Source organism: Chinchilla lanigera, unplaced genomic scaffold (assembly GCF_000276665.1).
Source record: "Chinchilla lanigera isolate Chin_1 unplaced genomic scaffold, ChiLan1.0 scaffold00088, whole genome shotgun sequence".
NCBI lineage: Eukaryota > Metazoa > Chordata > Mammalia > Rodentia > Chinchillidae > Chinchilla > Chinchilla lanigera.
In genome coordinates this window covers 9,188,103-9,247,238 of record NW_004955489.1, presented here as the reverse complement: position 1 = coordinate 9,247,238, position 59,136 = coordinate 9,188,103, and the positions used below count along the sequence as shown (strand labels likewise).

General features: G+C 38.3%; 1 protein-coding gene across 3 annotated transcripts; it reads left to right on the top strand.

The window, feature by feature from the left end:
- The first annotated feature begins 22,793 nt into the window (after positions 1 to 22,793).
- Positions 22,794 to 54,811, top strand: Sage1 (sarcoma antigen 1). 3 transcript variants are annotated; one of them, XM_013504488.1, is made up of 16 exons: positions 22,794 to 22,943; positions 23,742 to 23,831; positions 24,063 to 24,246; positions 24,498 to 24,626; positions 26,325 to 26,488; positions 27,883 to 28,035; positions 32,013 to 32,145; positions 40,912 to 41,006; positions 41,903 to 42,013; positions 44,283 to 44,501; positions 45,507 to 45,630; positions 46,825 to 46,967; positions 49,459 to 49,690; positions 52,103 to 52,474; positions 53,386 to 53,479; positions 54,542 to 54,811. In XM_013504488.1, exons 1-16 carry the CDS (start codon positions 22,824 to 22,826, stop codon positions 54,561 to 54,563), a joined length of 2,385 nt encoding a protein of 794 aa, XP_013359942.1. In that variant the 5' UTR covers positions 22,794 to 22,823; the 3' UTR covers positions 54,564 to 54,811. The 3 variants fall into 3 exon arrangements, with proteins under 3 accessions (XP_013359942.1, XP_013359941.1, XP_013359943.1); XM_013504487.1 differs by having other exon boundaries at positions 53,830 to 54,811; XM_013504489.1 differs by lacking the exon at positions 41,903 to 42,013 and having other exon boundaries at positions 53,830 to 54,811.
- The last annotated feature ends 4,325 nt before the right edge of the window (positions 54,812 to 59,136 follow it).

Below are 59,136 nucleotides of genomic sequence, written 5' to 3'. Positions count from 1 at the left end.
CGGCCCCGCGGGCGGGCGGAGCGTGCGACTCCGCCGGAGGTGCAGGGCTTGGGCGCGCGGGCTTTCCGCGAGCGCCGGCTCCTCCGGTTCCTCTTTCCTGCCGCCCCGTCCCGTCTTCCTCCCCCTGCTCTGACTCTCGGCCGCTTCTCCTTCGCCCCCTCTTCCTCCCGCTCCCCTCCCCTTCCTGCTGAGAGCGTGGCAGTGCCGGCCGCTGGCCTTCACAGGCCACGCTGCCGCTTTTGCACTCCGTGGCCTCGAACCCATTCCCGCCCAGTGGGAAGTGTGCCCGCTCGAGGCAGCTTCTCACCTCAGGCCGGGAGATGCACATTTCCTTGCTGCCCCCGCCCCCCTTGGTCAGGTTCAGACCTGCTCACAGTTACCTTAGCGACCCTTGGTGTTTCGCTGGAGATTGCAAAGCGACGACATGGGGGAGAGATGCCCGAGCAGAAACCTTAAGAGACAGAGCTTTTCAGAGACCTACCTATTTATTGGCCTCAGAAATTAGGTTTGTGCTAGCCGCGGAGGAATTGTCTAGGGACAAGCAAGAATAGAAGGGGACCGCACTGTGAATACTTAGCCAGTCAAATCCAATGATTTGATTCTCGGGGTTGGGACCCACAGCAGAAAATTAGGGAGGACTTGGCCCTTGTGGGGTACTTATGTTCCCTTGGTGAAGAGATAAGGAACTGCTTTGCCTGCAGCGGTCTGATAAAATACATCTCAAATTGTTAAATCAACCTGTATAAGGTTCGTGCTTTCATTCTGAAATTGAAAGAATTATTGCCATAATCCTTGACGTCTTTCACTATTTTGTCCCTGCTGAGTTATCTCGAGGTGCAGTCTGGATGTATTGTGATCCATTGTGATAGTGTGAGGTTTTAATGAATGGAGCCTACCAAACTGAAAGGTTGGGCTGGGGATCTAGTTGAGCAGTAGAGCACTTGCCTAGCCTTGAGGTCCATCTTCAGCTTGGGAGGGAGGACCCGATCTGAGTAGTTGGCCAAAGAGAGTTCTTTCAGACATGAACCAAAGGGAGACTTTCATTTGGGAACTCCATGATTCTGTTAACAGATTAATAGGTTCCTCTTAACACTGTTACAGTTTCATTGTTGGCTTTTACTTTGTTTTTAACGTATTCAGAAAAATTGAGCAAGTAGACATCTTTCAAAATGCCATAAGCCTTTTTAAAAGTGTGGTCACTTTTCTGGGAAAGTAGATGCTTGCACATCCGGGGTCTAATTCTCTACACCCTTTGACTACTAATACAGATAAGAACGGAACATTTGTAGTGTGTTCATTTGAAAGCACGTTCCTCAATTTGAAGTAGTAAAAAGGACAAACTATAAAGCAGTGTGCCTACTTTTTGTTTTCTTTAGAGGAACAACCTATTTAGCATTTTTCAAGTGCCAGGACTGCTAGTATAAAAATAGTTCTTAATCTATAAAATATGCTTTGCAATATTTATAGTCCTTTCCTTTGGGAAAAATGTTTTATTACTCCCGCCTTAACCATCATTACATCTTTTCACTTAGAACTGCAATCACACTGCAGTTTGTATTGTACTTTTCCCACTTAGGATACTCCAAGAACTATTCTGGGTTGCTACATAGTTTTCATATTTAAAATTTTTGTTTACTCATTTTTATTTATTTATTTATTTTGTTTTGGTACCGGAATTGAACCAGGAACCTTGCACTTGCCAAGCAGAAGCTTGTACTGCGGAGCTATATCCCTGGCCCATTTAAAATTTTTAGTAGCTGTGTATCTTATCTATATTTTTTTTAGTGGACCAGAAGAAAAAAGTTGAATTTTATTTTTAGTAGAAATGACATCTGTTTTCTTTGTCCTGCCACCTTATATAGTAGTTTTTTCTAAAAAAAAGAAAAATTTCTTTCGAGTGTGATTTTTTTTTTCCCCCCATGTAGGTCAGATGTGGGAAGATATTCCATATAATTTTTAATTATTAATCATTGAGTATTTTCATCTTAGTCTTATGCTTCCCAAGGTTTTTTAGGTTCTCTTGGGTAATAACTACATGTTCCAGCAACAAGGCTAATGATTTAATATGTTGTTGTCATTCTCTCTGTATACCAGAATTACTAATGATAGCCCATATTTTGTTAATATTTTCCTTTTCTGAGTCTCCTTTCGGTCATTCCTTCTTATCGTCCCCAACTTGCCGCTCAGCACATGGTAACTATTTATTTCTTTGCTCTTAGGATGTAGTCCGGTTGGAAGGTCACAAATTTTAGAGCATCTGGTGATTTTCTTAAAATTTGAACAGTTTTTTACTTGCTAATCGCTGTAAGCTAGGAGTCATAAGTGTCTGTTTTCTGTCACACTGATTATCAAATAAATCTTCCTTGATTGTCAGCAGGCATCTTAGTTCCTCCTTGAAGCTTCACTCTTCATTACAGGCCTGAGGATCTTTCAACAAAGTGATATTATGTTGGACAGAATTTTACTGGTAGCTTATTTACTTGCAGAATACTGTGAGTGTATCTTTCAGTTTCTCTAAAATTGAAGAACCACTGTAACTGTTTAACTCTCGGGTCTTGGATATATTCAGCTTTACGTACTACAAAATGAATTTTATCTTTTACTAGAAGATTAATTTCTATAGGTAGTATACGAAGTATGAATTGTGTGTTTGGTTGGGAGTTTTTCCCTTAACAGGCATGCAACTATTCCCAGTATATCCACTTACAAGCTCTGACAATAAATCTTGTGAAAAGTTACTGTGACTGGAATTTTTGCTAATGTATACTGTGAAGTATGTAAATACAGTATTTTACCGAAGACTGAGTCACTGTTCACTGCATACTTCTTAGCACATAGCTCTGTGCTCTTTTAAAATTAATGATGCCTATTACTTGCAGTCAGCTCTGCAAGGATGGAATTAAGCTCGATTTGGGGACCATATAAAAAGCATATGAAATGCAAATATTGTATACTATATCTGTTTTAAGTGTTGCTTTATACATAAGTTTTATACACAGTGTTATGTGAATTAACACTACATTTATAGAGCATATCTTTAATGTACACAGCTAGGATGAAATCCTGTTTAGTATTTAAAAATTTACAGGGTATCCTGTAAATCATCCTTAAAAATGTTTGTGGGATTTCTTTTGGCATAACAGTCCCGAATAGTCTTGGCTGAGGTTCTTCTGTCGTATGTTTTTGTTTCATTTTGTTATGAATCATAATTTCCTTTTATTCAGTGACTGGAAGGGGCAGGCTTGTCAGAAGGAAGTAAACCATTACACTGAGATATACACGAGTATAACTATGCAAAATGGTTTGATGTTTGAAGCTGCTTTCTTAAAATTATTTCTTTTTTATTCAAGGAAATTATTTTTAACATAAAACAGAGTCACTTTTCTAACAATAGTCGAAACACAGGTATAATAATGATCAGAAGTTTTCATAAATTCGGTAGGAAGAGATTATGTTTCCAAGTAATAGCCTAAGCTAGTAATTGGAAAACATACAATATTTGAAAAAAATGAACTTTTCCCTTGAGTGGTGCTTTTTCACATTATGTAGCTAACTTTGCTATTGGTGGCTCTGTGTCTTTGTCAATGCTGTCTGTATGAGAAAAAGGGCAGGATTTTGACTTAAAGATTGAGGGAGTAGACTTAAGATTTTAAAATGATACGTGCTGCAGACATTTACTAGAATTTTAACTGAAGCATAACTTTATCATAAGCCCATCAATATATTTTACAGGCCTTATTTGGAAAAGGAGCAACTTTTAGGGGAGCCCTTCACTGTGGGTAGAAAGCTGTGCAAGTGCTTTTGATGAAATAATAGCAACATGGACTGTGAGAATAATCTTAGACAATGCAAGATGCTTTTCAAACTCAAAATGTTCAAAGGCAGCACACTAACATTTATGATGAATTGTTTTTCCCATGGTTTTGCTTTTTCACCTTTCACACTGACCATTTGAGACATATGGCAGTAGTTATTTTGAAATAAGAAAAAAGGAGGACAGAAAAGATATGGTAAGCTGGGCATGGTGGCACGTGCCTGTAATCCTAGCACTTGGGAGGCTGAGGCAGGAGGATTACTGCAAGTTCGAGACCAGCCTGGGCTACAAAGTGAGGTCAAGGCCAGTCTGAACTGCATAGCATGACCCTGTCTCAAAAAGATCAAAAAAAAAAAAAAAGATATTTTTTTTTTAGGGCCAGTGATATAGCTCAGTGGTACGGTACCGGCTTGTTAAGCACAAAGTCCTGAGTTTGATTCTCGGTACTAAAAAAAAGATAAGATATTTTTACACAATGGAGTATTACTCAGCTGTAAAGAAAGCTAAACTTGAGGCTTTTGTAGGTAAATGGATGCAACTAGAGACCATACTCATAAGTGAAATAAATCAGACTCACGTGTAAACATCAGATTCCCTCCCTAGTGTAAGAAACTGAAAGAGTAAATAAGATCCAAAAGGTACGATAGATATTGTGAAAGGGAAAGAAACTGTTCAAAAGGAAAGAATAACTGGGATGGGGGAAAAGAGAAAAGAAGGAAGGGAAATGAAATATATATAGACATATGTGCTTGAGATAGCTAAGATAATTATACTACTAATAATTATTAGAAAAGAAGGGGAAAAATTTTATATATATATACATATACACACACAAGATACTAAGATAGGGGCTGGGGATTTAGCTCAGCGGCAAAAGCGCCTGCCTGGCAAGCGCAAGGTCGTGAGTTCGGTTCCCGGTACCGGAGAAAAACCAAAAAAAAAAAAAAGATACTAAGATAATTCTACTACTAATTTCTGTTAGTTCATTGAAAGGAACAGTTCTCATATTGTTGATCAATTTTACATGCCTATATGTGGTAACCTGAGCAACTACTTTGAATATAACAATATGGAATATAATTACCATTGTTAATTTCCTATCATCTTGTTTGGAAATTGTGTATCACATTTATTGTTTTCTAGATTCTCTTTGAAATAAAAAAGAAAAGCACAATATAAAAAAAATTTTTAAAAAAGAGGAGGGTTAATTAGAGAAGTCTAGATCTCTGGGCAAGGAAGTCAATATAATCTTTAGACTAGGGACCAGCTGAAAGACAACTAGGGAATAGGAACACAGTTGCAGAGGCATCTCCATTCTGTACTCTCAAAAGCCCTTGTGTCCATTCACTCTCATTTGCTCAGAGTTTTGACCATCGTTCTCACCTGGCCCATTGTTGCCATGGCCACTCATCTGGAAGCCAGTCATGCTGACACTGATTCTTCCTCTTCATTGCCAACACGTGGATATTCTTTTAATAAAAGAAGTCATTCTTCTATGAAAAATCCTTCAGTAGCTCCTCATGACACTTCAGAATAGAGTCCAGGCACCTCCAAGGCCTTTCATGCTTTGACTCTGCTACCTTTCCAACATCTTTCTACTCCTTTCTTCACATAGACCTCGGCTCCAATGGCAGGAAACAATTTAGCGGTCTTAAAGTTCATTATGCCTGTTGTGCCTCTTGCTTCTGTGCCATTGCATACATTGTCCCCTTCCCCTGGGACATGCTAGCTGGCCTGACATTACTCAGTTCTTCATTCCACATTCTCAAAAACGATCTGGCTCCTCCTCTTCTTCCCTATTCCTACTCTTCACAGTGTAAAAACTCCCTCTGTCATCCCTGAACACTTTCCTCATACCCTAACTCTAACTCTGTGTGTGCATACGTCTGTCTGTCTGTCTGTCCATATATATGGTAGTATTGCGGTCCTAGGGATCAAAACCAGGTCCTCACACATGGGAGGAAAGCACTACCGTGTTAATGTTGGCCTCCCTAGTGTGAGCTTTCTAAGGACATATATTTGATCATCTGTATATTTATACTTCTAGTACCAAGGGAATGCCTAGTGTATAGTATGTACTCAGTAATGGAATGAAAGATTTCGAGCAATATGTGTGAAAGCTCCTCGGCTCCTCCTCCCTCCCAGTATTTCTATGATGCTCTTCCAGATAGCAATCACTATTAACAGTCTGGTATATTTAATGTTTATTACAGCTAGCATTTGCATATAGGTTCAGGTTTGTAATATGGTATAATTGTATTGCTGTATGATAAATGTATATAACCCCTCCTTTCATCCTCTTAATTATCAAAATATATATTATATGAGGACAGCCTGGGCTACAAGGCCAGCCTGAACTACACAGGGAGATCCTGTCTCAAAAACACCACTAAAAAAAAGTACATTTTATATACAATAAACTACATGAATCCCAATGGCTTGATACATGTTTATAATTATATATTCATGCAGCCACCACCCAAGACCAAGATAGAGAACATTTCCCTCAATCCAGAAAATCCCTTTTGCATCTTCCTGCAATTGTGCCCTCCCCACTGCAGGTTATTAGTCCTACTATTATCTGCATTGTAGGGACATGATCAGCATGGTGTTTCCCAAGGATAGTCTGATGTTGGAGTGCTATTACAGCAACATAGATATTTATTTACCATATTTTTGAGCACCTCCTGCATTGCCAGGCTTTATTATAGAAACCTAAAGTGACACCACGTGATACCTGGGGGTGGCCAGAATAGTAAAGGTGTGGCCCTACTCATGGGGATCTTTAGGAGAGTCCTTGGAAAATGTGAGTGAAGATGTCAGAGCTGTTAAGAGTAGTGGACTCTTAACAAAAGGATTGGAGGTGAGGGATGGAGAATTTGTAAGACCCTTACGAGAATTCAGTTTATCGGATCAAGATTATAACTGGTGCAGACTAGACAGCAAACACTCTTCCAAAACTACAGACTAGAGTTTGTACATTTCTTCTGAAATGAAGAGCTCCTAGATGGATTTGAAGAGAAAAGGGCAAGGCTTTGGTCTGTGTGCTTGTTTGGTTATTGTTATATAACATTCCTTGAAGTGGGCTGCTAGGAGAGGGAAGTGAAAGTCTGGGGCAACCCAGAGGACAAAGTTGAAGTTGCCGGGTTTTACAGTAGCGCTGGGTGCTTGAAAGGGTTTGGCCTTGGCTTTAGAATTGGGAGGGGGAGCCCCGGGGGTGTGGTGCACCTTGGAGAGGGCAGATATTGTCCTTTTCAGTTTGTCTTTGCTTTTGGAAGATAATTCGAACTGCTTAGAACACAGGTTTCTCAGTTTCACAGTGTCCAAGCCAGGCAGCTGCTTTACATCTTGGGGAGAAATGTGCTTTCTAGGGAAGGACAAGATTGAGGGATTCTCTGTAAGGGGAGGGGAGTCTGAAGAAAGGAACCTACTGGTTTAAAACCTTAAATGAGAAACTCTGTACACATGGCCTGCGTAAACATAAACTCCTTTTGACAGTGTAAATGAGAGAGCCAGGCAGATCCTATATGTATTTGTTGGAAGATTGGAACACATTATATCCTGGATACAAGATTGGACATGGTGATTGTCTTACCAGACCTTCCTCCCCAGGAAGGCCATTTTAACCCTTAAAGGGCACTTCACTGTAGAGCTGTTAATATTGTTTCTACTGATAAATGATCTTGAGTTTCTAGTTTAATTTGTTAAAAACACATCTTCCCCACCTCGCTTTTCTTCAAAACTCTCTATGGCCTCGTGCTTCCGGTGAAGGGTGAGGACATTGAGAGGGTTGCACAAAAAGAGCGAGAGGCTGAAGCAGCAGTAGAGGTCGGCAGGGCTCTTCAGATCTGCCAGAGATTAATATTTGTGGATTGTCTTTCTTTACACTGTGCAGCACAGCATGCACAAGCCCTGTGGGTTACTGGGCAGTTAAAAGGTGGCTAGTGGGGTGAGGATATAGTTCAGTGGCACAGCGCCTGCCTGGCAAGCGCAAGGTCCTGAGTTTGATTCCCGATTCAAAAAAAAAGGTTTCCTGAAACGTGCGGCCGAGCCCCTGGCCCATGCCTAGGAAGTTATCACAGACACAGGGCCTTTCAATGTGTAGAACTTCAAAAGTTATCACCAGGTGTGGTAGCACATGCCTGTAATCCCAGTACGCAGGAGGCTGAGACAGGAGGATCTTTGCCAGTTTGAGACCAGCCTGGGCTGCAAAGTGAGCTGAAGGCCAGCCTGAATCTCATAGTGAGACCCTGTCTCAAAGAGACAAAAAATAAATATTAAATAAAAGGTGGCTAGCCTGTAAGTGGCTATTGTATGGAACAGTGAGAAATTATTTTGGATATATTGGGTTAAAAATCATATTTATTCCCTCCCTGACTCGTTTTTTAAGCCAGTATCACACTGTATAGCCCCAGCTGGCCTCAAACTTCCAGGTTCAAGCCATCCTCCCATGTCAGCCAGAGTAGCTGGGCCAACAAGTGTTTCCCACCATTCCCAGCTTTTACTTTTTTAATGTGGTTGTTTGAAAGTATAAAATGACATTCATAACTCACATTGTATTTCTGTTAGACAGCAACATTGACCTATATTCTTCCTGGAGATATTTGTTATATTAATGTCCAAGAAACTGTTTCTGAAAGAGGATCCATTCTTTCATTGCTCTGTTTAAAGTGAACACTGCTGTAAAGGACTCGTTTATGTATGAAAGGTTACCGTGCAGTTCAGTTGATGACTTGATAACCCTTGGCCCTGGGGCAAAATATGAAAGCATCCTATTCTTAGTTGTACTGAAAGGTAGTTTAGTTGCTTAGACTTTTGGATGCAATTGCTGACCCAACTGGTTGGGTTAGAAGGTTTTTTCCTGGGCTAAGTGCAGCAGAATATAGGTAAACTAATCTAACTGCTGTAGTTTGGAGTCTGTTGGTGACACAAAATTTCAGGTTTTCACTGTTACTAGAAATATGTTGCATGTCTCTTATTCAATTGCCATAGCTGTTTTGCCCAAGAAGTCTCAGGGACAACATTCTTCAGGAAAATGCAGGATAAAGAATACATTGTCTAGCTTAGTCTAGTGTAAAAATCTAAGAAACAAAGATTTTATATCACTGCTTCCTTTGTGGGGGATTTGAACTCAGGGCCTCAGCATGCTAGGCAAATTGTCAACCAATAAGCTGTACCTCCAGTCCTTTTTATCTTAAAAGAGGGTCTCACTAAGTTGCCCAGGCTGGCCTATAACTTGAGATCCTCCTGACTCAGCCTCCTGAGTAGATGAAACTACAGGTATGCACCATCATATCCAGCTTTATACCCCTGCTTTTATAGAAAGCTTTTTTTTTTCACATTCCCCAGCAAAGCTCTTATCAAATTAAAAGGAACAGAGAGGTCCAAGTGACAGGAAGGTCCTAAGATTCTTACTGCCGGTAGTAGTCACCTTCCTGGCGGGGGCTCTAGAAGCGTGGGTGTCTGATTGTGGGTGTACGTGTGAGTATGCATGTTTTGTTGTCTTCCATGTAAGGAGTAAATACTGTGTAAAGGTGAGGCTGAATGAAGCTACAGATATGCTCATAAATAGCATACATAACAGGTGGGGGGCTAGGATAGTAATAGCAAACCTCTTAGGGCCTTCAGTGATAGCAAACAGCTGGGTGTGGCCCATAACCCGTAGGCTCCCCACCACTGGAGCAGGAGATGCAGCTCAGTGGGGCAGTGCTTATCTAGCATGCGCAGGACGGTGCATCCCCTCCCTAACACTACAAAAAAAGTAGGACCATTTTTGTAGCCCCAGTTGGATGGTTTAAATCTTGTAGTCAAAGGTGTTATCTGACTTTATAGCACACCATATATTTCAGATATGAGTTGACTTATATCTGCTTCCTTGTAATAATGAATAATCATATAACTGCTTTCTAATAATAGAAGCTTACATTTATTAAGTAACGTGTATGTACAGGGCAGTGTGCCAGTGAATGTAAACTGCTTATTTAGTTTATCTTCTCAGTTAGCCTCTGTCATAGGTACTATTATTATTCCCATTTAATAGATAAGGAAGGGGCCTTATCTGGGGCCCAGAGAGGTTGAGTAACATAGCCTGTAGCAATCCAGGTCTGTCTCTGTTCCAAAATCTCAAGTAATTAACCACTTCACTATTTCTGTCAACTGTGATAGAACATTTTCTTTGGATAACTTCTCACAAGCATTTCTGCTTATAATGTAGGTCCCAAAACCTTCACTTTTCAGACAGGATCATCATGTTATTATTTTTAGCTGATTTTAATATAATAGTACTTGTTTTTATAAAGAGCACACGATGTGTGAAAATTATTACTGCTACAAAAAGGAAAAAAAATTTTTTTTGTCTTTATGAGACAGGGTCTCACTATGTAGTTCAGGCTGGCCTTGAGCTCACTTTGTAATCCAGGCTGGCCTCGAACTGCAAGGATCCTCCTACCTCAGCCTCCCAAGTGCTGAGATTACAGGCGTGCACCACCATGCCGGGCTTGGAAAATTATTACTGCTAGTGTTATTTTTATCATTTTTCTGGCAATTTCTGGGCCAGTCATTGTACATTTGTTTACAAAACACTTCCACTTTTGCTGTCTCACAGTTGTGACCCACTCTAGACAGATGTGGATTTGCTGAGACTTGAGTTGATGAAGCTTGAGACAATGTCTATGTCAGGAATGGAGGGTGGTGTCTAGTGACTATCGGAAGAGTGGCAGGCTTACAAAAGCAACAGTGTAGTTTCTATCAAGTGGCCATCAGAAATTGATGTGCTTCAGCCAGGCGTGGTGGCACATGTCTGTAATCCCAGCACTTAGTAGGCTGAGGCAGGAGGATCTTTGCACATTCCCAGCCAGCCTGTGCTGCAAATTGAGTTCAAGACCAGCCTGAACTGCATAGTGAGACCTTGTCTCAAAAAGAAAAAAGAAAAAAAGAAAGAAAGAAATTGATGTGCTTGGTGCATGCCTGTAATTGCTGCCTTGGGAGGCTGAGGTAAGATGATCACTGTCAGTTCCAGGCCAGTCTGCGATGCATAAACAAGTTGAAGGTCTACCTGCACTACATAGTGAGACCCTGTCTCAAAAAAAAAATAAAGAAAGAAAGAAAATAAATAGATGTGCCATCTTCAGTGTATCAGTCTCTTCATAAATGATTTTCTTGTGGGGAAAACAAAGACTTTCAGTGTACCTCACAGTAGTATTTGCTTTCTACTAATGCACAACGTGTGAGGCAGAGTGGTTTTTTTAAAAAGGCCGGCATGTACCACACTATTCTTTAGGGTTTCGTGTGTCAGTCTGTGCTTCACCTACTGGTTTGGTCCTCATCCCATCATCCAGACCTGTAGCCTCATCTCTGTCACTGCTAGCTAGCTTTCGGATTTCCCTTCCCATTCTGTAAGGCAGCCTGGAATAACACGTGGATTTCTGAGAAGAAATGCAGATGCTGCCAACTCAACCACTGGAGTCTTTACTAGAGAAACAGTACAAGAAGGCTTTTGTGGCGATGTGCCACTTGTTGGTAGAAAAGGGAGAGTTCTATATCTTAAATTCACTTGATTATACTATTCCTTAGTGACCGTGGCTTTCATTACTTATATCCTGCACTGTGGTTTCAGAAGTTCAGTGAACTTAGTGCAAAGAGACAGGTTCTGGATTTGAATCTGTTGAACAAAAGACTTAACATTTTCATTTGTGCCACTGAGGAATTAATAGTACTATTTAGAAAAGTAAGTATTTATTAAGGCCATAGGATTTATTATAGAGCTACTTGGGCAAATTTGTCTGTTTCTTCTCTTTGCCTTTGACTACATTTGAAAGTAACTACCCCTTTTTCCAGAAACTTGTTACCTTTTCTTTCTTTCTTTTTTTTTTTTTTTCTTTTTTGAGACAGGGTCTCGCTATGCAGTTCAGGCTGGCCTTGAGCTCACTTTGTAGCCCAGGTTGGTCTCAAACTCACAACGATCCTCCTGCCTCAGCCTCCCAAGTGCTGGGGTTATGGGTGTGTGCTACCACGCCCGGCTCCTTTTCTATTCTGTTTATTGCTCTTTAATTCTTGCTCTGTCTTCTACATCCTCCCCCCTGCTTCCCATGGTAAATGCATACTATCCCATTCATTCCTGGTTTCAAATACTCCATCTACACTGATGCCTCACCATCTTCAGCTTTCCACCCCGGCAGGACATCTCTACTGGGTGTCTGTCCTACCATCAGCTCAGTTAAACTTCCTGTGTTTCTAAAACTGCCCTACACTTTCCATTTTTAGTCACCCAGGATTGAAACTGAGTTGTTATGTAGCTTTAATTCTTTCCTACTGTGTTTTTTGAAGGCCTATCCGACATCCCTTGGAATCTCTCCTACGTAACTTTCCTCAGTTCAGTTTCTGCTGTCTTCCATCCAGGTCCTTGTATGTTTATGCTTTGGCCTCTGTACTAATCTTGTAAGTGATCTTCCGAGTGCCTCTTAAATTTCTACTGTCTACCCAGTGACTGCTCACATTTTCAAAAGCTGGTTTCATCATATCACCGTCCCTACAAACCTTCAAAGATTCCCCGTACTTAGGGGTCAAGTCTAAATTGTTCAGCCTGCCATTCGGAGCTTCCTGGGATGTGCCTCACAATCTGTATAAACTTACTCTCCACCATTTCTCGTCCTACAGTTAAGCAGGACTAGTCTCTTCTTATCCCCCATGTCTCCCCATTCGAGTGACAGTCCCTAGAACATCAGTTAGCAAAGGAAGAAGAGATCCAGACACAGGCAGCTGAAGGCCTGGGGGAGGAAAGGAAGTGAACTGAAAGCATCCCATTAAGGGTGTGACTTGAGGGGGAGGATGTGACAGAAGGTGCTTTAAAATGCTATTATAATGATGAGAAGTTGCAGAAGGAATGGGGGAGAGAGCTGGAGTATGACCTTTAGTAGTTGATTAGCCTGAACTAGACCAAGATGGTCTGATTTAAATTGGCCTGAAGTTGCCCACAGGCGCTGTTGTTTAATAAGCCCCAGTGTTTCTCTGCATTACTGTGTACAAGGGAGAGAGCCCACATATCTAGGCGCTAGATTGGAAGATTCCAGGAAGATTCCAGCCTTTAGTAGAACCATGGCATTGGAGAGTTGGGGCGTTCTCCTGCTTTATTTATTGAGCAAGAATGCTCACAATGCACCGAGCAAAGCTTTCCATTTTTCCTGAGGTCTTACATAGCTGTATAGACATTGTAAACTCCATAGTCATGCTTCTGAGCTGTATAAGTAGATTTATACAACAGCTAGATACTTTTATAAGAATCAGGTTTTAAAAAGTGATAATAATAATCCTGTTTGGTAGATCACACTGCCGACTCCCATGTAATATGACAAGTGGTGCCTCTTCAGCTAAGCTCTGGACCAAGGCCTGAGATCTGGGTTCTTAGCAGAAGTCTGCTACTAATTACACACATGACCCCAGCAAATCACTTAACCTTTTATGATGTCAGTTTCCTCATTGGTTAAATGAAAGGATTAGACTGGATTATTTCCAGTGTTCCTTTCTGAAAAAGTACAGGAGAGATTTGTATAACTGAAAAGCCGGAAGTGGAACATTTGAGGATTGGAGCTTAGAATGATTTCAAAAGTGCTTTAAATTTTAGAAAAGAGTTTCTGGCATGCTTACTATGCTATATTGAACACAGTGGTTAAATTGGTAAATGTTACTGATTTTACTGAGACTGCTTCTGTCTGCTGCTAGCCGTTTGATTTTCAGAATAGTCCTATATCAGTGGTTACTTCTGAATAGTGGCAGTGACAGTTTAGTGAACAGATAAGACTAATTTGCGATTTCTGTTGGGATTTTCAAAAATGAATATGTATTAGTTTTATGATGTAAAATTGTCTTTTAAATTTTTTAAAAGAACTTTTAAAAAGAGCTACTCTAGGGGAAAGAGATTCGATATAATCTTTAGAGAGTCCATGACCACTCCACTACTTCTTAGTTTTTTTATTTTATTTTATTTTATTTTATTTTTAGATGGTCTCACTATGTAGTTCAGGCTGGTCCTGAACTCACTATGTCGCCCAAGCTGACCTTGAACTCCCAGAGGTTCTCCTGCAACAACCTCCCAAGTGCTGGGATTACAGGCGTGTGCCACCACACCTGGCCGTTGCACTACTTGTGTTCAACTCCTTTTGTGCAGTGTTTGAATGACTTAGTCTTAATCACTTCTGTTCAATTTTATTTTGTATATGTGTCCATAAAATGACTCATACTAGAAGCTATTTTTAAACCTACATGTAATCTGCACAGTAGCATTTTTTTCTGATAGTAAGTATTAATTGGTAGCTACAGTTCAAATGGTCTGAGTCTAGGAAAGGAAAGTTTTTTTGCCGGTGAGAGGATGGAACCCAGGACCTTGAGCATGCTAGGCAAGTGCTCTGTTACCGTGCTACACACGCTTTCAACCCCAGAGGAAAGCAAACTTTCAGCATCTTTGTCTGACCATGTTTGGTAAATTCTAAGATTTTTCTGCTTCAGCAGTAATCCAGTTGACTCTTGGAGAGAGGAGAAAAGTTTCTAAAACTGTTGATTTCTACATGTTATCATCCACTGATGAAGATTAAGTTTCTTCTGATCTTATCAGACTTTGCAGTGAACTTTTTTTATGGTGCTGGGGATGGAACCCAGGGCCCCTCACATGCTAGGCAAGCTTTCTATCACTGAACTACACCCCCAGCCTTCCAGTGCACTCTTGAGAGATATGCTGCTTCCTAGTTTTATCTGAATTCCCTAGGGTAAGAATTGAAAACTCTATAAATATATTTTACAAATGTGCTACATTAATCCTTATGATTGTATAACCACTAAAAAACTCACATGAAGTATTTTAAAGATACTCATAATGTGAAATGGTGAACTGTCACTGGACTCAAAAACAATTATTTCTCTGCTTAGTTCACTTAAAATGTGTGGTCCCGAGAGTCTTGTAACTGTCTGCTGAAAAACAATTCAGCAGGTCACAGACTAGCAAATAAGTTTCTGCAATGTATTAGGAAGGCAATTTTTTTTGAGACAGTGTCTCACTGTGCAGTTCAGGCTAGCCTTGAACTCACTTTGTAGCTCAGGCTGACCTCGAACACTAAGCAGTCCTCAGTCCTTGAACACTAAGCAGTCCTCCTGCACCAGCCTCAGGGGTGCAGGCATGAGGCACTTTCTTAGGAACTTTTTCTTAAAGTAGAAGGCTGCCAGGTAAGATGATCTCTTTTTTCTTTAATTGTGACTGGTAATATTTACTGAAGCACATGGATGGAAATTGGTGGACTGAACCACAGAATGATAGCATTTAGAGTTCTAAGGGAGAGAATTCATTTAATCAAGTAAAATGGATTTTGCAAATTTTAGCAAGTTCAGGACATTAAGATGGGCCTTTGAGAAATAACTATGACAAAAGACAGTCCAAGAGAACTAGTTGTTTTAAAAACAAGTGTTTTATAAGAAAATGTTATACTAGTACATATAAATAACAAAATAATAAAATACTTCCTCTGCATACCTAGACACAAATGAGAAAACAACAGCAACAGGATCAGGCCAAATTATTAAGTACTGAGGGAAAAAATTTTGTCAGACTTGTATAATACAAGAAGGAAGTTTGGAAAGGCGGTACAGGAAGCAAGACAGTCCCACTCTCGTAATGATACAGTGTCTTCCTAAAGTGTACTTCGTGATTTTAGCAACCTCCTTTATAGATGTGCCAGCTGTGAACATAATTTGAAAGGATATTTTAACTTTTTAAGGTGACTCATGTGTCACAGTGTTCTGTTACTTAAGAGGGCAAGTAAATCTTGTCTTGTATCAGAATCGGACTCCATTTTAATGTGAGAAAAAAATCCTTGACATTGAAAAGTTTAAACTTACATAAATATTTGGTATAAGGCTAAGGGCAGAGAACAAGGAAAAGTGATTTGTCTCCTTAGGGAGACAGTTGATTGCAAAAACAGAGCTTCTTATTTTTCATGTCATTTCGTCTCACCAGTCAGTTTACCAACACTGGAAGAGTTTGTGATGACAAAGATGATTGAATGTTAAATTGAAGCAGAAAGTAAATTAGTTTAAAAATACTGTTGGAATTGATTTATTTCAATTGTCTGGGTTGTTGCAGAGCAAGTTTTCTCCAAACTTATGGAGAGCAGATGGAAAAAGGAAAATAGTTTATCTTTCAACAAGAGAATTGATGGCCTTGCTAAATTTAAACTCTTCGGCTTTAACTTGAGACATCTGGGAAAATACTCAGATCTGTTAATCATCTAGTTTGTAACCATCTAGAAAGATGAGGGTCAAGCAAAGCCCTTTAACATAGGCTTACGGAGGGCAAATATTATCAGGCTGATTTCATTTCCTTTAATAATGAAAGATAAAAATCGGTGGAGGAGGGACAGCAACATGTATTGTCTCTCTGGATATCAAGGATGTTTGTTGTTCATTCATTGTGAAGGGCTTGCTAACACACTAGGAAGACTTGGGCTGGGCTGCACTACTGTTCAGGAGAGTGTGCAAATAGGCTGAGGGGTGAGTGTGCCCAAAATGATTCACTGCGGTGGTTCAGCACCAAGTTGGGGACACAGCAAGTGGTACCTTAGAGTGAGAAGTTTTCTCGCTGCTGTTGAGAACCTGGCTCCTGACAATCAGTAACTATGAGGATTGTTTTTGTTCTTCAAAAAGATTCACTGCCTACCCTCTTAAAACCTACCACCCAGAGAATCTATATTATTCAATTTTTAAATTTACAAATGTTCACTTTGCATACACTTTGTAAGGGACACTTCTTGTGTGGAAGTTAGGTGCCTCTGCCCTAAGTATTTTTATCAGTTACCTTGGATGGGGAAAGTAGCAGCATGTTTATTAAATTTGTACATTATACTAAGTCAAGCAAGGTTACTAATATTTTGGAAGAGGATTACAAATGACCTTTAGAGACAGAGCAGGAGTTTTCAGAAAGGGCGTTAACACCACTCCTACATCCCCTTCCTTCATGGATAGTTGATCTGCTTTTATCTCTGTTACTTGTTTATACTTGCTGGCAAGATCTTGATGGGGGAAAGAGTTCCTATACTTAAAAAAAAAATAAAAGTAAGTAAAAAGTCAGTGAAGCAGAGAAATAGTCTGACCAAATTGAGATAAAGTTCAGGAAGGACAAGTACTAGGGTGCTGAGGTTTAGAGGAGAAACATCCCCTCTGTTCTCTCCTCCACTTAAAACCAATAAAGAAATGTGACACAGGAATCACCAGCGTACTAAGTAACAGCTTTATTCCAGATAAAAGCTAGACCTGAGGATACAGCCTAGAGGTGTGTTCATGAAAAGCTTCCAGATAGTTGATATAGTGACAGACCTCCCCTGTGGGTCTATTGTAGGGGCAGAGCCTAACTCTTAAGCAACACTGGGCAGAGAACATACCAGAAATTTTTTTTTTTTTTTTTTTTGTCTTTTTGAGACAGGGTCTTGCTATGCAGTTCAGGCTGGCCTTGAGCTCCCTTTGTAGCTCAGGCTGGTCTCAAACTCTCAATGATCCTCCTGCCTCAGCCTCCCGAGTGCTGGGATTATAGGCGTGCACCACCGCGCCTGGCTCATACCAGAAAATTTAAAAGGGCTTCACCAAAGTCCTAGCGAAGGTATGCCAGTTTCCTGCTCCCAAACCTGCCTGTCAGGTTAGAAGACAGAATCAAGATGGTAGTAGGAAATATTTGGGCTTTGCCCTTCTGAGGATAGAAGTGTAAATTCTCTCCATTCAGTGGAAATATGGGTGGGGAATAAATGGCTAGTGGCTAGTCAGGTAAAGCTGAGGCCAGAACCTAGGTCATCAGTAGTCTGAAAGGGCCATGTTTCTCTGCTGACATGAAAAGACATTTTTAGTTGACTCTGCAAATTTAAACCAGACCTGAATTAACATATTTCCTAAGGCAAGTGATATTTTCTTTATGCGAGTCAGATTTATTCAAAGGATTGTTATAAGGTACAGAATTATAGGGTACATAAGTCTGATAGATATAAAGGATTGTTATGAAGTATGGAATTATAGGATGATGAAAGTTGGAAGGGACCTTAGAGTTCATTTGTCAGCCTTTTCATTCCTAGGATGAGGCAACAGAGCCCAGAGGGTTTAAGTGACTTACTGTGGACCATTTGCCAAGCCAGTTACTGACTGCCAGGAATAGACCAAGGTCTTCTAATTCCTAAGTCACTGTCCCCTGTACCCAATTGCTCTGTATTTAGACATAAGGGAAAGTGGGCTTGCATTAAATGAAATTTGGAAAGTTCGTTAAATTTAAGAACTTTTAAGCTAATCTAACAAGACATGTCCAGGAAGTGAATATATGGAAGAGTTGTAGGATCTAAAGGCTTAAGTGGTGGGGGGAGGGTCTGAAGTTAAATTACTTGAGTTCAAATCATGACTGTGCCAGTTGCTAGTTGTTTGACTTGAATAAGTTGCTTAGTCTTAGTGTCCTAATTTATATAATAGACACAGTGATAGCACCGACCTAGAAGGTGATGATGAGGCTCAGATGAGAAGGGTATATGTTTGATGCTGTATTTTGCATGAGTGAGTTCTTAGCACTTATAAGCACCAGTAACTATTATCAGTCATCATTTTACCTCTGAGAAACATTTAAACTTGACTTTAAAGACACCTGTTAGCTTAGGTTTTTTTGTTCTAAGGTTTATCCCAAGTTATTCATGAGTTTGATTCCTGGTGCCAGGAAAAAAAAAAAGCCTGAACTTGGGGTTGGGAATTTAGCTCAGCAGCACAGCGCCTGCCTGGCAAGCGTGAGGTTGTGAGTTCGATTTCTGGTACTGGAAAAAAACAAAAAAAAAAAACAACAACCAAGTTATTACTTTGTCCTAAACCTCCCTTCCTTAGGTCTCCCAGAGTAGGAGCTATCAGATCACCTTTTATTCTCTTGCCCCTTTAAGCAATGCTGTTACTTTTTTGCGGGGGGCACTTTGCAAAACAGGGTCTTGCTATGCAGTTCAGCCTGGCCTTGAGCTCACTTTGTAGTGCAGGCTGATCTCGAATTTGTAACAATCCTCCTGCCTCAGCCTCCTGAGTGCTGGGATTACAGGCATGTGCCACCACACCCAGCAATTCTGTTACTATCTTATTCGATGCTGTTACTATCTTATTCCTGTCAAATGTTTCTCAATGAACTCCTTCTCTGTTCCCATCCGAATTCGGGTCCTGATTGTCACAGGCCTGGATTGCTAATCAAGTCTCCCAGCTTCTCTGACTACAGTTTGCCTTTCTTCCAGTCTATGTTGCTACCAGACTGATTTTCCTGAGACGCTGCTTTTGTCCTGTGTCCTCCTGCATTGGAATCTGGAATGACTTCACTGTCCAGAGCCTCAAGGCCAGACTCCCTTGCCTGGCCTTCAGGTCCCTCTAGAACAAGTGTTCAATAATGTCAGCCTCAGCCATACACATAACTTAAAATATTCTAGTTACCACATTAAAAAGTAACAGGTGAAACTATTTTTACTAATATATATTTAACTGAAAACTTTCAAAACTGTATCATTTGAACATGTAGTCAATATAAAAGTGAATGAGATATTTTACATTAACTCTTTGAGGTTGTCTACATCCTCAATATCTTATAGGTGGGGCTGGGAGGTAGCTCAGTGTAGAGCACTCTACTAGCATGTACAAGGTCCTGGGTTCCATCCTGAGCAACATGCAAGAAAGAAAGGAAAAGCTCCCATGTGTATTCTACACTTAACACCACATCTTGATTCAGACTAGCCACATTTCAGATGCTCAATAGCCACATGTGGTTAAGAGCTACTATTTCAGATAGTTTAGTTCTAGAGTGTGACTTGTCACCCCCACAAACAACATATACCTGTCACTTCTTTTTTTGTTTGTTTTGTTTTTGGTACTGGGAATCAAACTCAGGACCTTGGCGCTTGCCAGGCAGGTGTTTGTGCCACTGAGCTGTATCCCCGGCCCTACTTCTCACTTCTTCCTTATTTGTTAAAATGAAAGAAGGAGCTGGGCATGGTGGCCCATCCCTATAATCCCAGCACCCTGGGAGGCTGAGGCAAGAAGATTCCAAGTTCAAGCAAAGTTTGGGCAACTTAGTGATTTAGCAAGGCCCTTTCTCAAAATTAAAAAAATTACAAGCCAGGTGTGGTGGCACACACCTGTAATCCCAGTACTTGGGAGGCTCAGGTAGGAGGATTGTTGCGAGTCTGAGGCCAGCCTGGGCTGCAAAATGAGCTTAAGACCAGCCTGAACTGCATAGCAAGACCCTGTCTCAAAAAGGCAGAAAAAAAAAGGAGGGAGGGAGGGAGGAAGGAAGGTCGGTCAAAATAGGGTTGGTATTGTTGTGTCTATTTTTATAGGGTTATCTTATGCCACTGTGAAGTGTGAAAGTGCTTTGTAAGCTCTAGTTCTCCAAGGAGGTATGGAAATTATTATCAGGAATAAAGGCTTTGCTGACATGAGTAGGATATCTATAAAGTAAAATTTTGAAAGGAGACACTGAGATGGCAAATCAGAGGTTGGACATGTAGCTCAGTGGTAGTGAGTAGTTAGCATGTGAGAGGCCATGGGTTTGAATCCACAGTACTTTTGAAGAAAAGAGCAAATTAGCTGTCGTTGAATTCATCTGTGATAAAAATTAATTTCAAGCAATGAAGAGCATGTGTCCTTTTTCCTGCTATCTCTTTATAGTGGTCTTTATGGAAGAAATCTTTCACATTAATAAAGTTCTCTAAATATTTTAATCTGTGGGACTTTTTTTCCTATAGTATTTTGAAAATAGAGCAGAGCATTTAGTTTTTATCTTGAAATAGGAGCTGGAGAGCTACTAAAAATGCATGGTTTTTGGTAGTGAATGTAGCTCACATACTTTATAGTATTGAGGTACGAACAGTATTACAAATTTCTCGTACTGCCCAATTTGTTGTCAAGGATTGGAACTGACCAAAAAACAATGTCAGAGATTCACCTGTTGAAAGTACTTGTGAAATGCTTTTCATTTCATATTATAAAGGAAAATTTAAATACTGTAATTTTTCTGACAGATTGATGAATGAGGCTTTTAACAATCCGGACACTATGAGAAATATTGATGAGTTTAAAGTGACATCCACATCTTTTGCTAGCACTTTACCAACCAAATAGTCCACTCCTTTTTCTTTAGTCATACCCTGAACTATTCCATGGGCCTTTCAGGAGTTCAATACTTAATATAAATGTAAGTTTACTATGTGGAAATCAGATTGCTAAATGAAGTAACTTCAAAAAAGTCAATTTTATAAAGTGGCTTCTGGGTAAAGATCTGACCGTTTTTAAGTTTGCCTGGGCCAGATACCCCAACCTAGTACATGACCCTTTCTCCCTCACCCATCCCTTTAATTAGCTAAATCCTTATGACTCCACCTCTTGAAATACTTCTTTAATCTGCAACCTCCTGTCTGTCCTCACTGCTCTAACTCAGCCTTTCATCACCGTTCTCAAGAGCTATTGCAACAGTCTCCAAACCAGTTTCCCTGCCTCCAGCTTCATCCTGTCCTCCACCCCTCAATTTAGCCTCGCCTCCCAGCAGAATGATCTTGCTAAAATGCAGCTCTGATCGTGCCACTCTCCTAATTCAAAACACCGGGTTCATCCCAGGGCCGACTGATAATAATCCAAACTACTGAGCACAGTGTTCAAAGCACTTCGCAGTCAAAGCACGAATTGTCTTATCAGCCTCGCCTGCTGTCATGTGCCCAGAGCAATGATAATCAAATTAACTTGTGGTTCTCCAATAAATCCTACCCTTTTATGAGCTCTCTGTTTTCTTTCTTTCTGTGGTGCCCTCCACTCCTCACATCATTGCATCTCGTGATATGGGGGTGTCTTCAAATGCCGCATTTTGTTCTTTCAGCCTCCAAATGGCCTCCATGTCTCATGGTGCTTTGGGAGCCCATGAAAGCAGAAAAGAAGCTGTAGCCTTCAGCTAAACCCAAAATTGAAATCACTTACTTTATATCTGTATGATTTGTTCCTGCTTTCCTCCTCCAGCTGTACCGTTGGGCATCACCTCAGCATCCAGTGTATCACCCCTTGTCTTTAGGTATACTGAGACTCACGTGGCTGTTTTGCCCACCACGTTGCCTAGCCGAGCTATCTGCCTTCACCCTTGCCGGCCTGTTCCTCCGTGACATACTCATAGCTGCCATACTCTTTTGGCTTCTCTTCTTCGCATTTTGTGCTGCTTTGCTTTTGTAGCCATCACTGAACAGTCAGCAGGATCCTTTCCTTCCTTCTGTTCTGCAACCCAATTGATCACAGCATGTTGGCTGTTGACTTTGAGCCTTTGGTTTTTTGCTGCTATTCATCGTTGCTGGGGGCCCCTAGAGGGTGCTCTTTTTTGCCAAAGCATTTTGTTTTTCTTTCTGCTCCTATTCTAGATTTAGGGTTTTCTGAATGCTTGATAGTGCCAGAAGCATTGTCTCCAAATAAGCGTAGCTCTGTTCCTGTAGTTTCCCTTTCTTTTCATTTAAATGTGAAAATATTGTTTGGGAGAAAGAATCTTGGTTAGAAAAACTCATAGAGATCAGACCCTCGATAGCCAAGTTTGTCTCTATTGAGGACAATACGTTTGGAAAGGAGCTTTTCCTTGCTCTCTGCTCCTCCAAGCTCATCTTCAGTGTCAAGCGAAGGTAACCGAGTTGTTTGGGTAGGTTTGGTTGAACCTGAATAGACCTCTTAAGCCAAAGCCCTCCTGCCACAACAAATGCATGTATTGTTTGCTTGAATTCTTTATTCTTGATCATTAAAGCTAGCTGATCTTTCTGAAACTGATCCTTTGCATTAGATCTGAAATCAGTCAAGATACAGAATAGAATTATATTAAGGAGCAATTAATTTGTCAAGCAGAGGTTTAATAGTTTCTGTTTGGTACTTGTTTGCATTTTATATGATGTTTGTTGCATAATCAATAATTTCTTTGTAAATGTTTGGTTTTCAGGCTGGTTGGAAGGAAAATCACGCAACATTCATGAGCGAACTAAAAAATCTTCAGGCTTCTGGACTGACTACTCTTGGTCAGGCTCTAAGATCCTCATTTGATCTGTTAAATCTCAATAGATTAATATCTGGAATAGACAATTATGGACAGGTAAAAAAAATTTTGAGTGAGTACAGCTAATTTCCTTTGGTGACTTGGGGCAGGAATTCAAAATTGGGCATGGTTACCAAGGTCTCTACAACTTTTGATATCCTCCAAAGAGGTTGATATAATTTTTAAATACATGATTTTTTTAAAAAATCCTTCTTGATTATTATATGTGGCTTGATTTTAAAATAATTAAAATTGCCTACCACCCGATCATCAGATATCTGAGAATGGGATGAATAAATTGCTGAGAAATATTGGAAGAAGGCAGTTGGGATCTTTCTGTGTCAACCCCTATTGCCCCTCCCACTCTCATGTAAAGGCTATAGAATAAAAGGAAGCCAGAACTGCATTTGCTGTTGCCATCATTGTCCTTATCTACTCTAAAAACTCTGCTCATGATCTCCAGAGTCACTCTCCAAGTTTCAGAGTTTGTCACCAGTGTCCCCCATCTGTGCTAGGATTCTAACTCAGGTGAATGGATTCATGAGTGTGTATGATATTGCCATTATAATCCCTTTAATATCAGTTTGTGATTCCTTGGAAAGCTGATAGATAAAAGTATTTTGAATGTTATGGCTTGGGGAGTTTTTGAATTATAAGAATTTCTCAGTTTATAGAAATGCTACCTCTTTCAAGATTATTTTGGTTCCTACTCATTTCAGTCCCTAATCTTTTTCTCTTTATAAATCCAAGCAGATTTTACCATTTATTGGGGAGATCATTAACAAGGCAAATGTAAAAGTTTAAATAGAATTTTATTACTTTACACAGCTCTAATTCTCTTTACATGTATTTTAGGGGAGAAATCCATTTTTTTTAGAACCATCTATTTTAATTACCATCACAGACGGAAACAAGTTAACAAGTACTGCTAGTGTTCAAGAAGAGGTGAGATTTTATTTTTTTAATTTCATTAAATGGCAGAGAACATGAGGCTATTTCTGTGGGAAGCATGTATCTCCAATTAAGAATTAAGTTTCGATAAACGTGCTGTCTTAGTAATCCTTGAAAGATTACTTAATTTTATTGAGCTCCATGAAAGAAAAATGAGCTTTTTAACTCTTTCTTCATTTTTATGTGGGTTGTTATAATGGACCTTTTCAAATTTTGCCTTATCAGCTTCATCTTCCTTTGAATTCTCCTCTGCCTGGAAGTGAACTAACCAAAGAACCTTTTCGCTGGGATCAAAGGTTATTTGCCCTGGTGTTGCGTTTGCCTGGAGTGGCTTGTACGGAACCAGAGCAACTGGGGAGTGTACCAAGTGATGAATCAGCCATCACACAAATGTGTGAAGTCACAGGAGGTATTGGCAAAATCTCATATTTCTAAAGAAAGAATTTATGGCAGCAGAGTATAGTTTTCACTAAATGCCACATCTAAACTTTGTTTGCCTTTAAAATCTTTTCGCTCTGATGTTTAATCTCATTATTAATACTTTAGTTGCTGCCAATGTAATTATGATTATTCCAAGTTATATTTTAAAATTTCAGATGCTTATATTATGATATAGTACTTTAATCAAACTTGTGCTCATTGTTTTCACCTCTGGCATAGGTCGCTCCTACTGTGTTAGAACACAACGAATGTTGAATCAATGTTTAGAATCTCTAGTGCAAAAAGTTCAGAGTGGTGTAGTTATTCATTTTGAAAAAACGGGACCAGATCCACTTCCTGTTGGAGAAGGTATGGTGGATAACATTTTTTAACCCTAAAGTGTGATATAGGACAATGATCTGACATTCAGAATATGTTAAACAAATTATAATAGTGATAATCTTCATTATCCACGTACGTTTGAGTAAAACATCTATCCAAACTATTGTCTTTTCTTTGCCTATGTAGGTGTCAGTTGGCTAAATTCTAACAACTTCAATTTTATCTTGAATATTCCTAAGAAAATTTTTCCTTTCCCCAAATCATTTTATATTCCCTTGTCCCAGTCTTGGAATGACACTGACTCATTCCCTCTCTATTCACAAAATGTCTGCATATTCCCTACAGTGTGACACTTACATATCTTGTTTGGAGCTCTGAGCACCAGATATGCCAAACTATCTTAATAAAAGTTGTGTTAGTTTCTGTCCTGCAGCAAGAGATTGTGAATGGTTTATCCAGGAACTTAGAAGGTTCTGTAAGGTTCTACGCTAATCTTTTCTTACTACTTTTTAACTGTAGAACCTTTTAAAATGAGATTTTACAGAAAGTCTGACTCTAAATGGATAAAAGCAGAGATACTTTTGCATAGGGGTAGTTAAAATTTAGTGAATTTCCAGATTGCTTTGTGAATGGACGTTTGTGACTACTTGTGTGTAGATTTCAAAGAGGTCAGGGAACTAAACCACAGTATAGTAATGTACAGAGCTTTGTTGTTCTAGGTTATTAGTTCTCATTTCTGTCAGGTCCCACACATATATACACATGCATACTTACTACCATAATGCTTATCTCCTCTGATCTATGCATTTTAATTGCCATGGCCAAGACCAAATGGGCTAAACACACATGGAAGAAAGCTACACATTTGTCTGAAATAGTGAATCCTGTGGTTCCTGACTTTTTTTTTTCTCTTTGGTTCCTGAATTCTTTTGAGAAACTATTAGAAAAATATAAACCTCTTTCCCTAGAGAAAAAAGCATAGGCTATACCCAGTTTTATGCATAATGATTTTAGAAGCTTCTTAGCCACCCCTGCAAGAAAACTTGCCATGAAAGACTGAGGCCTGTGAGAAGGCATGCTATGTGAACTGAAAACTTTCATATGGAAATTCCTGGGATCTGGTGTCATACATGTAAAAATAAGTCAGATTTCCTTTCTAGCTCCGGTTCTCCTTTTCCAGAGTTCTTAACCTTTCAGATTTTGATGAAAGTGAAAACCCTTTCCTAAGAAAACTGTACATTCCCAGAGTTGTGAGCTCAACTTCATAGGACTTCTCCAAAACCATTATATGTTCTCCCTAGAGCCCAATGGTCCTCAATAAATCTCCTGGTCTACAATAATCACTGCTGAAAGTAATATTGAAATAAGTAAAATTATTTCATTTGCTTAATTTGGTAATTCTTAAAAAATAGCTGTAATGTTTTCGTGTGTTTATCCATCCAAGTCTCATAAAATTCAAAGTTAGTTTCATAATAGTTTTTCACATAAGAATATATTCTCATAGTGGGTTAAGGATGGTGAGGTGTATTGAATTAGAGAGGACTGATTAGAAGAAAAGAGAAACTAGAGAGAACATTTGGAAATCCTAGTAGTGTCACTTTTTTCCTTCCGTTTTTCATGAATCATTATTTTTTATATCTGCCTTTAGCTGGAAAATTTGTACAAGTAGATCAGCACCTGTAAAAAGAAATTCACACCCTAGTCTGTCTTTTGTTTAACTTTTAGATGGACTTACGGATTCATCTAGACCAAGCAATTCATTTGCTGCTCAACCATGGCATAGTTGTCATAAACTCATTTATGTACGGCCTAACTCTAAAACTGGTGTTCCTGTTGGACACTGGCCAATTCCAGAATCATTTTGGCCAGATCAGAATTTGCCTTCACTAGTAAGTATCATACAACAAAAACGTAAACATTGTGTGGATTTTTAGTTTGCTGACTATAGTGGACCTTTTGAGAAGTGAGGCTTTTGAGATCTGTCTTTTTGCCTTCTATCTCCTACTAAAAGTCTAGCTTGTGCCTAAAAGCAAGAAAGAGGACTTCCTTTACTTTCCAGCATTTGCACTCTTTCTTTAAGTTGCCTTTTTCATTTGAGCTGCCATCTTTAGATGTTAGTACATTGTTATTTTAGATGTCGTCATTATCTGTGACTTGATTTTTATTTCAGAGCAGCCGCCTTCATTTCGTTGGTAAGCACAGTGCCTAAAAAGTCACCGGCATTGGTTTTCATGCATAGCCTCAGAAAACTGAAACCTAGCTTACACCTTGCATAGGTTTTAGAAACATAGTCAAAACATTTTCAAAGATCTACTTCCTAAGGAGTAGCAACACACATAGTGGAACTTGCTTGATCTACAATTCATCTTTTTTTAATCAATGAACTTTGGTTCTGTAGTAATGCACTTTTTAATGATGGGTAAATAAGCAATTTTTTTAAAAAATAATCTCTAGTGACTCACGTACAGCTTATCTTTAAAGGCTCATTTGAGGAAGTTTTTTTCAACTCTCCAACATCTTGTAGGTTTATAAATGATAAAGGCAAGTAAATGTGCTTTCCCACTTATAAAGAAGCAAAGATGCTGTATCATGTATCTATTAGTCTTCCAGATCTCTCAGCCCTTGCTGTCCCTCTTTCTCTCTGGTGCTCTCCAGTCACAAGTTACCCCTGATAAGAAAACGGCCTTTGCAGCCCTACCCAAATTGTCCCTAGCTTTGGCTATTTAAGACAAGCTTGTAGGTATGAACAACACCGTCAACCCGGGCCCTGGACTTACGACTAGCTCATCATCTTGCTCTTTCCATACCTTCTTATTTTTCGTTTTACTTGTTAGTAGCTTTAGTTCTGCCATTACCTCATTAGAAAATTTCATGGATTTTTCCCCAGCAGTACCTAAGTTATGTATAAACTAGCAGGACAAAGGAATGAAGGGCAAGTGATGCTTGGTGACCACAAAGTGGACCTGAAATTCAGGGTTCATCCTATGGATCATAGTGGGTTCTTAAATATATTCAGAGCATTTTTTATTCCACTGAAATTCTATTTATGAGTGTTGTAATTTACTTTTCCTATCCTTAATACTAAGTAGACAGTAGAGATAAAGAATCTGCATCCCTTCTTCACAAGAAAGCCATTGGTGATTCCTACAGGTCTAATAACTCTTTCTCAAAGCACTAGTCTGTATCTCAGTGATGGTTTCAAAAAATCTAAAAGGGCTGGCAGAATTGCCAGAAATGTAAGCTTGCTTGATACCTGATCATATTTTCTTCCTTTTTATTTTAGCCACCAAGAACATCTCATCCTGTTGTGAGGTTCTCCTGTGTAGATTGTGAGCCAATGGTTATAGATAAACTGCCCTTCGACAAATATGAACTTGAGCCTTCTCCCTTAACTCAGTATATCTTGGAACGAAAATCTCCCCATAGCTGCTGGCAGGTATTTATTCACTGTGCTTATTGGCCAAATGTGTGGAACCACTCTGGGATCAGGGCTTTGTTTTCAGAAGTTTCAAAGGTTAATCTGGAAATACTAGACTGTTTTTCCTCACAAATGCCATCAAGTAAGCAACAGGGCCAAGTAAATAAATTCAGATTGATTAGCTAACTACACAGTGCCATTTAAGATAGTAGAATATGATACCTGTATATTTGAAGACTTCGGCTCCCCTCTTCCTCAAAGCCTGTCTGTGGACACCAGGTTAAGCATCTGTAACTTATTCAGGTGTTGTGGCACACACCTGTAATCCCACACTCTTGGGAGGCTTAGGCAGGAGGATTGCAGGCTTGAAGCCAGCCTGAGCGATTTAGTGAGACCCTGTCTTAAAATAAAAAATAAAAGGGGCTGGAGATGTACCTCAGTAGTGGAGCACTGCTAGGTTCGATCCCAGATACCAAAGTTCTCAGCCCTTAGTTTGAATTTGACAGATTGGAAATATAGGCTATTTGAGGCAGAAAACTTAGTCCTTGAAATCCATTGCTATATTAGTATAATGCAGTAAAACTTTTTCCTGTAGTAAAAACCACGTGTGTTTGTAGTGGGATTTTATTGAGATGAGACAAATTCACAGATATATCATGCAGTGGTTCTTCCAAGTATTATGCTGCAGCCAGAAGGACTTGCAGAATTGGTTAATGGAGTCATCTTTAGAATTTAATTTATAAAAATTCAGACATAGTAGTCATAGACTTTTTATTTGGATATAGCAGATGAGTCCCACATTGTAAGGATGTTTATTCTATCACTAAACTACCAAACCATATAGCAATTAGTAATTGTTAGGTTCTATTTCTTGTTTTGTTTTTTTTTTTTTTTTTTTTTTTTTTTTTTTTTTTTAGGTTCTATTTCTGCAAGGAACACTTTCAGACTTCCATCTGTTTCATCCTAAAATGCGAGATTATTGCTACTAGCTGTCTATGAGCTACTTTCCTTCCCCCAAGATGCTAAAGGGAGTTAAAAAAAAGGAATAGGCATGAATCAAGAATATAAAAGAGCAAGAAACAGACCAATCTCAAAAATACAATGTTGAGGAAAAGAATCCAGATAGAATAAATTACTGTACTTATTCTATAATTCCACTTTACATCCATTCAAAGAGAGGTAAAACTATTTCTGTTAGAAATCAGGTTAGTTATTCCTATTGGGAGCTGCAGGGTAGTGACCAGAAATGACAGGAGGAAATTTACCAAAACATACTGAGATCTAGAGATATGAGTACCAGAATGCTAACATAAAATAAAGCTGTAAGGTTTGAATGTATGGGTTGAAAAGCACTTTTGTAATAAAAGCAAATAAAATAACAAATCATACGTTTTCCTAAAAATAAAACCTCTTTTATAGATAGTACATTTTGGGGTGGCAGAATAGGTCAGTGGCACAAGCTCTTGCCTGGCAAGCGCAAGGTCCTGAGTTTGATTCCCGGTACCGACAAAAAATCATAGCAATATATATAGCACATTTCTTATAAACCTTCTCCAAAAAAACTTAAGAAATCTTATCTTTACTCTTGCACAACTCCTCAAATGTGCCATAGTCTTTTGTCCGGATCTTATATTACCTAAGTTTACTTTAATGTGATAAATTTTTTTTTTTGAGACAAGGTCTTGCTCCGTAGCTCAGCCTGGCCTGGAACGTGTGGCTATCCTCCTGCCTCAGCCTCCCAAGTGTGGGGAGTATAGGTTTCCACCATGACACCTAGCTACTAATGTGATAAATTATTGAGAATAAAATGAACCAAGCTCCAGGCAGTTTGGCAGGCCCATAATAGAGTTTATGTTCAAACCCTAGCTCTGCCACCAAATATCCGGCCTTGTACTAGACACTCACTTTCTCTGAACTAGATAGCCTCTAATTATTACTTGGAATCTCTAATTATTACTTGGAATCTATAAGCTCATGGGTGATAGGAAATGTAGAAAAATTTTAAGAGGTTTATGCAAAGGGAAGAAAGAAAAGAGGGAAGAAGGTTGGGTGAGAAACAAAAAAAAGGTGCTTTTCCTCTCCTGGGAATTCTAAGTCTGATTCATAGAATTAAATATCTTTTTTTATCTTTTATGATAGCCTTTTTCCTCTTCTAATCCACACACTTAGGAAATAAAATTCAGCATGTTTTATTACTCTTACCTGTTTATATGGAGGTGCAGATTACAACATGAAATCTAGCAGAATTGTGTTTTAGCACAACCCATGTTTTTCAGCATTATAATTTCATAGGAAAGATTTATTCTTAGTAACTTCTAAATATAACAAAACTTAGTGAACTGGTAGGTGATTTTGCTGCCACTAAGAACCCATAAGGTAAATGGAGGCTGTTGAACATCAGGGTTCAAATTTTGTCTTAAATGATCCTGCCAAAGGACTTTGGAAAAGTAAAGGTGTAGGTCTCTCAACGGTATGGACCGGTGTCCTGAGTCAGAGTCAGAGTCGTATCTGGCATAATGGTGCGCACCTGCACTGGGGAGGCTCAGGTTCAGAACACTTGCTATGATTCCCAGCCAGTCTGGCTACATAGTGAGTTCTGGGCTAGGCTGAACTGCAAACTACATAGCAAGACCCTGTCTCAAAAAACAAACATGGTGCTTGCTTCGGCAAGCACCGAAGCACATACACTAAAATTGGAATGATAAAGAGGCCCCTGCACAAGGAAGATACACAAATTTCTGAAGAGTTCCATGTTTTGATAAATTTTAGTGATTTGTAGGAAAATGGGTGTATCTTAACACCATAATGCTTAGTGAAATAATCAGAGAGAAAAGCTTAAGTATCATATGGTTTCTTTTACATGAGAAACCAAAAGTATAAATAATTTGAAGAGTAAAATAAAAGCTAAGAGGAAACAGGGAGTAGATCTTTTGCCAATGGGAAGAGGATTTTAAAGATGGGGGGCAGAGCAGAGGGGAAGGGGAAGTAAAAAGGACTAAGATGTGATGTGTACTTGTACTGACTCCCCAAGATGAATGTGTCCATTATGTATCCCAAACACATACTAATAAAGAGTAGGAACATGGAACATACATATAAGCACGATAGCTACAGAACTGTGTACATGCGCTGACTATAGTACAAATCAAGTCAGGAATTTCAATAAGGACTAAGAACATACTCATATAGAATAAGATTAATGTTTTAATCTTCATTGAATATTTGCTGTAACATCCAAGAGAAAAGCCTTCCACATTCTACCAAAGTATCTCCTTGCTTCCTCAAAATAATTTGCCATAGTGCCTGCCTTATAATAGCTACTTAATAAATATTTATGAAGTGAAAAATTGACAAATGTGTAGGGGAAAGGAACAGCAAAGAGAAATAGAGCAAGATTTAATAGTAGTACACATGAGGACTGTGTATATAATCCTTTAATAGGCTACATTTTTCATAATTGTGTGCATTAGACATGCGACCATATTCCCTTTTCCTAAAAGTCTGTACTCAGATCATCACCTATTCTTTTAAGAAATTTACTTGTTTTAATGGCTGGTATCACTTAGTGGTATTTTGGCTTTATTTTCCATTGTGCTAACCAAGTAAATACTTGGGTATTTTTGATGTGGCCTATGGCCCCTGAGTTACATTGTATAGTTTCATTTCTTACATGTATAGTATCACATTATATAGTTTAATTTTTTATTGTAATTTATGAAAAATTGCAATCTGAACTTTTTTTTGGTATCGGGAATCAAACTCATGGCCTTGTGCTTGCCAGGCAGGCTCTGTGCCCCTGAGCTATATCCCCGGCCCACAATCTGAACATTTAAGTTTAGTATGATGTATTTGGACATAAATGTAGGCTAAAAACACCATTCCTATTTTAAATTACAGTTAAATTGTGCCACTGATGTTACTATGGACTGTTACTATGTGTTTAGTTTAATATACTTCATTATTGTCATAATTGCCATTATTTATATTCTTCGCAGGTATTTGTTACTAGTAGTGGAAAATACAATGAACTTGGATATCCATTTGGTTACTTAAAAGCCAGTACAACTTTAACTTGTGTAAACCTCTTTGTGATGCCTTACAACTACCCAGTTTTACTTCCTCTTTTAGGTAAGTAGAATATGTGCCACTTAATCATCTGTAAAATATAGCAAAAACAAATGTAGATAACGGGTTAAGAATTTTTAATGCACCAAAGAAAAATGGATCACAGAATAGAGAAATTGTAAAAACTGCTTTTCATGGGGTAGAGTTTGCATGTTACATGTTTTGTTTTTCTTGTTTGTCCGTAGAAGAAAAGAGGCACTTGACCTCTGGTGTGTGCTCTCACTGTTGTTCTCTAGGTTGCAAGCTCCAGTGAGCATCCTCTCCCATTTTGAAGTGCACTTGGCATTTCTGTACACTAATTGAGTTCAGAAAACTCTGGGTTTTGTTAGGGATAACCCTAATCCTAACCTTCTAGGAACCCAAAGTTTTCTTAAGAAAATATGGCTATATTAAAGTATGATTGGCATAAAAAGGCTGTATACAACTTGCTTAGTTTGTAGATGAACATACACCCATGAAACCATCACTGTAATTTATGTCATAAATGTATCTATCACTTCTGAAAGTCTTCTGTTTTCTTCACATACTATTATTATTTTAAAATAAGAACATTTACCCTAAGATCTATCCTCTTAGTAAGTTTTCAAGAACACAACATGGTATTTGCTAACTATAGGCACTACACTGGAGGATATCATGCTAAGTGAAATAAATCAGACACAGAGTGACAAATACTACATGATATCACTTACACACTTATTATTTGGAGATAATTGTAGATTATCATGTAATTGTAAGAAATCGTACAAAGAGATGACACCAAAAACATAGGTAAGTGAAAACAAATCAAAAAATGGGAAGAAGTCAATCTTATAAACTCTTATGTTTCAAAGAATATAATCAATAATATGTAAAGCAACCTATGGAATAGGAAAATGTATTTGTAAATCATATATCTCATGAGGGATTAGTATCAGGCTATATAAAGAACTCTGAAAATTCAAAAGAAAGATTGAATAGCCAAATTACAAAACAGGCAAGGGACTTGAATAGATATTTCTCCAAAAAATATATGCAAATAGCTAACAGGCACATGAAAAGATACTCAAATCACTAACCAGAGTAAATATAAATGAAAGTACGATGAGATATTACCTTGCTCCCATTAGGATGACCACTATCAAAAACAGAAAATAGCACGTGTTGGTGAGAATGTGGAGAAATTGGAATCTTTGCGCACAGTGACTAGGAATGTAAAATGGTACAACTACTATGGGAAAAAGAATAGAGGTTCTTTAGAATATTAAAAATGGAATTACCAGCTGGACATGGTGATACATACCTATAATTCCAGCACATGAGAAACTGAGGCAAGATTGCCAGGAGTTTGAGGCCAATCTGGGCTACATAGTGGTTTCAAGGTCAGCCTGAACTACATATTAAGACCCTATCTCAAAACAAAAATTGAATTATCATGTGATCCAGAAATACCATTCCTAGGTATATATCTGAAAGACTTGAATCCAGGTTCTTGAAGATATAGTTGCTCATTTATATTCATCACAGTATTGGATATTTGCAGTCTGCAGTTGGTTGACTCTGTGGATGCAGAAACTGTATAAAAAAGGCCCAAACTATAATAGCCTCATAAAATGAATTGGGAAGTAGTCTCTTAATATGTTTTCTGAAAGAGATTATACATAATTGATGTTATATTACTATTCTTTAAACATTTGATAAAATTTTTTCAGTGAAATTATTAGTCTGTAAATTCCTTTTGGGAGTTTTAAAATTAATAATCTAATTTCTTTGATAGTTATCAGGTTGCTTAAATTATTATTTTGTTTTGTTGATCGTACTTATTTATGCTTTTGATGAATTGGTCCATTTTATCTAAGTTGTCAAATTTATATATGTGGAGTTACTCCTAGTAATTATTGTCCTTTTGATGGATGCAGGGTCTATAGGAATATTGCTTATTTCATTCCTGAAATAGTAACATGAGTTTTATGTCTTCTTTTCCCTTTGTAAACCTTGTTAGAGGTTTACCATTTATATTGATTTTTGTCAACAAAACAGCACTTTGCTTAATTAATTTTATCAATTGTTTTTCCTTTTTTTACTCTCATTGATTTCTTCATTATTTTTTCTTGCTTGGAGCTCCTTTTGCTTTTCTTTTTTTTAATTTTTGAGATTGTATCTTAGATTATTTCTTAGGTTATTGGTTTGAGATCTTTCCTTTTTTTCTAATTATAAGGATTTAGTGTCATAAATTTCTCTAAGCACTGATAATAGCTGCTTCCTGTAATATTTTACATATTACATTTCATTTTCATTCACTTCAATATATCTTTTGATATCTCTTACAACTTCTTTTTTGACCCATATATTATTTAGAAGTGTATTGTTTAATTTCCAAGTATTTTGAAATTTACCTGTTATTTTTCTGCTCCTAGTTCCTATTCCTAGGTTGATTTTATTATGGTCAGAGAATATATTTTGTATGATATCCATTCTTATAAAAATTTCACATTTTATGGCTCAGGATATTGTCTATCTTGGTACATATTCAATCACTGCTGGAGAATAAAGTGTGGTGTCCTCTTTTGGGGTGAAATATTATAAATCATTCCTATTGGTTAATATTCTGCTACATCTTTGTTGATTTTCTATAAATTTATGAGAAAAATATGAAATCTCCAGCTATAATTGTGGATTTGTCTATTTCTCTTTCAGTTCCATCAATGTTTGCTTCACAATTTTTACAGCCTTGTGATTTGGTGCATCAGGATTTTATGTAGTCATCCTGGATTGATTTTACATTATGTATCTCTGCTAATTTTCTTTGCTCTCAACTCTGCTTTATCTGATATTATTATAGCTACTTCAGCTTTTCTTTAATATCTGGATGATATATCCTTTTCCTATCATTTTATTTTTAACTTCCCTATAATTGTTAAATTTCAAATGATTTTCTGGTAGAAAACCCATTTCCATTTGTGTTTTTCAATCCATTCTGCCAATGTTGACCTTTCAATTGGTATATTTAGACATCTCCATTTAATGTAGTTGTTGTTCAAGTGGGTCTTAAAGTCTCCTTATTTATATTTTTACTTAATGTTTTTTCTCCCTGGTTTTCATTTTTCTGGCTTGTTTTTAGCTACTTGAAAAATTTTTAAGTTTTATCTTCATTTTATCTCTTACATTTTTGATTGTATCTGTCTGGAGAGATTTTTAAGGGGTTGTTGTAGATGTAATATATACGTAAGTTATGCAATCAACCAGTGTCATTATTTTATTAATTTGAATGAAATATAGAAACTTGACATTCTTTTACCTTTTTCTATTTATAATAAAATTATCTTAACTAATCTCTATCTCTGTTTAGAAACACATGAGGCACTGTGACAACTTTTTTTTTGTCTTTTTGAGACAAGGTTTCACTCTGCAGTTCAGGCTGGCCTTGAGCTCACTTTGTAGCCCAGGCTGGTTTTCAATTCGCAAGGATGCTCATGCCTCAGCCTCCCAAGTGCTGGGATTACAGGTGTGCACCACTACGCCCAGCTTATAACAATTTTAACTTCAACTGCCAAACATAATTTAGTATACTCAAGAGGAGAAGGGAACTCTACTTTATTTACCCATATGTTTGCCTACAATATTCTTGTTCCTTCCTGATAGTCCAAGGTTTGTCCTCTTATTGTTTCAAATTTTTGCTTAGAGAATTTCCTAAAGCCATTTGAGAGCAGTTTTGTCTTTTTGAGACAGGGTCTTGCTATGCAGTTCAGGCTGGCCTTGACCTAACTTTGTAGCCCAGGCTGTTTTTGAACTTGCAGTGATCCCCTGCCTCAGCCTCCCAAGTGCTGGGATTACAGGCATGAGCCACCACGCCTGGTTAGAGCAGGTTTGATGGTAAAAAATTCTCTTAGTTTCCCTTCACCTGAAAATATCTTGATTTCCCATTAGTCCTGAAAGATGTTTTTGCTGAATATGAGATTCTGAGTTGATACATCCAGTTGAGGACCATCCCCTTCTTGGGTCAATTCCAATTCTACCCTCTGGCTTTAAATTTCCATCTCCAGGCTTTTCTGTAACTTGCATCTTCCAAGAGGCCTATAGAGTTTTTCATCTTTTGAAGCTGGAGGTACTTCTGCTCCTCACTCACAAACTTGGGTTTTGCGTTAGGGTTCTGAAGTTGACAGAGTCACATTTTCACCTGAAATCATTCTCCGAGTAGTATGACATACATAATGAATAAGAGTAGGGCTATAGGATAGAGCCGCCTGACTGAATCATGGCTCTACTATTTGTGAGTTTTGTGACCTTGAGTAAGATACGTAACCTCTCTGTGCCTCAGTTTCTTATCTGTGAAATGGAATGACACCACCTACCTCAATTGAATTTACTTAGAATCCAGTTAATACTATTAAACTGATTAAAACTTGCCTCACAAATAATAAGTGCTCTATAAATGCTATCATTATTATTGTTATTATTAACATTTATATTATTTTAACTGGAACACAACACTATTATACTAAGAATATATTTTTTAAAATATGCAATACTTTTATAGTTTTAGTGGTCAGAGATATTTAGTAAAAAGGCAAGTGAAATCACACATTCTTTCTAATGCCCAGAAACTGAACTATATTTCTGGATAGTATAATAACTGTCCATAATGATGTTCCCTATGTCTTCTTTATTAATGTAACATTTTCATCAATACTAACAGAATTTTACTGTTTAAGTTCTTAAACTTACCTGAAAATAATATTATATGCATGTACCAATTCTGCTAAACATCACTATTCTGTATTACATTTTTCTTTGTCACAAAAAATCTATAAGATAAATTGCCTGAAATTATAAAATACAGTTCACAGTCCTCCCATGGATACCAGAATCCTCAGATTCTCACGTCCTTTCTGTAAAATGGCATAGTGCATGCACAGAACCTAAATATATCCTCCCATATGCTTTAGATCATCTCTAGATTACTTATAACATCTAATAAAATGTACATGCTATGTCAATGATTACTGTACAGTGTTATTTAAGGAATAATGACAAGAAAAATACAGAGCAGAATATATTTATTAGGGAAAGAAAGCTTCTGTCTGAGAGAGAGACAGAAGGGGTCCAGAGCAAGCTGAGGATCCTGCCTTTTCTAGGGATTTTTATAGAGCAAAAGCGTGAGGTGAGGCAGGTCCTACAAGAAAAATATAAATGTTCATTACAGATACATTTTTTTCTAAGACTTTTAATCCAAACTTGAATCCACAGGTATGACATCCATGTGTATGGAATAGATAAGTGAGACTTAATGAATTACCAGAAAAATCATGTCAACAGGGAAGTCATCAGTCTTCCAGATGAAAAATATACTCCTTCCATTAAGAAATTGTTTTTTCTATTGAAGGCCAATATCAACAGAAATTAGGATGTTTGTAAAAACTTTTCTTTTTTTGAGTATACCACATTTAATTCACTTTTTTTTAAAATTAAGGACTAGGGACTTGTGTAAAAAATAAAGACCAGTTCCATATTAAGATCAGTCATGGTCAGGAGGAAGAAAGGAAGGTGTGTGAGAAGGGAAACTAGAAGGAAGATAATATGATGGGTATAAATCACTGTGTAGCTTACCAGCTCAAACTGGCTTGTTTATTCACTTTCTTATGTGATCTAGTTCCTCCAAACAGTCCGGTGGTAAGGCAATTATCATTTATCCCATTTTACAGATGAAGTGGAGACTCAGAAAGGTAAAGTGATTTATCCAGATGCTCTCAGCTAAGGAAATCACTGAGCTCTGACTGAAATCTGAGTCAGCCCTCTCTGAAGAGGAAAATAGGAGAAAGGAACTTAAAGAAAAAATGTCAGTAGCTTCTGAGGTGTTAGAAGTATCATTATATGGGAAGAAACTTCAAAAGGAAAGAGAAACCACGATGGAGGAATGGAGAAAAGAAGGAAGGGGGGAAAATATATATATACATATAAGATAGTTATGATAGTTATACTACTAATTGCTGTCAGTTCATTGAAAAGAAAGCTTTGTGCTAATATTGTTTGGACAATTAAATGCCAATATCGTATTCTGTAAGTAACTAATTTAAAAATAACAATATGCAATGTATTAACCGTTGTTACCCTCCTATTGTTTTGAAATTTTTGGTTTTTTTCTCTTTAAAATAAAAAAAGAAGAAATAAGCATTTGGCTGCTATAAAAAAAGAAGTACCATTTTACTCTTAATTAAACTCTCACTGCCTCTTCTTTCAAACGTGGATCAGATAATTGTTTATGACCTCTTTACTGTGCCACCCTACGAACTTGTGTGAATGGACATCCAACGGTGTGAAAATCATTTTCTGAGCTACAGACGTAGTGACTAAAACAGTATCACCCTAAGAGCTCTTTACGGTCCATCTAGAATATGGTATATTTTATTCTTTCCCCTGACCCTCATTCAAAAAATCTGGCAGGAAATAAATAGACTAAAGCAGCTCCTGGGCATAATCATTGCACTTGTCACTGTTAGAATACTAAGAGTATTACTGAGTCTGATTAGCTAATCTATTTATATCTAAGAACCTCTCCTGTACTTATATTTGTCAGTTTTCAAAATCCTAATTCCCAGCAGACTCCACATAAAGACAAAGTATAATGGACTGTTTCTATGGTGTCTCATTTCTTTCTGTCAATATATGAATGGTCTATAAAAGACCCGCCTGCTGCAGTGAATCAGAAATCTCTTTGGATCTTTATTTTCTTTGTTCTTTCTAGCCAATACCAAAAGAACAAAAGACCTATATTTTATGGCTCTGTAAATTCATTTAAATTCTTTTCAGCAGGAGTGAATAATGTATAATAGCAGCAAAAGGGAAAAAATGTACAATTGCTTTTCTTAACTAAAGTAATTCAGAATTTCCAAGAATGCCTGTATGTCTAGAGAAATTATGCATAGTTTTATCTCTGGAAGTAAAGCACTTGATTTTTTAAAAAAGATAACAAACAAGAAAACATCAGGAAACAAAATAGAATATGAATTTATACTATCTTTGATATTTATAGTTTGTGTGGAAGGTTCATGTTGAGGTCCGTTACAAATTTTGAATTATATTACAAACATTTTTCCTGCACTTGGAAGGAAAATATGAGATGTTTTGGATATCTTTTTGCAGTATATATGTAATGTATTTAGAACATTAAAATAATTAAATTTAAGTCTGAAAAGATAAAAAATGCCTGCATCTTTAAGGTAAATATCTTTAGTTCTATAGATGGACATGGTAATTAAGTGTTTAGCTGTAGATAATTTTAAAGAACCCATCTGTGCATGCTGTTAGAATCATCCAATAATTAACAGTTTATATTTGAGTGACACAAAGTTTGGATCAAAATACTGAAATACAAGCTGGGTGCTGTACATGCCTGTAATATCAGCACTCTGGGAGGCTGAGATAGGAGGCTCTCAAGTTCAAACCCAGCCTAGGCAACTTAGTGTCTTAGCAAGACCCTCTCTCAAAACATAAAAATAAAAAAGGGACTGGAAATGTAGCTCACTATGAAGACCCTGGGTTCCATTGTCATTACTGTACACCCCCCAAAAAAAGCTGAAATGCAGAAATCAAAGAAATAAAGGAGGAGGATATGGCTACACAAAGTATGAGGCACTTATGTGTATCCACAATATAATTTAGAGTTGGGCATGGTGGCGCACGCCTGTAATCCCAGCACTCAGGAGGCTGAGGCAGGAGGATCGCTGCAAGTTTGAGAACAGCCTGGGCTGCAAAGTGAGCTCAAGGCCAGCCTGAACTGCATATTGAGACCCTGTCTCAAAAAGACTACATATGTACATAAATTTAGAGCTTGCCCATCATTACCTAGCAGTTAGAGGTTTCCCATTTGCTCTCATAGAGTCTCTTTACCTTGATCTTTCAGCATGAAACATCTTGTATGTTTAAATGAAAGAAATATTATTCCATTCTGAACAAGTGACTATGAATTTGCCTGCAGGTGAAAAGTATTACAGTAAACTTAGCAATATAACAGGTCAGGAAAATATTTCAAGTGAATTAGTATTTTAATACTGTATTTTATATAGCTTTACAGATGGAAGAGGAATATGTAACTTGAGAGTTGGTTTTTTTTTTGGGGGGGGGGGTTTGTCTTTTTGAGACAAGGTTTCACTGTGCAGTTCAGGCTGGCCTTGAACTCATTTTGTAGCCCAGGCTGGCCTCGAACTCAAAGCAATCTTCCTGCCTCAGCCTCCTGAGTGCTGGGATTACAGGCATGCACCACTATGCCCAGCCTGTTTCATTTTTTAGAAAAGAAGAATATATATGCTCCTTGACTTACACTGGGGTTGTCTGATAAACCCACGTAAGCTGAAAATGCATTTAATGCCCTTAGCCGAATGATCATCATAGTTTAGCAGCACAGTGCACTGTAAGCGCTGTATTAGTTGTTTCCCTTCATGATTGCCTGGCTACCGCTCGCTGCTGCTGCCTAGCATTGTGAGAGAGGATCATACTGCATATTGCTAGACTGAGCAAAGTTGCAAACTACTCAGAGTTTGAAGTTTGTTTTCTACTGAACATCACTTTCCCACTATCATAAAGTCGAAAAATTGAAAGTCAAAGTATTGTAAATAAGGGACCAAGGCATATAATTTTGGTAGATTCAACCACCAGGAAAAGATAATCAAACTCCAAAGAAATGTTTATCTAATGTCATTAAAATCTGAGATTTCTAGCTGTGAGCTGCTTAATTTAGATTTTGGAATTTAAGACCTGAATAATGTAATATTTCATTTGGTTTTTCTATTACAGATGACTTGTTTAAAGTTCACAAGCTTAAGCCAAATCTGAAGTGGCGACAGGCTTTTGACAGCTACTTAAAAACTCTGCCTCCATACTACCTATTAGTAGGTATTTATATGTATATATATATGTGTGTGTGTTAACTGTGCCACTGAATGATTCTTGTCCTAAGAAATAATGAATCAAAAGCTTTATTCCTGCAATAAGACAGTCGTCTTGTTATTTTGCAAAGATTTGTGCCATCACTGTCTTCTCAAACCGTGTGTGAGAGTTCCGAGATGTCATGATGGCACAAAAGAGCACTGTTTTCTCTACTCTGTTTCTTCTCACTGCCATGGTTATTTTTATGAAACACATCTGTGTTTCTCATTCAAACCAACCCTAGGAAATTGTAATTTTGGAATGTAAGAATAAATAGGTCTCACTTTATTTACCACGCCAACTTCCCTTTTTAACTCTAGAAATTCTTACTATGGCATTTCTCTCTGAAAACAGAATTTGAAGATACAGCTGTTTATTGCCTATTAAGTGTGTCCTAGACCCATTATGGCATGGGAGCACTGTAAAACATCACGGCCTTGTTTGAGGGAAGCTAAGTTTCTAGAGGTGAAAAGGCAGAATCTAGAATCTTCAGTGAGACCGCGGTTCTAACTGGGAGGAGAAATCGGGGTGTGTTGTTACCGACCATGGCAGCAATGGGATATCAATAAAATGCAAAGTGAAATGATTTTGTGACTTGGAAATTAAGACTGAAAGCAATTTACTTGTTTGAATTTGCTATTACTTGCTCTTCTTATCCCACTCTCTTCTGATTTTTTACTTTCTGCTTCTTACCGTCTCTGCTATTTTCATTGCCACTTTTTAATGTTCCATGTTTGGTTTTATGTGCAGCACCTTGACTTCTAAGAAATGAATCATATCCCTTTGCCCCTTATAACTGAACTTTGAGTATTTTAAGATTTATTCTATTCTTACTGTTGTGTATTTTGTTTCCTTATAGCCATTAAAGAAAGCACTAAGGATGATGGGAGCTCCAAATCTGATATCAGATAATTTAGATTGTGGACTTAGTTACAGTGTTATCTCTTACCTTAAAAAACTCAGCCAACAGGTAGTATTGGTAAAAACAAACAAACAAAAATCCTTTGCCCTCAGAAGTGCATTTCCGTATTCTCTAGTGTAATTGTAATTTTTCAAATTAAATGTGTATATATCTCTACACTTTATGGATTAGTAGTAATGTGATTCTCTATGGCTTCTAGCTTCACCATTAAACTACAGTTAAGGGTCTGTCAGTATCATTTGATGCTGTGCCATTTCTCCTTCTGCCTGCCAGTTTGCCCTGCCCACAAGCTGGCTGATATTCTGTGGCCTAAGAGGGGCAGAAACCTAATAGAATTCTCTTCTGGGTCACATTTTGTCTATCCTCAACCTAGTTTCTCTTCAAATCGCTCTGGGCTAGAGCATCCCCCTTTTGTAGGTCAGCACACAGAGGCCTGTTGTGAGTAAATGACTTGCCTGAAATCTGTTCTCGGGCACCACATGAAGGACTTACACTCACACTTACACTCACAGGCTTTAGATAAATAGCCATCTGCTTTTTCCTGGAGAGGGGGGACATGAGACTAGTGTTCCTTAACCCCGAGGATGAGAGGCCCCAAGGGGACCTGGAGAGAGGAGTTCAGCCTCCTCTCTTCTTGCCCTCCATCTGTTCCTTTACACCCCACCTCATCTACCATTATTCACCTTGTCCCTTGCCTGCCCCTCTCTATTAGTACCTCATCCTCCACTCACCCCTCCTTATCATACTTCTCACCTCTACCTAGCCCATTCTTATAGAATGGAAATGTTTGGGAACTGTTGAGTTAGAGCTCTACTGCCATACAATTGTGTGATGTAACAAATCAATGCAGCAGCTTTACTGTCTTGGGCACAAACATATTCCAAGGTAGGGAGCCATAGTAGCATTTTCAGTGACTATGATGCTTCAAGCCGGATATGTTTGGAAGTTTGGCCTTTGGAAAAGTGACAGTATTAAGCAGAGGGTCAGATTTCATTAAGAACCAAATGGACCCAATTGGGATGCTGACATGCCTAGCTAGGAACTGGCACTATCTTAAATACAGTCTGGAGCTTATCAGCTCTTACCGGTTCAGTGTGCTCAGAAATGCAAAAGAAAGTAAAAGTAAACCCAGATTTCTGATCTACCAAGTGTCCCTCTAACCCCTATTCTTTTCTGCTAATAGATTTTTTGTTGTTGTTGTAAATGTTTTGGTTTGGTTATTTATGTTATTTATTTATTGATTGATCTATAGATTTTCTTATCTGATAGTTACCTTAAGCCTTTAAGGCTGTGTCAGCAGGAATAATAATGAACAGAATTAAAACTAATACAAGTTCTGGGCCCTTCTGGGGGACATTGCTTGTACAGTTTTATAAATGAGTTCTCTAACTCATTTAGGAAAACAAACTTCTCATTGGCTCTTATATTTCATGACTTAGGAAATTTTTAGAGCTAATAAATATATACTTAATTCCAAGAATTAGGGAAAATAAATATCTCTGACCAAACCACACGAAAATCCAAACTATTTTGGGCTTACTAGACGTTGGTAGAACTTCCTCTTTTAGAGAGAAAGAAAAGATTGTTACTAATTTATAATATTTTTAATTTTTAATTTAATAACTATATTACCAGTGTTCTTTGAACTATCTCTCTTGTATATGAAACATAAAATATGCCAAATACATTGCTGTAATACATTCTCAAACAAAATTAGTCAATACAGTGTAATAATGTCTACTAAGAGGGTTTTTCATTGTGAGTGAGAAGCTTATTGAGTACACATTACAAATTATACTTGGTAATATTTGTTCAATTAAACATTACCTTATAAGACATTTTTATATACCCCAATGTTAGAAATATAGTTTAATATTTTCAGATATAATGCCAGTCTACCTAATCTGAATTTTAGCACTAATTTACACATATAAATATAGTCTTAAACCTTTATGTCTAGTTTGAAATGAGTATGTTGATTTAAACTAGACTTTTCAGTAACACAGTGTGCTTTTATTTTTCACAATGTGCTTTTAAATGTCTAGGAATGAAATTCTTATGCATGGTTTCCATTCTCCATGATTCAGTCCCAATTTTGACTGTAGACAAGAGAAAAAAATGTATTATTTGTCTTTCCAGCCCCTCTCTTTGCTGTGCTAGTACAGAGAAGCACAGGAAAATGTTTAATTATTTCTTTCTCTGTAATTTGCAAATGAAAATTGTTCTCTGGGGTTCTTAAATTATTATCTTTCTTAAGTAGTAAAAATGAAGCAATATGGTAGATGTTTTCATAACATACTATGTACTTTCATTTTAGACCAAACTAGAGTCAGAAAGAATATTAGCATCAGTGGGGAAGAAACCTCCCCAGGAAATTGGTATCAAAGTGAAAAATCATTCTGGACACAGCATGTCCTTGGGTCACAATAAAAATTTTAGAAAACTATTGAAAGAAATCACAGGGGAAACTGCACTGAGATTGACAGAACTGAATACCAAAGAATTTGCTGGCTTCCAAATTGGGCTCTTAAACAAGGTAAATTGTGATATAGAAAGCTTTTATTTGTTTTAACTTGCCTAGTACATTTCTGTTATTCCTGTTGCTTTAGTTTTGAAATAGTGACAATCTTGTGTTGGCCTTAGTAGTTACTACTTGAGCAGTTTAGGAATTATCCTGCCAGTAGATGCCAACATGGAATTAAATGTAGAAGATATGTTTGGGGAGTTGGTAAAACCTGTGAAAGATAAAGGAGAGTGGGAGCTGCAGTAGGTGGGCAGCGCCTCTAGGACACAATGCTGACAGAACAGGGAGGGTAAAAGGAGGATGGGGAAGGAGAGGCTCAGACACTCATGCGGCTTGGAGAAAGTCTGCAGCAGCCCAGCAGCGTCCTCTGATGAGTGCTTTCCCCTGGAGGAGGTTCGCGTGGGCAGCTGGCCACACCCCACCGCCCTACCATTCTCAGTCCCTAGTGGCAGTCTGCCTGGTAGAACAGGGCATCCCTAAGGCACTGCAGGGGCGCTCAGCCAAGTGCATTCCCTGCCAGGGTCAGCCACTGTGGTGGTCCGGGCAGATGACAGCAGCCAACTTCCATGGCTGCCTAGGGAAACAATCCAGATCACAAGCAGTGGCCCTGCAAGGCCACCAAGGTTTACATCTCCAGATTTAGAGTTTTAAGTGATATACTTGAAATAGGTATAGTCTCCATGTCTTTAATACTTTGTAGGTGTGTTAAAAATCAGAGATTTTCCAATGGGAAAATTCTACTGTAGCTAGTTGTATTAAATATAGCTCTCAGCCGGGTGTAGTGGCACATGCCTGTAATCTCAACACTCTGGAGGCTGAGGCAGGAGGATCGTTGCGAGTTCAAGGCCAGCCTGGGCTACAAAGCGAGCTGAAGGCCAGCCCAAACTGCATAGGGATACCCTGTCTCAAAAAAAGTAATAAATAAATAAATCTTCAGTAAGATTTTTAAAAGATCTAAGTGTTATATTTCTATATTAGAAGCCTCAGGAGTAACTGAAATTTTCCCATTTCAAATAGAATTTGAAACCTCAGACATACAGAAATGCTTATGATATTCCACGTAGAGATCTTTTGGATTATTTGACCAGAATGAGATCCAACCTACTGAAAACACACAAGTTTATTGTTGGACAGGATGAAGGTAAGGAACTTCTTGTGTAGTCAGTTCTTACATGAGGTGTTGGTAAACAAACTCAGAAAATGGATTGCTAGCAATGTTTTAATATTTATCAAATAACTGACCATTTCCTGTAGAAAGATAAAACTTAGGTTACGACAGCTTGTGCAAAGTTGTATGATAGGCCATATAGTCTTTGCTTCCAAGGTTTGGGTTGGGGTCACAAGGGATTCAGAGCCTGACAGAATTGTCAGCTTTATTATGACATAATCAGAGGGTGCGGGGCAAGGATCACATGCAGTAATTGTGTTCCTTTTGCTCTGTTACATTGTGTTATTCGTGGTTAAACTGATAACACAATCCTAGAAGTAGAACCTTGAAATGCATGTGCTAGATTTATGCTGAAATGATTCAGTTCTTGCATTAGTAACAATTGAGGTTTTTTGTTTGTTTCCTAGATTAAATATAGGATTAGGGTAAAATTGCAAAACGGCAATCTAGTGATTAGATTTCCCATTTGTACTTTATTTTCTGGAATACCTTTTCATAGTTATTTGTTTAAGAAGATTTAAAAATCATTGCACTTTGGTCAGAAAAATAATAAATATATCTTATAATGAAAAAAAAAAAAAAAAGCAAGGGAGTACTTTTCATTAAGAAAATGCCAGGTGTGACTTCCATGACAGTGTTTATCACATAACAATCAGGTTATTTCCTAATCCTTTAATGTGTACAGTGCTTGTTTTCACTGAATCGCTGCATCCCCTTAGGCACAGCTTATTTTCCTAAGTTTAAAGGCAATGGGAGCTTTTCTTTAAGGAGATCCTAAATATTTAATCAACTCCTCAGAGGTTAAGATCTACTAATGAAGATTTTCTGCATGGTGAGAGAATGCCACAGAGTTTAGGCTCTTTGAAATACACTATGCCAGATGCATAGTGTTTTGAGGTGGGGTGAGGGTGCAAGGGAGGTCAGACCTGGTTGGAGGGTAAAGGAATTTTTCTGGTCCTGGTAATGTGAGTCCTAAGGCAGTAGTAATAATAGACTAAGTAATGATTGAAGAAAGGTGATTCTAGATTTTAAAATGCCAGATTTGAGATTTTAGACTTTATTTTATGCCGAGATATATACTGCAAAACCAGACAATGATCATATCCTCTCAGAAGGACCATGCATTTCGGCCACATAACATCAATTTCTTTAATGTTGATTTTGTAGATTTCCTTCATAGTGTTCCAGTTGCACAAATGGGTAACTATCAGGAATATCTGAAGACTTTGGCTTCTCCACTTCGAGAGATTGATCCAGATCAGCCAAAAAGACTGCATACTTTTGGCAATCCATTTAAACAAGATAAAAAGGTAGTATACCTATTTCTATCTCTGTCTAAATTATAAAATTCTTGGCTGTAGTTATTTTTAGGAAGATGAGCACAACTCATAAAATATGCCACCAGGGCACTTCGTGGATGGAAACTGGAAGTCTCTTGATGCAAAAAGTGTATTGTTTAAAACTAATAGCCGGTTTGTCAAGTACCTAATAGGGGCTGGTATTTCAAGTGATTAATTTTAACATTCATAAATATTTTGCAAGATGAATGGTATTGTTCGCCCTTTAGCAAGAAGAAATCAAAGCTGACAGTGGTCAAGCATCAAAAACTGTGATACAGCTTTTAAGAGCCAGGATTTGAACCCATGTCTTTCTGGCTCCAAAGTCTATGTACTCCCACCACCACACACTGTTGCATTTAATATTGTGATTACTGATTATTTCGTCTTACTTCCACAATTTCAATCTTTAGTGTTCTACTAGGTGTGTCCAGCGTTTTGGCTTACCTGGGCTGCACTGAGAGAAGTTAATGTATATAAATCACAAAACTTCCTTCATTTTTTATGTTTCTTATTAAAACATTTTTTAAAAGTAGACAGATGGCTGGGCATGGTTGGCACATGCTGTAATCCCAGCACTTGGGAGGCTGAGCCAGGAGGATTGCCATGAGTTCATTCAGGGCCAGACTGGGCCATATAGTGAGTTTAAGGTCAGCCTGAACTACACAGGGAGACCCTGATGCCCTCACCAAAGAAAGAGTGGTGGGACAAGTGACCTTGGGGCCATAGGCTTCACATGCCCTATTCTAGACAGTAATGACTGTGCCCCTTGAAAATCAAGTGGTTGATGATTTCACTCTATTTGAATTATACAACCAGAGATCTAAATATGGGGTATATTTGCATCTGCGTATGTGTAAGATACATTGACTTTACCACTTAAGCATGAAAAAAATGGGATTATATCTGCTTATGGAAAAGACCATGGCTATTAAGGCACAGACCAAACAGTAATCATTTTGTAAATAAAAGTGGAAGCAGAGGTCATCTGCCGCATTCTACTCCTCAATTAATTGCAGTGTTTTAATCTTTCTATGCCTTGATTGTAGGAAATAGGGAGGCAGGCTTTTGGAGATGAGAAAGGAGACCTAGGAAGGGTCCAAAAATGATCAAGATATAAAATGTATGTACCATTCCCCAAAACAAATGCAATTATTGTGTAACTCAAACACACAGAGATAAAAAATAAATATCTTTCTTTGTCTTGGTTTCTTCATATGTCACCTCAGGGATAATAATTACACCTAAGTGATGGAGTTCTGTGGAATATGGAGTGAGTTAGTCATGTGTACCACTATTTAGAACATTGCCAGGCATGTGGCACATGCTCAGAGAAAATGTTTCCCCCTTTCTGTATGGTTTCTGGGGAAAAATTCTTGGGAAAGGCCATTTATCATGATTTTGTTCAAATAAGAGGGCACATATTCTTGGGTTATCCTTGGATGGGAATGGCTCTCAGCTAGTGTTCTACACTGCTCTCTACCATCTTTTATCTCCCCCTAAGAGTGAAAGTTCCTCATTGCTTGTCCAGCACCAAGGTGGACATATTTAAATCCGTATTTGAGGTGAGGGTGAACATTTTCCATTTACAGGTAGCATTCTGAACAGCATTAATTTTTTTTTTTTAGTGCATGTTTACAATACGAAACTGATGTCTGTTTGGGGAAGTTCGTATGTGCGTGTAGCCTATCTTGATCACTTTCAATCCCTTTAGCCCCTCCCCTCCCCTTCCCCTGACCCCCTTCCCTATTCATCTCCAAGAACCTACCTTCTAGTTTCCTGTCATCTCTCCTTTATTTTATTCACTTATATTTTTATATTTTCAGTGTCTCATATAATAGAAAACGTGATATGTAACTTTGTTTATGTAGCTTTCTGAGTCTGGCTTATTTCACTCGCCATGTTAGTCTTGAGCTCCATCCAGTTTTCTAAAATAATATTATTTCCTTCTTCTCTGTGGTAATGGTCCATTGTGTAAATCTACCATGTTTTCTTTATCCATTTATCTGTTGACAGTCATTTAGGTTGTTTCTGGGGCTTAGCTATTGTGAGTTATCCTGCTATAAACATGGGTATACACGTATCACTATGGTATGTTTCTTAATGATGAGTTTAAAGCACAAAAGCACCAGAAGGAGAATATACCATACTTCCCCAACCGACATCTTGACGCAAAACGGCTGACATTTCTCCAAAATAGTAACTGTGAGTTTATTCCATTTTGGATAGCCCTGCTCATTCTGTAGACTTTCCAGTTAATCACTGTGTTAGTTTCGTCCTGGTTGTGCACGCATAGGATTAGAATGAGTTGTATTTTCTGAGAATAGAATTAGTAAATCTTTGGCCTATGACTGACTTACATAAGTGATAAACTCATGATGGATCGTTTATGCCTATGAAGACTGAAATTTTGTGACAGTTGAATTTTTGTCTCTACTGGAATATGTTCATTGATGTTTCCCAGGGAATGATGATTGATGAAGCAGATGAATTTGTAGCAGGGCCACAAAACAAACTGAAACGTCCTGGAGAACCCAATCCTATGTCAGCTAAGAGAAGGCGGAGTACGTCCCTGCTGTTGAGGAAACCACAAACGCCGCCCACTGTGACTAACCATGTGGGCGAAAGGGGATCACTCTCGGCCTTGTGGTTCCCACCTTATCCAAACCTCCTAAAACCCAGCCTTGTACATTCAGGTACAGAGTAGTGCTTGTGATGTCCTCACAGCTCTCGCAGCACTAAGATGCTCAATAACTTTAACTTTATTTTCCTTTTCTTCTGTTCCCTTTCTCTGGTTTTTTTTTTTTCACTAAATAAACGTATTACATCATCTATGTGGTCACTACAACAGGTCTTATGGGAAGCAGAGGCCCTGTTTCAAAAATCTCAATGTATATGAGAGGAAAGCCATAATTATATAGTCATTAACACACTGTATTAATATGTAATTACTAAGTTGCTTAGTAAGTAACTGATGAGTGGAGCATTGTGCCCGTGTTCGCTACAACCCCTGGAGCAGGTTTCTGAGGCAGGAAGGGTGATTGCGCTAAGAGGATGGATCTGCGCTTGCTTTCTGTGCTGTCACCTATTCACGCTCTTACCCGCTGTAGTGTCCTCTCTTCCTCCTTGGCCCCACTGAGACGATTCTCGAGGTCACCAGAGTCTGCTGCACCTTGTCATTCCTTCCAGCAGCACCTGACAGTTACTCACTCCCTCCTCCGCCGGCAGCTTCTTGTGTTCCCAGATACCTTAAGTTCTTTCCCCTATCATAGTGGCTCCTTTCTGTCCTGTGCTTCTGTTTTCTCCCCTTTCTCTCCCACGTCTGCATACTGTAGGGGGCGCAAAGCTTAGTCCTAGGACCTCTTCTCTTCAGTGTACTCTCCCTGGGTAATCCCATGCAGTCTCGAAACTATAAATTGGATTTCTATCTCAAAACTCTGATATTTATACCTCTAGACTACGACTCGCTCCTCAACTCCACACTCTGATTTAACCATGGACACGGCATCTCCTCAGGTGTCTAATAGACGTATAAAACTCAGTAGGTTTCATGGGTTTCAACTGATGTACAGACCATGCCCTCCTCCAAAACAGCTCTCCTCACACCCTTCTACAGGGCACTTAATAACATCCAGCACCTCTGGGCCTTGGGAGGGTAGACAAACCCTGGACTGCAGTTTTTGCAAATTTTTCCGGTATAAGTAATGCTGATATTACCAATGCCAAGCTGTGTACCTGAAGTTACTGAATCAGAGTTGGGAAGAATTAGCCACAAGCCACTCCCAAGAGTAACAGTCTGCTGGCTTCTGCATACTTTGGGCACTATCGCTTCCCCACTGGTTCAGGTGATAGACCTTGGACTTGTCCATGGTTTTTCTTTTATTCTTCTCTCACTTCCATCCATTTAACAAGTCCGGGGAATTTGACATTCAATATAATCTCTGTATCCCACCACTTGTCTCAATCCCTGATCCCTCACTGCCATGATCTCTCACTAAGCCACTATGATAGCTTCTTTTCTCATCTCCCTGACTCCTGCTCGTGCTCCCAACCCATTCATTACTCTGCAGCCAGAGAGATCATGTGGAAATGAGGTCAGGCCATGTCCACCCTGAAAACCTGACCTCCACAGTCCTAAGCATCCAGAACACAGCCTGAACTCATGACTGTGGGCCACAGCCTGGCCTGGCTCCACCAGCCTCTCCTCACCTGGTCCTGACAGGTTCTTCCTCGTTCTCTCTGCCTCTGCCCATCACTCTGTGGCCCCTGGTTCCGCTGCTCTTGGCTCCGCCTCGTGCTCTTATCATAGCCTGCGCCCTCTCTCCGTATCTGCCTGGGCTGCTCCATCCCCTCCTCAGGCTCTACTCAGGAGACACCTTTCAAAAGACGCTGCCACCCTCCCGGGGCCCTAGAGGCCCCCTCTTTGGCTTTGTCTCATATCCTTGCCTCCTTCCCCATGGCAAGGTGTGTTCCAGAAGGACTGGGACAGGTTCTGTCTTGCTGAATGCTGATCCCCAGATCCTGGTACAGTGCCTGGCACAGCAGAAGATATGTAAATGACAGGCAGGTGACAGACCAGGAATAAAACAAATTCTGCTTCTTTCATACACAAGGGAAGGATAAGAGAATCGTATACAGAGAGGTTTCTGGTGATGGAGTAGAAATACAATGTTCAGCCTCAATGAGCACCTCTGTTTTCTCAGAATATTTGATACAGACAAGAGGCAGAATGTGGTATACACAAGTTGTCTGCCTTCACGCTCAGTGAAGGATGGCCATTTATGTGACTGAGATGACATCACCTGAGGTTTGTTACTTTTCACCTTATGAAGCATAACAGACTGATGCTAAACCATGATAACCAAGCACCTGTGTTCATTATTTGTGCTATCTTGGTTTTTGTATTTTCATAGTGGCAAGAGGGAAGAAGGTGATCTTATTTCATTAAGTTCTTCAATTCAATTTGAGAAGTCTCAGATTTCTATCTGGTACATCCTCCTGCTTCATGAAATAAGTCCCTTTTTTCAAACTGAGGAGCACAGTGATGTACTTGTAGGGTTGACATAATGTACTTATGTCACGGCTCAACTTTTTAATTTGCTTTCCAGATGCCACTGTCATTCACGATGTTCAGGAGACGATAGAAAATGGACAAACCCCACCTGATGGCTTCTTGTCAAAATCCGCCCCAGCAGAGCTTCTGAATGGGGCAGGAGATGGCCTTCCATCCAATCAGTTGGACTCTCTATCTGATAACTTTACTAGTCTCAGGAAAGACGGACTGATTCACAAACCTGCTAATAATGTACTTATAGGAGGAGCTCAAAACTGCAATCTGTCTATAGATGACCAAACTATCACAGTACCATCTACTTTAGAAAGTATGCCAAATAGTTTGCAAATCACCCCTGCAATGGCACATGGAATCAATGCTGATATAAAACATCAATTAATGAAGGAAGTTCGCAAGTTTGGACGAAGTAAGTGGTGGAACATCTATCAAAGATACAATAGGAGGTTCTCATCCTATGGTTCAGAATAGATTCAAGCTACCTCTTGAGGTGTATATTTGGGCAGTACTGGGTTTTTACATAATTTAAAGCAATTCCTCTGGCTTTAACAAAAAAGATAACGATCACCCTTGCCCCTTGCTTCTTGTAGTAGTTTCCTTTTACTGCTGTAACAAATTATCTCAGAATTAGTAGCTTAAAACAACACAAATTTATTACCATACATTCTAAAAGTTAGAATTCTGAAGATATTTTTCACTGGGCTAAAATGAAGGTGCTGGCAGGTTCCTTCCAAGGGCTTCAGGGAGAATCTGTTTCCTTGCATTTCTCCTAAAGGCTGCCCCTTTGGCCCATGGCCCTTTCCCCTGTCAAGTCAGCAGCATTAGCCCTTTTTCTCCTCTATGACCACTACTCCTTTGCCTTATGTCTTTTCTCCCTGATCTTTACTGTTCTGTCTTATATTGATTCTTGAACCCACATGCACAAACCTAGTTAATCTCCCCATCTCACTGTCCTTAGTTCAAATGTATCTGCAGTTAGGATATATAAGGTAATTATTTGCAGTCTCCAGAGATAAGGACAACTTCAAATAGCCATTATTCACCCTTCTGCATTTAGATAGTGTTTACAAGTTTCCTTAATAGATATATTTACAAGTCTCCTTAGTAGATATATTTACAAGTAGATATATTTACAAGTTTCCTTAGTAGATATATTTACAAGTTTCCTTAGTAGATATATGCAGGCATTTTTATTTGAGTGTTTAAAATACCAACTGTACCTAACCTTCTGCCCATGAATAATGATTATTGAGGATGTACAACTATTTTATTTTATTTCCCATTTGTACTTAAAATACTGTGGTTATTTTATTTCTTTAGAATATGAAAGAATTTTTATTTTGCTTGAAGAAGTACAGGGGCCTCTGGCGATGAAAAAACAGTTTGTTGAATTTACCATAAAGGAAGCTGCGAGGTGGGTATAAGCAGGAACCCTTCAAGGTTTTATTTTGTTTGAGCAGTTGGGTCCTGATGCCGGACAAAGAAAGGAATGCCTCTGTGTTGATTTTCTCAAACTCTGATCCTCAATCATAGATAAGGCCACCTCTCCAGAGATGTTTAGACTGATAGATAATTATCTGAGTCCAGTTCATTCATGCCGATAGACCAGTGTGATCTTGGGTTCTCAGTTGGCATTATCAGTATTTTCTAAACCAGTATTGCCATGTAGATTGTAAGTTTGACTTTGTATCCCACACAGTATGCCTGGTACATCATAAGTGCTGTAAGTATCTTTTGGTTAGTAAAATTTCTCTTTGCTTTCAGGTTTAAAAGACGAGTCTTAATTCAGTACTTGGAGAATGTACTAGAAAAAATAGATTCCTTTTACCTTCTCAACAATGTTAATCACATAAACAGCAGATCTTCATATTAATGCAAAGACCCATGAGAAAAAAGGACACGTTTTCTGTGTTGTAAAATGGAACAAGATATTGTTGAAGCCTCCTAAAATGTTTGAGTCAAGGGAGTCGCCCTCCATAGTCTAAGAAAAAATGGTGGAACTTTTCATTTTGTTTGAGTAAAAGTTGGGCTTTTGTGTTAGGAGTTTTGGTTGGAAGCATCCATTTTTGCTTTGTTGTTTCTTTTCCCAGTTGAAGAAGGTGGTACTGTTAATTGAGTAAAATTCATAAATTCATAAAACGCTGCTGCCCCTACCGTAGGTAGTAAGGGTTCGCTCATTTAAACTTTGCCGCTCTAGGCATTTTCAGAGTGAAGAGGGGACAGCAGCAAGCGGAGCACTACTTAAAATGTTCTTGCCATGTCCTTTAGAAAGAATAAGCATACAGAACCCAAGTGGCCGTCTTATGTATGCTGAACAGAGTTACCAGTAATCCCTAGTTGTGCCTTTGAAACCATGCAATGTTCAGGATAGTTGGAATCAGTAAGAAGCTGCTATTTGGGTAACTTATTTTTCTTTGGGAAGGGCCAGGGAGAGTCACCAAATAATCTACCTCCAACTTTCTTCTATTTTGTCTAGAGACATTACAAAGTACACCTGAGGCTGCCCTAACCCTGGACATTTTGTTCTTGCATGTGACAAAAAGTCTTCAGGTGGACTTGTGCATCTTTCTGTGCTTTGGAAGCACTAAAAGAAAAAGAAATGTGTATATTTCCTTTAAAGTTTATACAAAAGTTTATATGGAGCAGTATTATGTTTGTAATAATTTGTAAAAATGTAAGTGTTCAAAGAGATTTTGACTTTGCATATATAAAATAAACATTTTATTGATTTTCACAAGTTCATTAATGGTAGAAAAGTTTCTAGTCGTGTTTCTTGTGGTTTGTTCTATTCCTTTCAGAAAAAAAAAGTTCGCACTACTAAACAAATGAAGATGTTAACATAAAGATTTAAACTAACAAGCAAAACTTGCAGGACTGACTGATGTTAGTGAAAGGATACTGTGAGGTTCAGTCCCTCGCAAGAAACACTGAAAGGGAAAAACTGTCAGAGGCAAAGTTATTGGAACTCTATAATATAGTCTAATGTTTACAGCAATCAAGTTAATGCTGAATCCTGAGAAGAATCACTGAAACCCAGCAGTTAGAGTTTTGTGGTATTTAAATTTACCTTTGAGGGGCTGGGGATTTAACTCAGCGGCACAGCGCCTGCCTGGCAAGCAGAGGTCGTGAGTTCGATTCCTGGTACTGGAAAAAAAACCAAAAACCAAAAAAAAAAATAAAACAATAAATTTACCTTTGAAAAAAAAAGCTTGTGACCACTTTTGGGGCTGGGGATGTAGCTCAGCAGCACAGTGCCTGCCTGGCAAGTGCAAGGTCCTGAATTTGATTCCAGGTACAAAAAAAAAGAGCTTGTAAATGTACCTTTGGCTCACCCGCCACCCCCGCCCCCTTTGGAAAATGGCAGCCTGCATTCCAAGTATGGGCTCCTGTTTCTAAAGTGAGAAGACTAGACTTTATTCCCAAGCAATTGCATTTGTTTATTTCAACCTGTCTAGGAGCTCCCTGGACTGACGAAAAGGGATTAACTGTCTTTGACATAACTTCAAATTCTCTCAGGGTGAAGAAAGAGCTATGTTTCTAGGATATTCCTCAAAAATATGTCAAGGCAAATGAACAAGCTACTGCCTGGGGAGAACAGTAGATAAGCAAAAAACTTGGGAGGAAAATCTGGGGAATAAGATACTTTGGAGAGTAAGAGCTTTATTATTCTCCCATGTATACCTGGGTGTCTAGAAAATCATACGCCTGCCCCAAACAGGACGCCTGGAACACCATAACATTTCACCTCTCTCTAATCTTCTTTTTTTTTTTTTTTTTCTTTTTGAGACAGGGTCTCGCTTTGCAGTTCAGACTGGCCTTCAGCTCACTTTGTAGCCCAGGCTGGTCTCGAACTCACAATGATCCTCCTGCCTCAGCCTCCCGAGTGCTGGGATTACAGGCGTGCGCCACTACGCCTGGCCTTCTCTCTAATCTTTAGACTCAGTGCATGAAGGAAATGAAAAGCTAAGGCAAGTTGTAAACAGCACAGCCTGCTTTAATATTAAAGGAGTATCCCAGTATAGGGCCAATTTACAGTCACACTTTGGTACTTGATTACTTTAAAACTCATCGAATTTGATACTCAGTGCATTTTGACAAAGATTTGGTCCCGGTTTTCATCTGTGTTTGCTATTGATTCATGAATTAGAACTTGTCAGTGTTAACTGCCTCATGATTTGCTACCCTTTCTAGACAATACAGTTTGTTTGGTACTCGTCACTTTTGGTACTCCACACCTCCTGAAATCAATCAGCAATGAGCACCAAGGTGCCACTTAACTAAGGTCTGGAGAGTATTTTTCTTTTTACTCCAGGAATTTGAGGAAATCTGTGGTGAAACACTAGCTGACCTCTAAGTTAAGGCAACAGACTATATATGACAAAAAAACACAGTTTAGAAGAGTTAATATCCCTCTATAACCCACAGCAAGTGACAGCAATTAATCCTAGCAGGATTCAGAATTTCCAGTCATCATATAATATTGAAATTTTCCAGTTTTCAATAGAAAGAAGCATGCAAAGAGACAAGGAAGTATATAGGCCAGTAGTGAGGGGAGAGAGTAACAAATTGTCACTGAGAAGGCATAGGAATTGGACAGCACACACAAATACTTTAAACCAACTGTCCTAATTATGATCAAAGAAATGAGCGAAGCCAGCACATTGTTTAGGGTAAAGAATAAAACCAGAAGAAAGCTGTATAAACAGAATGCTTACAGAGAGAAGTATTAAAGGGAACCAAATAGAAATTATAGACCTAAAACATACAATAACTGACATGGAAAATTCTCTAACCAGACATGAGCAGACAGAAGAAAGAATCTGAACCTGAAAATAGGTTGACTGAAATGATCCAATATGAGGAAGAGAAAGGAAAAAATTAAGAAAAATTAACAGAATCCAAGAGATTTATCCTTAGCCTAGGGGATATCATCAAGCATAATATCTACATAATAGGATCTCTGGAAACAGGAGAGAACAGCGTAAAAAATATTTAATGAAACATTGGCCCCAAACTCCCCATTTTAATAAAAGACAGATCTATACACCCAACAAGCCAAAAGAAATGCAAAGATAAAACTCAGAATACACTGAGAGACATAAATTATTCACAAAGTGAATCTAGAAAATACTTGTCACACATACGGGATCTGCACTAATATTAACAGCTGATTTTTCATCAGAAGCACAAGAGGCTAGAAGGTGTGTAAAGTGCTAAAGAGGGAGTGGGGAATGTAACTCAGTCGTAGAACACTAGAATGCACAAGGCCCTGTGTTTGATCTCCAGCACATACAGAAAGACCTCCTCAGATAAACAAAACTAAGGGAATTTATCACTAGTAGAGTCCCCTATGAGAAATGTGCTAATACATCCTCAGGCTGAAATGAAAGGATAGTAAGAAAAAAAGGAAGCAATAAAGAACACCACTGGAAGTAACTGCATGGGTTATCTGTACTTTTTAGTTTAGGGAAAGAGGGAGGGGATAATACATTGGGTGATGAAAAGGGTTTGGTGCTACTGGTGATGGTTGTGTAGCATTGTGAATGTAGTTAAACCACTCAATTGCATAACTAAAACTGACTAAAATACCAAAGCTTATATTATATTTGACTATGACTTTTGAAAATTAATATGTTACTCACTTAATAACCGAGTCCTGTTCCTGTAACTATGTTGTTAAATGAATCGGTCTCTAAATGAGGACTTGTATACAGTACGTCCATTACAGTAGGGCAAAGAGATGGCTAAAGGAAACTCAAACTTGTTGACTTTGTTTTTATTTGTAAACTCACATGCAGTACTGTAATGTATAACAACATAAAACATCACTAGTATACTATACAGTATAATCAGCAAAAATTACAGTACAAGGCGTGCTGTATGAAAAAAAAAAAAGACATTGGGTTTCCATAGAAAAGATGTACAGAACTGTACAAAAAAAAGACGAGTTGGAAGTCCAAGGGGTAGGTAATAAGTCCAAACAGCCTCAGTGTTAAGTCTGAACAGTCATTAAACAGGTAGGTAGTTAAACAGGTCATTAAATGAGGAATATCTTTAATTTAATCTACTAAAAGCCACTGCATCGTACACATAAAATAGATTACATGGCATGTGAATTATATCTCAGTAAAGTTGTTTGCTGAAGATTGAGCAAGTTTTCTTTTTTAATGCAATTCAACTGCATGCTCTGCACAAGAGACTCACTTGAGGTTTAAAATCACAAGTAGATAGAAAGTAAAAAGATAAACACAGGTAATCCATACAAACTGCAGCCAAAGGCAACATGAGTGGCTGTCTTAACATCAGACAAAACAGACTTGAAATCAAAAATTGTAACAAGAAACAAAGAAGGATCTTAGAAAGTGATAAATAGATCAATCTTTCAAGAAATAAAAATTCTAACCATAAGCATGAAACAAGCTCCTCAAAGTAAATACAACTAATTCAGTTTAAAGGGAGAAATAGAGTTCTATAATAATAGTTGGAGACTTCAATAATGGATAGAACAAGTAGTCAGAAGATGAATAAGGAAATAAAGGACCTGAGCAATACCATAAACCAATTAGGCCGAACAATACTTATAAAAACACTCTACTCAATGACAGTAGAGTTCACATTTTTCTAAAGTGTTCATGGAGTATTCTCTAGGATAGTCAATCCTAGGCCACAAAACAAGTGAAAATTAAAACACTGAAATCATACAAAGTAACCACCATAATGGAGGTGAACTAGTTACATTAGTAACAGTAGTTGGACCCTTACCTCATATGCAAAAATTAACTCAAAATTGATCAGTACCTAAATATTAGGACTTAAAACCATAAAACTCTTGAAAATTTTGGAGTAAACCTTAATGACCGTGGATTTGGCAATGATTTTTTTTTAATTTTTATTTTAAAGAGTAAAAGAAGGATAGCATAATAATACGGGGGGCTTTCCAAATTATAGACAAAGTGGTAGGAAATTATCAATGGTTATTGTTTTACATATTGTTATCTATAAGATAGTTTCTCAGAAAACAAATAGACAAATAATAGTGAGCTACAGACAAAAGAGGTAGGAGATTATCAA

What these genes read in the sequence shown, in the direction of transcription:
- Sage1 (XM_013504487.1), top strand. Translation starts at nt 22,824, where the DNA reads ATGAGCGAACTAAAAAATCTTCAGGCTTCTGGACTGACTACTCTTGGT. An exon ending in AATGTGTGAAGTCACAGGAG is followed by an intron (nt 24,247 to 24,497) that starts GTATTGGCAAAA and finishes CCTCTGGCATAG; the next exon opens with GTCGCTCCTACTGTGTTAGA. An exon ending in ACCATAAAGGAAGCTGCGAG is followed by an intron (nt 53,480 to 53,829) that starts GTGGGTATAAGC and finishes CTTTGCTTTCAG; the next exon opens with GTTTAAAAGACGAGTCTTAA.